At 47.6% G+C, this 60,948-nt stretch overlaps 5 protein-coding genes and 1 non-coding gene across 6 annotated transcripts; 2 read left to right on the top strand and 4 right to left on the bottom strand.

Annotated features, from left to right (window-relative positions):
* Positions 1-255: 255 nt before the first annotated feature.
* On the top strand, positions 256-10,497 carry Glt6d1 (glycosyltransferase 6 domain containing 1). The gene is made up of 4 exons (XM_051184011.1): positions 256-331; positions 3,986-4,033; positions 9,242-9,379; positions 9,769-10,497. Exons 1-4 carry the CDS (start codon positions 258-260, stop codon positions 10,436-10,438), a joined length of 930 nt encoding a protein of 309 aa, XP_051039968.1. The 5' UTR covers positions 256-257; the 3' UTR covers positions 10,439-10,497.
* Positions 10,498-15,639: 5,142 nt separating this feature from the next.
* Positions 15,640-19,983, bottom strand: LOC127222125 (lipocalin). Its single transcript, XM_051184010.1, has 6 exons — positions 19,736-19,983; positions 18,941-19,077; positions 18,148-18,221; positions 17,850-17,957; positions 16,556-16,651; positions 15,640-15,697 (listed from the first exon to the last, which is right to left on the bottom strand). The coding sequence occupies exons 1-6, from the start codon at positions 19,892-19,894 to the stop codon at positions 15,678-15,680; spliced, it is 594 nt and encodes a 197-aa protein (XP_051039967.1). The 5' UTR covers positions 19,895-19,983; the 3' UTR covers positions 15,640-15,677.
* Positions 19,984-22,333: 2,350 nt separating this feature from the next.
* LOC127221917 (epididymal-specific lipocalin-9-like) lies at positions 22,334-24,737 on the bottom strand. The gene is made up of 6 exons (XM_051183864.1): positions 24,618-24,737; positions 23,883-24,019; positions 23,576-23,649; positions 22,727-22,834; positions 22,452-22,553; positions 22,334-22,362 (listed from the first exon to the last, which is right to left on the bottom strand). The coding sequence occupies exons 1-6, from the start codon at positions 24,714-24,716 to the stop codon at positions 22,334-22,336; spliced, it is 549 nt and encodes a 182-aa protein (XP_051039821.1). The 5' UTR covers positions 24,717-24,737.
* A 6,792-nt stretch (positions 24,738-31,529) lies between these two features.
* LOC127221916 (vomeronasal secretory protein 1) lies at positions 31,530-44,191 on the bottom strand. The gene is made up of 7 exons (XM_051183863.1): positions 44,129-44,191; positions 33,857-33,978; positions 33,454-33,524; positions 33,097-33,207; positions 32,513-32,614; positions 32,285-32,311; positions 31,530-31,689 (listed from the first exon to the last, which is right to left on the bottom strand). Exons 1-6 carry the CDS (start codon positions 44,189-44,191, stop codon positions 32,289-32,291), a joined length of 492 nt encoding a protein of 163 aa, XP_051039820.1. The 3' UTR covers positions 31,530-31,689; positions 32,285-32,288.
* On the bottom strand, positions 39,657-39,825 carry LOC127222885 (U1 spliceosomal RNA). The gene has a single exon (XR_007834574.1). It is a non-coding gene; the product is annotated as a U1 spliceosomal RNA (small nuclear RNA).
* A 1,424-nt stretch (positions 44,192-45,615) lies between the features above and the next one.
* LOC127221914 (odorant-binding protein 2a) lies at positions 45,616-59,768 on the top strand. The gene is made up of 6 exons (XM_051183862.1): positions 45,616-45,760; positions 46,266-46,399; positions 46,597-46,667; positions 58,636-58,746; positions 59,329-59,525; positions 59,673-59,768. Exons 1-6 carry the CDS (start codon positions 45,671-45,673, stop codon positions 59,766-59,768), a joined length of 699 nt encoding a protein of 232 aa, XP_051039819.1. The 5' UTR covers positions 45,616-45,670.
* The last annotated feature ends 1,180 nt before the right edge of the window (positions 59,769-60,948 follow it).

Below are 60,948 nucleotides of genomic sequence, written 5' to 3'. Positions count from 1 at the left end.
ACACACACAGATGGACTTGCTTCTCCAGGAAACACAAGAAGAGTCAGCACATTCCAATTTTTTGAGGATCACTCCAAAGGTACTTCAAACAGAATAGAGATAACCCTAAGCCCCCTCACTGAATGTTCTAAGAAGGAACTCTTGAGTTAGTGTCCAAATATGTGCAGATGCTAACCTACCATTGGGGGTGTTGGGATGCAGTGGCTCTATTTAACTCACACTTAGAACCTTCTTTTCCTTCCCTCCTCCAGGAAGAAATGCATGCTAAAAAGAGAATGCTAATGTTGCTTTCCTGCCTCTTCCTGCTGATGATGGCTAAGATCTACTTCAGGTAAATACTGATGAACCACACAGCCTGAAGGAAGGCCAAGAGGGTTAAAATGCTGAATATCATCCAAAGATGCCATTAACACATGAGTGAACCAGAAGTAGTTGGAAGTTTTTCTCTGTTTCACATGGTCCCACTGGACTGGTTTCTCTCCTGACTGCCAGTTGCCACAGCCACTTATGAAGCAATAACTCAGGGGCTAATATTAAATATAATTGCTTGGCCAATGGCTCAGGCTTATTACTGGCTAGCTCTCATAATTAAATTAACTAATATTTACTAATCTGTGTACCACCAAATGGCTGCAGGCTTACCAGTAATATCCTGGCATCTTATTTCTATGGCAACTACATGGTGTCTCACTGACTCCATCCTTCTTTCTCTCGATCTCTTTATTTCCTGCCTAGTAATATTCTGCCCTGTCATAGGGCAAAGCAGCTTTATTGGTCAACCAATAAAAGCAGCACATATTTGTAGCGCACAGAAGGACATCCCACATCTCCAGAAGTTACTTCCTTTCTTGGGGAAGCTGTGCACATTTTAATTCTCTCATTTTCAGATGCCAAGTGGACATTTGTTGATTTTCTTGTCCCAGGCTCCATTCCAGATGCTAGAAAATAGCAGACTTGCCTACAGTGTGTATTTCATACGCTACAGAATTTCATATGTTTCATGACAATGTCATGAAAATGAGCAGAGCAGGATGCTCAGTTATTACTGTTGTTTTTGTACTGGAGATAGAACCACAACAAATGTTCTCCTCTATGCCTCTTCCTGGATCTATTTATGTAACACAATGTTTCTGAGTGCCACTGGGAAAATAATCATAGCCAAGAAGAGAAGTGAATACCTTTAGTCCCAGCACTCAGGAGGAAAAGGCAGGTGGATCTCTGTGAGTTGGAGGCTAGTCTGAACTACATAGAAAGTTCCAGCTAGTAAGGAACTCTCTCTCTGTCTCTGTCTCTGTGTCTCTGTCTCTCTGTCTCTCTCTCTGTGTGTGTGTGTGTGTTTGTGTAGCCTTTGCTGTCCTAGAAATATATCTGTAGACCAGGCTGGCCTCACAGAGATCCACTTGCTTCTGCCTCCCCGGTGCTGAAATTAAAGGTGTGTGCCGCCACCACCTTGCATGATCCTGCCTCAAAACATAAAATAAAAAAAGAAAGGAAGACAGCCCTATCATGAAAGCATACCTTAAGAAAATGAAGTCCTCTCCCTGGCCCCATGTATATTTGGCTTTTTCCAGTACATCATTTACGATAAAATGGGTATTTGATTTCTTTGCAATCAGGTTGCTGTATTTTGGGTGTAAATCCTTTACTGTGTGTGTACTGGAGAGCTGGTGTATTTAGGGAACAGAGACAGGATCTGCCCAGTCACACTTCTGATAGACTGCAGATCAGGTTCACTGAAAGTATGTCCCAGAAAACAATCAAAACATAGCATAGCCATCTAACACAGTCACTGCTTAGTTTTTACTATTTTCATTTTATATGTTTGTTTTCACTGCATGTGTATATGTGTACCGTGTGTGTGCCTGGTCCCAGAAGAGTGAGAAGAGGGTGTCAGGTCCCCTGGAGTTGCAGCCCAGTAGTGCTGGGATTGAGACCAGGTCCTCAGGAAGAGCGGCCAGCTCTGTTAAGTGCTGAGCCATCTCTCCAGCCCCATCCAGTTTTTTCTCAAACTAACATTCTGTGGTGTCCTGCATTTGCTCTGGCAAACCCTCTCCTCAGAAGACATGCCCTCTCGAAGTGTCACTCTTCACCGTGTGAACGTTCTGTAAACTGTAGGACAAAATTGTCAGGGACAGAGGGTCTGAAGATCACAGAGGCTGGGGGCACAAAAGTCAACAAGTCTCCCTATGTGTAGGTCAGTAGGCATGTAGTGTATAAGTGAATTGTGTGAACACGCACTCGTGTATGAATGGGTGTAGCGTGTGTGCACACGCACCCATGTGTGTGGTACACTGTTTCTAAGGAGACAGAACATGAGGAGGCAGTACTCACTCCTTGGCTCTTGGGATAGGATTGTATGAGGAAAAGCCCCTTCCTCCCAACAGGTTGTCTTTTCGAACAGGGCCAATGCCTCCCAGAGGGGACTTGGGGGTCAAGGAGGAGAAGCATATCCATTTGGGGGAGGCTTTGGGGTGTAGTTCCCATCCCCTGGAGTCTCCAGGTCACAGAGCCCACCTCAGGGTTAGTAGGTGTTGAGCATGCTTTTGTTGGGTGTGTAATAGGCCCGAAATGTGATCCTGGCTAGACCTAAAGAAACTGGCCGTGTAAGTTTTGTGTTGGTATGCTTCTGCTGAGAAAAAGCTCCAGAAACTCAAGGCCATTGCTGGTTCATTGACTTAGCACCAGTGGGGTCTCCCCACGACTAGGCATGACAGTCACTGTTGGAGTGTCTCTGTGGGGAACAGGTTCTTTAGGCTAGGCCACTCTTTAGCGAGTCATGATTTCTGCCCTAAATCTAGAAATTAGCAGGATCAACATACTGAAACACAGTGGCTTTAAAATTTTTAAATTATTTTTAGCTCAGTATATGTGTGCATGACTGTATGTGGGTATGAGCATGGAAGTGCAGTTGCCTGTGGCTCTGGTCTTGGATGCCCTGGAGTCACAGACAATTGCACACCCCCTGACATGGCTTGTGAGAACTGAACTCAGGTCTCGAAGACCAAGTGCTCTCAACCACTGAGCCATTTTTTCCAGAAACCCCAACTTGATGATTTTTAGCAAGTTCCCCACTTTTCATGTGTTGTCTGATGAGGGGCCACGGAATTTTGTCAGTCTGTCTTAGGAGGCAGTCAGTTTGGTGATGGGTTTTCTGTGCCAGGCCATGTTAGATCACATCAGAAAAGGATGAGCTCTGGAGGTCAGCTATGTCATAGAACACGCCAGGTGCTACATCAGAAGCTGCCAGGCAGGTAATTAAACTAAATAGTTAATGAGAGTGTGGTGACTTTGCTCAGTTGTAGGCATCTGACTGTCCTGAGGTCATTGAAGGTGGGCTGAGTTAAGCCACTGCCATCCAATGCTGTTATCTCCAGTCACAGCTTGTCTGGATGTCACCCCATAGTAAGCTAGAAACATCGGCACTTAAAAGGATCAAGGTGTCAGGGGCAGGGTAGTGGGTACTTTCAATCTAGTGCTCTGAGGCAGACGCAGGGCCTTCCTGTGAGCTCATGGCGGTCCTGGTCTATACAGTGAGTTTCAGGCCAGCCAGGGCTACATGGTAACACTCTGTCTCACAGGAAAAAGGGGTGGGAATCAAAGGTGAATACATAGATTCTTGACCCCTTCATATCGTGTAAATAACTCTTTTTTGAGTTTACATTCTCTAGTAACCTTTCCCCCCTCCCACCGAGATACCCTTTTCTTCATTCTGCTGTTGTGTGGCCTCTGCCCCAATCCCCTTGCTCTGTTCCCCAGACCAGCTTGTCCCCTTCCGGTCCAGGGGACACCTCCTCTCCCAGCTACTTCCTTGGCCCCAAACTGTGTCCCTAGAGCTGTACCACTGCTCTGTCCCAAAGCCACTGAAAGCTGAGGATAGGCAGCGAGGTCAGGGAAAGAGCCACGGAGCTGAGAACACCTTGTTTGGGCTCAGTGGGTAAGCGCTGAGCAAACAGATGCCCCAATAACCCGCTGCTCTTTGTACCAGGGACCTCCACGAAGAAGAACTTCAGCTCTCAGGCTGGTTTAACCCCAGGTAAGAGCAAAGACACGCACATGTCGCTTGGAGGTGACAGTTTCGGCACAACCGTAGCTCTGCTAGGGCGTCTTGAGTTAAGAGTTTGTTTCCACCATTTTGACAAAAGCTCAAGGGACTCTTTCAAGACAGGAAGTCCCGATGCTGTGGAGAAAGCTGGTGTCTTGGTCTGGGTTCACGGTTAATCTTCCTGCTTCTTCAGGGGAAGAGATATGAGGCAGGTTCTTGTTTCTGCCTCTGTGGGACAGCCATGCCTGAGAGGGCAGACAGTGTTTGAAAGAGCAAGGGTGTGTTCACTAGCATTGGTGTGTGGAGATGGAAAGCCAGTCTCCAATCATCTTCTTCTGCCTGGGGTTCGTGGTGCTGGTGGCTGATGGTGGAGGAGAAGTGGTGAGGTCATGAGGTGGCGGTGTCTGAACATGCATGGTCAACGGTATCACCTTCACTACAGGTCTACTGTCTCACTGGTGGCTTAAACTCAGCAAACAGGAGCTGACGGTGGGTGAAACAGTCAGGTCTGAGGCTAATCCAGGTTTCCCTCAGGTTCACCTGGAAGCAATAGGGAAAGGCTACTACTGGCCTTCCTAGCACCCTCTGCTCTTGCAGGATCCGGAAGGTTATAGCCATGAAATCAGGCCCAGTGTTGGTGTGGGCACCTCCCATGATGAAGTGACTGTTTCTCTATCTGTGTGTCTTTCTTTTCCTTTCCTCTTTTGTGTGTATAGAGACCAACACTCATATCAGGTGTCTTCCTTGATCACCTCCAACCTTGGCGCCACACTTATTGTTGTTTGTTTTACATTTCTGTGTGTGTGTGTGTGTGTGTGTGTGTGTGTGTGTGTGCGCGCGCACATATAGAGGTTGAAGAACAACTGCAGTAGTCAGTTCCTTTTTTTTTTTTTTTTTTTTTTTTTTTACCATTTTGCTAGCTCCTGGGGATCAAACTCAGGTCATCAGGTTTTGCAGCAAGTACCTGTACCCTTTGAGCCATCCTGCTGGTATTTTTCCTTTTTAGTGTGGATGTTGGGAATTGAACTTGGGCCATCTTAGGTGATTGGCAATCACTTTATTGACAGCCATATCTCTGGGATTACATGTGTATGTCACATGCTCTGTGTTCAGCAACTTGCTAACCAACTCCCCATGGGTGCTGGTTCTCGGTTGGCACTTCATAAGCAAGGTGAAGGACCCTGAATGGAGTTTGTACAGTGATATGTGTTTATCCACAGGACAAATTTCTAAAATGGGATCTTTACACCAGACACTATGGTGTTTAAAATTTGGTGTTAAGTTGTTGTTTCCCTTTAATAACTATACAACTTTACTTTCTTATTTACAGGACTCAAACATATTATTGACTCTTATTCTTGGTGAAACACCTTGTTAAACTCTCTCAACACAATCTGTGTCTCCATGGTTGAACACATTTTAACTACTGTTATGGTAGTTCTTAGGATCATCCCACACAACTCTGCTCATATCATTTCTTAGTGTGTGTCCATGTGTGTGCTAGCATACATGTGTGCTCATGTGTATAGGGGCTGGAGGACAACCTTGAGTATTCCCCAAGAGATGTCCTCAAGTCGCTCACAGAACCCAGAGCCTGCTGATTTGACTAGACTTCCTGGCTTTCAAGCTCCTCCTGGCTCTACCTTTTTCGATCTGGGACTACAAGTGTGAAAAGCTGGGCTTTGAATGAGTACTGGAGGTTGAACTCTGGTCATCATGCTTACAAGACTGGTGCTTTAGCCTGAAACCATATCCCTAGCCCCTAATTTGCTTTAAAAAAAAAAAATGAGCCAGGAGTTGGCGGACTATACCTTTAATCCCAGCGCTTGGGAGGCAGAGGCAGGTGGGTCCCTGTGAGTTCAAGGCCAGTCTGGTCTACAGAGTGAGTTCCAAGACAGCCAAGGCTACACAGAGAAACCCTGTCTCTGAAACAAAAAAACAAACAAACAAACAGCAAAACAATAACAACAAAATGAAATAAAAACTGCAATCTCCTATTACTGTGTCTGGCTTTTTGCCCTTCCTGCTCCCTTGATCTGCCCTCACCTCTAACACAATCAATATCCTGAGTCCCGAAGGCCAATCATGTGACCCTGGTTGATCAAATGTTCATTTCTCTTTTATGTAAATTTAACTTCATATCCAGAATATGGGTACATATTCAGGAAAAGCTCCTTTTAGTGTTTTGTAACTTTAGAAAGAGGTATACCAAGCCTGTGATATTCTGGACTCCTTGTCCAAAATCATGTTATCACTGTAATAGATTTTGTTGCCTTTGTGACTGTCCAGTGTTACCACAGGCAGTCTAACCACTTGCCACCCTGCTCATGGCCCTGAGTGACTCTGCTGTTGGAACCAATGCTGCTATGTCTCCTTCGCCTGACTTCTGGATAGAGTGTTGAGATAGGACAGGTGTTGGGCCACTCTGGCTGCCATAACTGGGTGGTTTGGCCAGAGGAAATTCTCTTTCCATGGAAAGTTTAGTCCATGGCCAGGCAACAGCACAGTCAGGATCTAGGGAGGCCTCTTCCTGGCTTGCAGATAGCTGCCACACTGTCCTGATGTGGCCAAGACAGGAAGCAGGGCAAGCCTACCCTCTTTGTCTCTTTTCATAAGGACACAAATCCCACCCTCATAATCCAGTGACTCATAAGGCCTCACCTCCAAATACCATCACATGCAAGGATTAGGGCTTTGACATGCTGTGTTGGTGGTTACAATCTGTATGGATACAGTCTTCCAAGGCAGTACCCTATATAAAATCCTAAAGATCTCTGTTCTTTTCACTTGCCAATAGCATGGGCATGAAAATTATCTTTTGAGTGATGTCAGCAGAGATGACAGAGTAAGGCTCTCTCCTCCACATAAACCAGTTGAGAAAAATGGAAGAACAGACTCCACTTTCCTGAGCCTGTGGTAGGACAGTGATGTTTGGGGTATTTTATTAACGCCCTGGTCCCTGTGCTGAGCTCCTGCTCCAGGATGGCTTTAGAGGACAGTAGTCTTCACATGGCAGGGAGGACAGGGAGGATGACACCCTTCAAAGCCTCAAGCTCAGAGGACCCACTAAGCTCCCACCTGCAAGGGCAGGCATTGGGTTAGCCACTACCAAAGGCGAGGTAGTGAAGCAAACAACAGGTTGAGCAAAGGGTTCAAGAGGAACAATCCATGGGGGCTTTGGAAATCTTGGCAAATATCTGACACTCAGAACTGAAAACCATGCTTATGGAGGGCTGTGAGTTCGGAAAAGACCTCAAGAAATTTCTGAGCCCCACTTCCAGCTGACATGGGCTCTAGGCAAGCAGGATGTACGAGTTAAGGTGGAGTTCACTGCCCACAGCCTGGCTGTGTGACAGTGGCACATCTCAACTTGTGCACAAGCCCTCCCAGCAAAATAGATAATTTACTGAACCCAAGCATTTATGGAAAATTGCCCAATCAATTGTGAACTGTTATGCTAACTGGCAAGCAAACATAACAAAAAAAACAAAAACAAAAAAAAAAAAAAACAAAACACTACAGCAATCTGGATTGCTACGGACAGCAGAATTATGCAATGAGAGTTTAGAGCATGTTTCAGGGGTCAACCCATCAGAGATTATCTCTTAAAGAACATACCTCACTTAGCAAGATGGTGAGGAATATTGTCACCAAAGATGCATATCTCAACCTTATCTGTAAGACGATGGGTATTTGCCTTCTGAACGCGTCAGCTGTCCCCATTGCAGATTCTTGTGTAAAGAGGTCTTTCCCTCATGTTACAGCTTGGGGATTCTTCCCACAGCACTCAGTGTATTAATTACTGGGCACATTTTCCTATGTATTGGTGTATTGGAAGCCTCCCCCAGTTATGTGTGATTCTGGCAAGAAAGTAATCACAGCCAACACCCTTACTCTCTCAACCAGGTCTTCATATAAACTTAGAAGTCTGTCCCTCTGCAATAATCCTTCTTGGCAGAGTTGGTTAGTGTTAGTGTTCAGGCAAAGAGACCTCAATTGAGACATTCACAGATGCCCAAGAATTACAGCCTATCTAAAGTTGTTGAGCCATAGCTCTTAGAGATAGAGAACAGGAGTAGATAGAGTCTTTCTGCCAGCAGATAGGAAAGTGCCATCCCAAGCTAACCTCACATTAACCATAAAGCATGCCTATTCTTAACTTGTCAGTCTATTGACAATAGACCTGTGTCCTAAAATTGTCATTGGGCACTGTATCCTCCCTGTCTGCTCATGGTTTTGCTTCTTATCGCTTCCTCTAGAAATGTGCTTTTAACCAATGAGGGAAACTTCTTTTATCCTTTCAAAGCTCCTGAAGGAGAAGAGATTTTAGAATAGAAGAAGAAGCTAGAAGTAGAAGCATGGAGAATTTAGAAGTGGGACAGGATCATTGGAGAAGAAACAGAACAATAAAACCCCCTTCTGCTTGAACCTTTTCACGTGGTCTTTTTCTTATGCACAATTTAAATTACAACATATACATTTTTTTAAAAATTCAAAATGAGGTGGATCTCCCCATTCCCATCCTTTTCTGGAAGTTTCTTTTTTAAATCATGAATAGATGTGAGACACTATAATGTTTTTCTTGTGTCGAGTGATTTGGGCATGTGAATGCTCCTTACATTAATTTTCAAAAGCCTTACCTTCTTGCCATGCCCTAATCCTTCTATTTCCTCAGTATTGAATGCAGGTCTAATCTGTCTCACTCCTGTTGATGACACAGATGACTTAAACCATGTAGTTAGAACACCATAGGGTACACAGAGCCAGAAAAGGAGCAGAGGAGGTGGGGTGGATCCTGGCTTCAGGCAAAGCCAAGACTACTGACAGGGTTCTGACCCTGGACTGCCCATTTTTTTAAAATTGATTAAGCTATAAACAGCTCTCAAGATAAATAGTCCCAGGCTTGAGGGAGAACACAACGTCTGAGGCTAGACTGGCTGGGAACATCGTGGCTCTGCCAGCTCAGCCACTTGCTAGTTGTGTGCTGGCATGAAGAACAAGAAGAAAACTAGGGCGTTCCCAGGGTCACATGAGCGAACTAGAGTTCGCTGATTGGTACCTAGTCAGTACCTTCTGAGGGTTAACATTTGCCACTGAGTGCCATTCACTCCTGCCATTCAGTGACATGGTGGCTTGTGTCAGTTTTTGTCTGTTGAACCATACTGTCATATATTATTTCTGCTTTTGTGTGTCCTGTAGGAGACGTGTGGACGTCATCACCACCACAGAGTGGCTGGCCCCAGTTATATGGGAAGGCACCTTCGACAGAGAGGCCCTGGAAAAATATTACAGAAAACGGAACATCACCGTGGGCTTAGCTGTGTTTGCTGTTGGCAGGTGGGTGCTGTGAAGCCCTGCCCTTTTTATCTTGGGATGTGTGGTTCAGCACCCATAGATGTTTTGCCCCCCCCCCCAAAACCTGCATGTCCTCTTTAGTGATCACCACTGCTGAGTATGCCAAATAGAAGTTTGCTATGATGAGTCCCTGTTCCGAGGCTGGGTCCATAAGGCCACTTGGGCATTTTTAACCAATGCCCCACTCTACTCTGACTCAGTAGTTCTAAAATTCCATGGCACTGTCAGCCCATGGCCTTACTAACCAGCTTGGTGGCTTCAGACCCAAGATCTCTACCCTGACCTATTGGAGTTTTTAGTATCAAGGACATTTCCTTTATCAATACCCATTCCATTTAGAAATGTAAGTTTCTTGTTCTGTATGTTCCCAGCCTTACTGACCAGTACCTGGATCCATTCTTGAAAACTGCCAGCAAATTCTTCATGCCTGGGTATAGGGTGATCTTCTATATCATGGTGGATAGGTATGTGCAGCTACCTCAAATGTTCTACAACCCTCTGCAATCCTTCCAAATGCACATCTTAGGTGAAGAGAGATGGTGGACCAACCTTGACCTCATGCGCATGAAAATCTTGGCGGAGCACATCCAGGAGCACATCAGATATGAGGTGGACTTCCTCTTCATCATGAGCGCCAACCTGGTCTTCCAGAATGAGTTTGGGGTGGAGACCCTGAGCACATCTGTAGCCCAGCTTCATGCTTGGTGGTATTTCCAGAAGACAAATGATCTTCCCTATGAGAGGAGACCTGTGTCAGCAGCCTACATCCCCTTTGGCCTGGGGGACTTTTATTACTCTGGCTCCATTGTAGGGGGAGTGCCCTGGCAGGTTTTGAACTTGACTCAGGAATACATGAAAGGTGTTATTTGGGATGCAGAAAATGGACTTAACAGCACCTATGAAAAATACCTCAACAAATATTTTTTCCTCAACAAACCCACCAAGCTTCTATCCCCAGAGTACTGCTGGGACCCCACCTTCAACACCCCTCGGCAAGTGTGGTACATGAAGATTGCGCAGTATCCCACAGATAGCTTATGACACACCAGTTTTTATGTGCTAGAGAACAAACTACAGTAATTCCTTATAGACACAGGATATCTTTTCAACATACACACTTCAGAGGCCTGATAATGTATACCCTTTCCAAATCAACTGTTCTTTCTTGCAATTTCGAATCAACCAATTTAGCTGAAACTAGGATGAATAAAAGGTGATATTTCATGTCATACACATAATGCTGTTAGCTCTGTATTGTAGACAACATGAAGTTATTGAGACATGGAACATATTTTATTTAAATGCAGATTACAAATAAAAATCTTTCCACAAATGAAAATGCTTTAACATTAATATATAGAAGAAAAAGGAATAAATGACTGTCCGTTCAGTTGTCTAGTATGTAGTATGTTGTTGAGATGCTTGTGACCAGCTCCTCCTCCTCCTAGTCTCAGTCTGTCCAGAATGTGGTGGGACCTAGATGAATTGGACAATATATGCAATTACAGAGAGGGGCATTAAGCTAATTTGTGTGTGCATGTGTGTGCATGCATGTTTGTGAGTATGCATACATACATGTGAGGGGCAGAGAACAACCTTTGCTGTCATTCTTCAGGATCTACCCACTTTGTGTTTTGAGACAGGATCTCTGACTTCACCAGGAACTTGCTAAGTGGGTTAGGTTGGTTGGCCAGTGGGCCCCCAGGAATCCACCAGCCTCTCAGTCCTTAGTGCTGGGATTGCGAGTGTGCAATGCCATGCCCAGTTGTTTTAGGTGGGTTTTAGGGATCAAATTCAAATCCTTGTATCTGTGTGGCAAGCACTTTACCAAGTGAGTCATTTTTAAATCTGTGCTATGTTTCACTTGGGGGGGGTACTACTTCATTTTTGATTGAATATGTGGAGAGGTGAGGTGCATGTGTGTGAAGGTGCCAGAAGAGGTGAGAGGTGTTAGATACCCTGCAATTGGAGTTCTAGACAGTTGTGAGCCACCTGATGTGGGTGCTGGAAACTCAGTTTCTCAGGAAGAGCAGCCAGTATTCTTAACCACTGAGCCATCTCTCAAACCCTTGTTTTGTTTTTGAAACAAGTTTCTTTTACTTGCTAAATATGGCCTTAAACTTGCCCTCCAGCCTCAGCCTCTTTTTGGGCTGTGATTATAGGCATACAACACTATGCCTGGCTTGTTTTATGTTTACTGAGCATCTCTGTAGGGGCACTATGCCAGAAACAACTGTGCCCTTGCATCCCATGGCCAGTCATTGGGGTGAACAGTGTCTGCAGCATTAATCATCATACTCAAGAGTGCATAGGAAGTGCAAGGAAGACAGGGTTAGTCAGATCCTGAGAAGTCAGGGAGTCACTGCTTCCATGATAGGTGGTACAGTGAACCCAGACTTGCAAACCTGGTCCAAGGCTTCAGACTCAAGAATGGAGAGCAAATTCCTGTTGTCTACACCCCAGCTCCTTAAAAGTCAGGAGTTGTGAATAACTAAATGTCTAGATGAGCAAAAATGGTGACAGTAAAATACTTCTGAAGATGCAATGACCAGGAAATCAAATTCAAACACACCAGGATATGAAGTGCTTTTGACCGCTGTTACCCATGTTATGTCTTGGCTCTGAACACACATGTACCCTTTCCATAGTGGGTGCTCTTTACACTGTACCACACCAGTAAACTATGCCTGAAATATCTCAGCTCAGATTCCAGACCATCATACGTTATGAACTGCTCTTAAAGAGACATGGTAATTTTAATTTCAGAAAGCAAAGACTTTCTGTATTTTTCTACATTTTTCACTATTAAGTATCCAAATGGTACATCTTTTGAGAACTGTACCTTAAAATGTTTGACTTTTAAAATTACTGTGAGTTGTTGACTTCAATTTCTTTAAATTTTTTTTTTAAATTTTTGTTTGAGATTAAGAAATTTCTGACAATTTCTGAAATGGCCCTAAACACACTTTTGCTATTATATACCATTTGTACAAAGTGACATTCTCAGCATGGTCTATAAATCAAAATCCCGACTCTGAAAGATGTTGAAGATTCTCTGTGTTCTGCAACAGCAAATATTCAGCCCAGGTTTAATCTTTGTGTAAAAATGAACAAGCATCCATCTCAGCATGCAAATTTGCTCTAATATTTAATAGTAAATTTATAAAATACTAAAAATGATATATAAACAAAATAATTATTTTAAATATTTTTCTTTATCATTTGTTATAAATAAATGTTATTTGTGAACTTTATATATGTATGTATACATACATATTTATATATCCATCTTCTATCTATGTATACCTGAACTTGTGGAAAAAATATCTCTGGTAGTCAAGTATAGTGGCACATGCTTTTGATCAGGAAGCGAAGGGCAGGTGGATCTCTGTGAGTCTTAAGACCAATTTGGTCTACATGGAAAGTTCTAGGTGAGCCAGAGCTACACAGTGAAATCTTGTCTGTAAATAAATAAATAAAATCTCAGGAAAAAAGGTCAAAAGCACAAACATTTTAAGAAGTCCTGGGCGAGACCATGCTATACTTAGTTCCTTATCACCTTATCACCATGAACAAATACAGTAAACAACTAAACTTCACTAAGAACCCATAGTTGTTCCTATTCCAGATTTGTCAATGATGCCCGCCTTTGAGGTACCAGAGTTAAAAATTTTGATAGTGCCCCTCTTTGCCCTTGAGTCTTATATCCTGATGTCACCACCTTGTCCCCAAAGTTTAATATTCACGTTATAGACATTTCTGGATTTCTTCTTTTTTAAAGAAAGTAATTTTAAAAGAATATGTTCTCTGAGATCAATTCTATCTCTCTGTTGTACTTGTTCTCTCTGCTCTCTGGGTTCTTATGGCTTGGTATCCCATGATTCCTGTGTGCTCATGGCTTGGTATCCCATGATTCCTGTGTGCTCATGGCTTGGTATCCCATCGTCCCTGTGTGCTCATGGCTTGGTATCCCATCGTCCCTGTGTGCTCATGGCTTGGTATCCCATCAGGTTCTGTTGGTCTTCTGTCTTGACCTGCTGCCACGTGATTCTCAGCCTCCTCTCTCTACATGAGGGTGGAAGGGTGGGTCTCTATGCATTGCTTTTCTTTTTAAACTTGTACGCCTTCATGTAAATTTCAGACTCACTTTACAGTTTAGGAAGAATTCCTTCCAGGAAAACTTTTGTAAAGTTTCTCTGAGCAAAACAGTTTCCATCTTCATCAGGTCAACTATGCCTGATGGCAAGGGTCCCACACGGCTGGGCCTGTTGACAATTGACATTCCCTCATAGAAGGAAGTGTGTGTGTGGGGGGGGGGTCATCGGATCCACACTTGAGAATTCAGCTGGCCCTTCTGGGAATTTATATCCAGTTCTGTCCTAATTGCTTGACAGGGGTCTTGAGAGGTGCTGGAGTATATGGGGGAGGCAGTTAATTGAGAGGAGCTCCATGTATGAAGCTATGGAAAGCCACCATCCACACTGGGTGCAGATGCTTTGGGTTGACCTATACTGCTGTAAGTAAGCTAAATAAACTCACGGTTCCCCAGGCTGAACTTAGGTTTGCCCCTGGTACATTGGGAGGAGCAGGTAGGTCTTCCCTTCTCCCTCAGGGAGGAGAGCATCCAGACACTGAATTGCTTAGTGTGTAGAGTAAACTGGGAGTTATTAAATCTTCATCATGTTGTGAGAAATAAATTGTTATGGCCTGTTTTCAGTATTCTTAGAGCTCATGAGAGTTACAGATAAAAGGAAGCTATTGGCCCCTCTCCCTTCCAGCTGCTGGCTGGTGCTTGTCCCAGAGAGCTGGGAAGCTGCAGGCAGTCTGCTACATGACTGAGCCCACAATCAGAAAAGGGTGGGCAGACTAAAGCTCTAGGATACTCATTAGATAAGATTTTGTGTCCTGAACCAATAGGATGGGGAATTTGGGGAGGAATGGGATATTCCAGAAGAATGTGACAAGACGGCCAGTCTATGGGTAAAGAGGTCAGGGTTTCTTGTGACGAGAGACTTTAAAAACCATCTCTCAGGCTGGAGAGGGTGCTCACTGGTTAAGATCACTTGCTGCTCTTGCAAGAGGACCTGAGTTTGATCCTTGGGCTCCATGTTGGGGGCTCACAACCACCTGTGATAACTCCAGCTCCAGTTCTAAACTCTTCTGGCTTTCTATGGTACTGTTCGATCTCTCACTCTGTCTTTCTCCCTCTCCTATCTCTCTCTGTCTCTCTCTATGTCTCTCTCTCTCTCTGACACCTTCAAAAACAAAAAACCCAGAGATGAAACCCAAACCAACCACCATCTCATGCCAAATCAGCATGCCAACCTTGGTGGTTTGAGTAAGAGTTGGCTTGTACATGTAAGTGCTTAGTCACTAGGGAGTGGTACTGCTTGAAAGGATTAGGAGGATTAGAAGGAATGTGTCACTGTGGGTGGGCTTTGAGGTTTCAAAAGCTCACACCAGGCCCAGTTTCTCTCTCTGCCTCTCTTGCCTCACTGATTAGGACATAGCTCTCAGCTACTGTGCCAAGTGCCATGACTATTTGGTTCCCATCAGGATGACAATGGACTAAGCCTCTGAAACTGTAGGCAAGTCTCAATTAAATGCTTTTCTTTATAATAGTTGCCTTGGTCACGGTGTCTTTTCACAGCAACAGAACAGTGATTAAGACACTGGCTCTGCCATTTGGCCTGTTTCTCCATGCTAGGCCCTTTCTACAGAATAGTATATTAAAATACCTGCACACTTTCCCCAGTCTCTTTTATTACAAAGTGAGGGTCATATTTCCCAAAACACAGAAGGTTACACAGAAATGTCACATCTTTATGTATTCAAGTAACTCTTTTTTGCCTGCTACCAAAGATGGATAGAAGTCAGGTCTTGAGTGTGTTGGGCAAGCACCCTGCCCCTGGGCCAATCCTCATCCCCAAAATAAATTTTCTGGGCCCAAGAATGGGACATTTCCTGTAAGAACACCTAGATTTGCTCACCTTTCAAGTTCATAGCTCTTAAGCCTCTTTAATGTTCCTTCAGCCGTAGGCCAGCTGGGGAGCCTCGGGAACTCTGTGTTGTTTGATGGGAATTGGTTGCCACAGAGAGGAAGGGGATGGGGAAGACCAGGCAGGCAGGGGTCAGCTCTGGGCTCCATGATCTAGACTCAGGCCCCTAGGAGCTGCAGAGGGCCTTCCTGAGATGCTGGCCATGGTGAGAAGGAGGAATGGAGGCTAGGGCAGCAGAAGGTGGGTGGTAAGAAGCCTCAAGCAGTGACCTCATCTAGGCCCTATTTTGGGGGACACTGGTCTGTGGAAAGGAAGAGAAAGGATGGGGTTAAGGCCTTCACTTGATTGCTTTCAAATAAGTCAGCCCAGAAACCAATTGCAATAGGAAAATGTTGAGTTCCCAAGACTGCACTGCCACCTGCCCTTGGGCCCCCATGATGGCCACACCCTAAGAAGCCTGTGCTCTGATAGAGGCCCATCCCCCACATCCTCAACATGTTTTCTCTTCCAGGCAGCCTTGGGTTTCTCTTAAAACATCCTTCCTGACCTCCTCCTGGCCAATGGCACTGAGCCACTGAACCTGACTCTAGGACTTTGATAATAACTTTAGAACAGTAACATTTTCCTATCCTCTATAGGAAAATTAAACTACAAGACGATGCACCAAAAGTAAAGACACAGAGATTAAGCCATACCCTCTATTGGTTTCATTCCAAGAGACTGCTTGGAGTCCCTTGGAGCCTCTGTTCCTGACAAATGACTCCATCACAGCCTTGTTTGTCCTCTGCTGCTGTCTGCTTAGGTATGCCTGAACCTGTCTTGTTTCACAGACATGGCTGTGTGTTTGCTGATTGATTAAATGATACCCTGAGGGGTGATACAAAAGGGTTGGGTGCTGGGGTCTGGAGACCCTGAGATCTAGACCACACCCAGGCCTCTTCCTGGTTGTGTCCCTCTCCCTCACTCCAGACTGTCTCTGAGCCACACCCATGGCATTAAGTGCCCTCATCACTGTGTCTCAAGGTACTACATGAAGCCTGGCAGGGGAAGCATCTAGCACAAGTCTGGCCAGAAGAACAACATCATGAAGGCTGTTCTTGTGTTGCTATTGCATCGTGGAGTGGATGAGAAAGGGAGGCGCTCCTTTAACAGCTCTTACCAGCCATGTTAAAGACAGGGGCCTTTTGAAGGTGGAACTTCTCCACAATCACCAGGTATTTCCCCAGCCATGCAGGATCTTCAAGCAGTCTTCTGGCTGAAATTAGACAGCCAGCAGTGAGGTTAAGCTCTCCAAGATCTCAGTTCTCCTGCAATAAAAAGGAGGGAGCAGAGCCCAGGCAGGGTACAGAGGCCCTGACCATCAGCCATCTGACACCCATCTCCTGAGTTGCAGGGCATATGTTGGGATTGGTCGGCTCACAGTGCCATCTCCCCAGTTGTCTCCCAGACTCAGCATCTCCCTCCCCTACTGATCATAACAGTCCCTTCACTGTCTTCTAAGAGCATGTCTGGGGCAGCCAGTGTGACCCATTTGGTGGAACACGTGTCCAGTATGCAGAAGCCATGGGTTCTATTCCCAACACAGAAAAAAGAAAAAGTGGCCAGGGTTGGGTCTGATTCTAGCAGTCTAATGCCTCTCTAATAATCAAGTGAGGCTGGCATCCTCCATTTAAGACCCAGAGAGCCCAGCCTCACACCTGCACTCACACCTGTGCTCCCCTGCCCCCCTCGCCCCCCACACTGACCCCTGATCCTTCTCAGAGCTCAAGGCTCTTGGCTATCTTCAGTGAGAGCCAGGACCCTGGATGTGGCTGACCTCACCTACTTCCTCCAGCTGCTTGACATCCCCTCTTAACCCCCAAGGCCCTCCTCCCTGATACTTTCCTTTTGGGGAACCTGAAAGGACCCAGTTACTACTAATCCCTGGACAGCACCAGACTGTAGCAGACACTTGATGCTTGTTGACTGAGGAAGGGTGAGTGGGCACCTGGATGAGGGAATGAGTGCGTGGAAGAGTGCATGGTACCTAAGTACGGTGGGAGACCTGGCTGCAGCTTTGAGCTGCCCACACCCAGAGCAGCATCACGAGACTCCCCTTCTAGACAGAAAGTCTCTGGTCTGTAGTGGGATATTCACTTTGTCTCCTTCTGTGGCACTGACCACGCCCATTGTGGGTGGAGCCAGGGGCGGAAGTGACCTGTGGAACTAGGTCTGAGGAGGAGCTGGGGAATGTTCTCTGGCTGGTGGTATGCGGAGAGGAGAGCATGCTGTAGAACTTGCTGGTGTTCATCTGTCCAGGTTGTAAGTTATTTCTCCCTGAATAAACATATATTTGGCCTATTTGCTTATGTTGATCCTTATTAAACCACAATACTGGTCAAACATGGAAGTGGCCAACACCTACTCCCAAGACCTAGAAACAGCAGCCAGGGCTGGGGAGAGCCGTCACCTACCCAGAAGTGCCCACAAGTTGACGACTTCGTTGTCCTCAAAGCGTACATAAAGAATAAGGCTGTTGTAGTCGGTGCTGACGAAATGGACATGCATGCTGCCACCCTCAACTGTGGAGAACCGGGTATGACACATGATGCTTCTGCCCTTTGTCCCCAGGAAGCCACTTCCCACAGAGAACACAACACTACTGAGAAGATGTGTAGCTGCCCAGAGCTGGTAGCCCCTTCAGGCGTTGGCCTTTGTGAAGGGCATCTGATCTCCCCAGCATAGCACCCAAGTTCCCCATGAAGTACTCACAGGTTCTTTGGTACTGGCCCTGGAGCCCCGTTGGATGGACGGTAACATTTATTCCTGTGCATACCCCGTCTCCTCTAGAAAGGAGAGGAATTTCTATGTATTTCTACTTCAGAGGGTGGCTGGCTCAGGGCAAGGATAAACATGGGAGATGACGCTGGTGAGAGCCCTGAAGTTCTCCCCTGGTTCTCAGATGACTCTGTTTGGGAGCAGTCTTCAATGAAGTTAGACCGATGGAAAGAGGGTGGTAGCCACAGGTTCTGGCCACTGGAAGTAGGGAAAGGTGTCCTACTCATAGTGGATGGATTATGGTCCTGGTCACATGAAACCAGACCTCTCAGAGAGGCTGAGGCCAGACTGTCCTCTGGGAGTTGGGTCTTGGGATCACAGCCCTGACCTGTTTGTTTTTTACTGTCCCTGCTCTATACAGACAAAGCTCATGTTTCATGGGGTCTTAAACTCCTGATAATCCTGCTTCTACTTCACAAATGCTGGGATTAAGGTTATGTGCCGCTAAACTCAGGTAATTCGCCACTTTTAAATAACAAGATTGCATATTAAAGAGCCAGACTAGGGATTCCACCCATGGCCAGACGCTGGACCACATGGTCTGCATCTTGGAGGGCATGTCAGCTGACTATGTGCCCTTTCTACCAGTTCTTTCTCTTAAGCCTGGGGGCATGCACTTTGCAAACCACAACCTTCAGCCTGGCACAGTATCACACCGTCCCTCTGGCCACCCATGGTAACCCCTCAGGGCTCTGGACAAAAGATAAGAGTTACCAAAAGCACTCACTTCTCAAACAGCACAAAGTCCACATCCCCACTGTCTCTGGTCCGAATGGAGTGGAGAGAAAGTCTTAGGGGGTCAGTGGGCAACACCAGGTGTCTGTGGTTCGTGGCCAGCTGGATGGTAAGCCAACGTCCTTCCACCTGTGGGAGTGTAGGCCCGGGGACCAGAGAGAAGGCTAGTTTCGAGCTTCCAGTCTCGATGTACAAATAGTAAAGCTGTAAGCCTGGTTAGTAAATGGGCACATGTTCCCAGAATGTACACTGGCTAACCCCGCCCCTCCAATGTCAGAGAACTTCTAGGGGTCCTGGGTCAAAGTGTAAGCTGTGACTTCCCACTTGGAAATTTTCACCTCTGTCCCCTTCTTCAATGTGCCCCCCTTCCCTCAGTGTCTCCCCGCATCCCTCCTATCTCTGTTCCCCAGACTCATCATGTCTTAGAGCTGCTCCCACTAACCCTCCCAGCCTGGTACTACCCACAGTTCCCACATCTGATTCTGGACACCAAGACCCAGAGAGGGACAGGCAGAAGCAAGCAGGAGCCCAGGACACACTTTGTGCCTCATGTCACCCTGGTGGGTGACATGACCTGTCATCTCAGCTTCTGGCTCTGCTTCCACAGCCAAGGTGCTGCAGACTCCCAGTCTGCTCTTGAACCATCACCTTCAATTACCAGATTTAATTAATGGCCCCTGGGTCTACCAGAGCTCCTGGAAATCTGGGCTACCTAAGCTCACCCGCAGTGTGATACTGTACCTGATCCTTATCCCAGCATGGAGTCTGGGCCTGGCCAACCACTTACCTTATGTGCATCAAAGTCTGGCTGCACTGGCACCTCTTCCAGATTCTTCTGAGCTAGGTCTATGTTAAAGGCCAACAACAGCAGCCAGCCCCTCACCAGGGTCATGGCACCTGGGGCCAAGAGCCGCAGGTCCCAGCACCTCCCCGTCTCTGAGAGCATCCTAAGGAGCTCCTAAGCAGCTGCTGGCTCACCTTGTGTCCTCCCAGCCCTGCACATCCCAATCTTCCCTAGGACTGAAACAAGCTGGGTGCCACGCAAGTCAGTGAGGCAAAAACATGGTGAGCCTGTTTGGGCGGCTTAAGCATGTTGCAAGGCTGTCCCAGGAGTTCAGGGAGAGGCTGGTGGTTAGAAGAAGACCATAGGCATGCCTGCTACTCCCTCAAGCTTAGTCCCTTATCCCCAGATTTGCCATCTTTCTAGTGTGTCCATCCACTAGAGCAGGAGTGGGAGGACTCTCCTACATCTTTGCTCACCTCACACCCAGATAGCTCCTTCCCCGGGTGTGAAGGGGAGCACAGGTACATACACATAGTCTCTCTGGACAGCACGTGAGGAATGTGAGTGTCCTGCCAGTGAGAGCTGTTACTGTACCTGTTTATTTTGAATTCCTCTCACCAACCCTCTCTTGAAGCCTCATGGCCACCCTGCCCCATGGATCCTGGACAGCATGGGGTGGCCATTTTCCTAGTGCCCTCCTTTGCTTTAGAGTCAGACCCCAGGCTTGCTCACTCCCTCTTGATACCACATTTGATAGCTCATGCCAAATGTGGCACCTTCTTCTGCACTCTCTTCCTTCTCTGGCCTTTTTTTCAGGTCTTGGCCTCTTTTGATCTGCAGGGACCTGGCTCAGGGACACCCTGGAGAACTGCACAAAGGGGCCAGCTTTGGGTTTGGTGCAGGAATAGCTTTGTCACTAGGTTACCAGAGATCCAGCTTCCCACTGGGGTTGAGTTAGTTGACATTAGCCAGACATTTACCTGTTCCTTACCTTGAGTTGACTTAGATCCAATGACTTCTAAGGCAGGAAACAGTAATTTGTTGGGGAAGGTCAGAAGAGCAGAAAGGGAGGGCCTGACCTAACCTGCAAGATCTTTCTGTCAATGCATAGCTCCCTTGGGTGAGGTCCTAGCTTCCACTCCTGGCCACAGATACAATGACTCATGATGTGTCCTTCATGTCCTAGATGACAGAAAATCCCTGCCCATGGCTGACCTGGCCTTGGCTATTCCTATAATAAGAACTGGTCCTGGGAAGGGAGGGTGGGCAAGGACTCTAGGAAGATGGCAATGCTGCCTCCTCCCGCTCCTTGGACCATTCAGGTTTGCCTTCTCAGACATACAGAGATTCGTCCTCTCCAGGACTGGTCTGGATAGCTCTGTCTCAGGAATCCAGAATTCCCTGAGGCCCCTTAGAGCCCAGGTGCTACCCTAGGCATGAGATTTCTACCTGGGCATACTGTCCCTGCCCCACCTTATCAGAAGCTAAGTAGATACTACCCCTCCCTGTGGGAGGTCCCTGTGACCTTTGGGTACCGATAAGAAGGCAACCAGAGGCCATTGATGCTGAGTTTATTCATTACATGGGAAAGGGTGGGTCAGAGATGACAGAAGAGTTGATGATCAAAACCACCAAGAGATGGAGGCCATGGACAATGCTGACTCTTGGGCCACACAGGCCTGGACCTGAGGAAGGCAGGTGCCCTGTGGCCGATCTCAGGAACCGTTACAATCTAGGGAAGCACAAGACTCCAGATCAGTGTCTTGAAGTTTCTCTCTGTCCCTTCCTCCCAGGACCAAGCCTCCTCCTTCTATCACTCTGCTGTCCCTATCTCCTGGGCCAAGCTCTCCATAAGGGCCATATTTCCACAAATTCGTCAAGCCCTGAGCCTATATCCCCACCTTGGGGTGCAATTCCTAAAACAATGGTATTAAGGGAACTATGGAGTCTCTCCACACTTTGTACTGTTATGGCGGACATGGTTAATAGGGCTCACTTGGCTTTCTTGGGAATGTGAAGAAGCAGTCTGGGAATCTTAGAGACAGAATTGAGAGGAAAGCCCTCAATTCTCCCTCCTGGAGGCCCCTGGTAAGGGGAGTGATGCTTAGCTTGGCAGAGCCATGAAACAGTATGTGCAGAGTAAGGGTTCTGAGCAAATTACAGGGTGAATGTGACTGGCACAGAAGTGGCTGGGAATATAGTGTGTGCACACACAAAGGATGTGTGCAGAAGTATGTACGCATGTCTCACACACACAAGATGTGTGCTGGGGTACTTGCACATGCACCCCAGAGCCCTAGAGAGGGACTGAGTCTTCCTGGGCCCACCTGATGTTCTAATTCAGGCAGGGCCCCGGGTGCAGCATCCTGCACAAACCCTGGCTGCTACACTCCGGGGTTATACTTTGTAGGAAGTTCCCTGGAAAAGTCTATCTGCCAGAATATGGATGATGAAGACTGGAAGGAGTCTAGTCACCTACTGACCTCAGGAGCTACTTCTTGTTATGGACCAAAGAGGAAGCAGAGGTCAGAGTTCATTACATGAGTCCCCTTCTCCGTCCAGTGCCCCCTCGTCAAATCAGCTAAACCCCACACAGACCTCTCATCCCACCATCCTCTTAACACTGTGGCCTACAGCACAGACTTCCAAAGGAGTCATAGTCATCATGGCCACTGTGGTAGAGTCCCACAGAGAGGAAGTTGTAGGAAGATAGGCTTACGATTCAAGGACACATCCACAATGTTGCCTGGTACAATGCCTCTTCTAGAAGTGTGCATCTTATAGGGCTCCAACCCAAGCTTACGGGCCTGCAGAGTTCTGCCTACAGCCAGCAGGATTGAAAACGTAGTTGAGCAAAGAGACCCATAGTGGGTGTACTTGGGGCAGGGAGATCGGCTCCAGCCCCTAGTCTCCCCACCCTTCCCACCTGCCTCTTCAACTCGAGGTCCTGCCATTCCCTGCAGTCTTGAGGCTGTGGGGAGGAATGGCACCTACCATGGAGCTCAATCACAATGAGGGTATTTCCTTCACTCTGGTTTTCCAAGTCCATGATGGTGAAATCCTCTGTGACAGCCACAAAAGTCAGATAGTTTTTGCCTTGGTCTATGACGAGAAACCAAATGTTCACGAAGCCTCTTGGGGGCCCTGTGTCTCCTGGTAACCAGAGCCTCCCCAGTTGGCACAGCCTGCCTGACTCCACCTCCACATGCTCAACCCACAGTAGTCAGCAGAGCCCAGGGCACAAAGCCAGGAGGCAGCCAATCTCCCACCTCTTCTCCTCTATCAGCCTTTCTCTTGCTCTGCATCCCCCAATTCTCTTCTCCTGTCTCTTGACCTAGGTATCTTTCTGGACCAGAGTGGAGAGGGCACACCCAATGAAGGGGAAGGGCTCAAGAGTCCCTCCCTCTCTCCTCCCCTTGTTTTCTGGACTCCTGGCCCCCCCACCTCGCAACACTGCCTTGTGTTCCTTTAGCCTGAGCAGCATCTGTTCCAAAGGGAAGCCCTTACACAGTTCTCCAGAGCCGCAGCTGGGTGAGGGCTCCTGAGTCCCGCCTCCCTCCCAGCCTCCCTTGCACTGCTTGCCATTTGAAGATGGGTCAGCTCTGTGCTGAGCTCATAGGAAGAGGTCTCAGGACGACTGTGGGGAGCCCTGGGAACCCACAAGAATACAGTTTGGGGCCAGTCTTCTTGGATTTTCGGATTTCTGAAGACATAGTTGCTAGGTCTGTGTGGGTACCATCCCCATCCTTCCTGACCAATCATGTTTACATTGCAGCAGCTTCATCACACCCCACCCAAGACCCCATGATACCCAGGGAGGGAGCAGCAGCTACTTTCACTCACACTCAAAGGTGTAACGTCCAGGGATGCCAGTCTTTTCTGCCACGTAGAATTCCTTCACACACTTTCCATCTTGTCTAAGAGGAAAATAGCCTTCTTGATCCCTGCCTGAGGAGCTGGGTCCTATAGGGTTACTTGGCTCACCCAGAGGGAGCTCTGGATGCTGCCCAGCCTCCAGGGAGCAGCCCAGAGGATCATCAACATCGGGGCCCACTCAGGGCCTGAGCCCTGGAGAGCTGGGGATCTGGGAGAAGGGGAGAGATGGTCCTGCAGAATCCGATTAGGTTAGAGGGCTGAGCTGTCAGGCTACCTGTGGAAGTAGGTGACATTCAGGTTGCCGTTGTCCAGAAGGGCAATGCCAGTCATGAAGCACTGGTAAGCACCTCCTTCCTCAATGACGGATGGGTCAGTGGAGGCCAGATTGAGGGTGTTCCAGTGTCCTGTCACCTGCAGAGTAAGGTTCTATCCTGGCCACTGAGTCCTGGGAAGCCATCTCCCTAGACAGTGGATTACAGCAGGGAGGAGCCAGGCACATCCTGCAGAGGTATAGAGTATGGACCTCACCTCATCTCTTACTGGGTGCCGAGAAGGAGCCTTGGGGACTACATACTCTCTTCCACCCCCACCCCAATCAGACAGGTCAGCACAGTATATCCACAGGCGATTGGACAATGCTGGTAGAATTTGGTGACTCTCTATTCTCCAGGTCCCTGAAGAGGGATGGAGTCCTCTACCCTATAAAGGCCTCAGGGTCTCTGTGCAACAGGACACACAGTAGAGGATCTGGGTACCCTGTCTCTCCTATTTGGTCTCTAAGATCAGGCTCCTCCTGGGGCCTGGCCAGCTGCAGTAGGGCTTTCAAGAGGCTCACACTCTAGGGGACCTGGCAGAGTGTCCCCTGAGCACCTGTTCTCAGGTAGAATGCCACTCCTTTGGTGACTATTGCTGTGAGTTGCTGTCAAAACACTGAAAGGTGATAGAGACCTAGAAAACACTTTGATATAAGGGGCAGCCCCCTACCCTATACAGAGACCTGAAGCATCACCTGCTCAGGGCTGAAGTCCTGCTGCACGGGAACCTGGCTTTGGTCCTGCAGGGTCCAGGCCAGGCCCAGCCCCACAGTCAGCAGCAGTAGACGCTTCATTCCTCTGCTGTGTACTCTTGGGATGAGTGCTCAGGGTATGGGTGCACAGAGGCCCCAGCTGGTTGCATATATACTGTTCAGAGGCAGAAAGTCCTTCTACCCCTCCCTGACCCATAGGAGCCAACACGTTTAGGACAGCATGGAGTTCGGGGGAGGATGCTGTCAGCCCCGGGGCTATAAGATGCTTCTATTGAAAGGTCAGGGTGCAGGCCAGGACTGGAACACTATGTGGCTTGTCTTCTAGACTGAGATGCCTTTGTTAGTAGGTCTGGGATACCTTAGATGTGGCACCTCATTGGCCTGGAGAGATAGCCAAGGGCCGAGCCCTCAAGTCTCAGTAGGTGGCAGCTGGGCTGGGTTCTTCTAGAGAGAGGCCATGGCTTCACTGGACTCTTCAGGCCACCGTGGGGCATGAGGCCTGTGCTCTTGCCCACAGGGTCTTGTTCCCTGCCTTTTAGCCTCTAACCTGAGTGGCTTATTATTGCCTTGGGATCATATGTGGATTTTGACCCTGAGGAAGCTGGGCCAGGTCACTCTGTGACATGGTGGTAGAGTAGTCCAGTCAGCTGTGCTGTGTGTTTAAAAAAGGGTCAGTCCTCATGGTGATCCTACTGCCAACTTCAAGCTATAGCCTTCCTTCTTTGCAAGATGTTCCAGGTTCCAGGAGGTGTCATAGGGTACAGGGGCCAGGGTACAGACATATATAGTGCTGAACCATGGGGAGGACACCCTCACAGTACCCATGGAAAACCCCCTGCTTTCTCAGCCCCAACTCGGGTGTTGGACGGGAAGCCAGGTTATTCAGCCAGTGAGACTAAAAGGATTATGGCTCTGAAGGTCAGCGCCATAATTGATCACACATTTGGAAGGGCTCAAGGCCATTCACTTGGGGGTTGGCAAGGAGAGCTGAGTTCCTAGTCTCTAGGTCGCAGGCCTTTCCCCTTCTTTGATGGAAGAAAGGCCAAGGTGGGTCAGGGACACTCCAGGGGTCTTGGTGGAAAGCCCACTGTGTTCCAGGATGAGACCTGGGGACTCCAGCTCGGTTGTTACTCTGACTTAGGCTTTCTGTCATTCAGCTGCAGCGGCTCAGACCAGGTGGTACATGTGTGTACACAGTATGTTGCGTGTACATGAGTTCATGGTTGTATATATCATGAGTGAGATTATATGTATGTATGTGTGCAGTATGATTATGAGCCTACAACCCTTTACCTGTAAGTGTACTTGCATGTGAGAGTAAGCATGTAATGTGTACACACATGTACACATGCCAACACTTTTCTGCTTGATACATGTTCACACACATGCAATTGCCTTTGTCAGGAAATTTACAATTCTTGGAATGTTGTGGAAATTCCCACAATCACCTTGGGACACCCTGGGATTTGTTCTTAGATCTGCCTTCTCTAGTATCCACTAAAGTATGCTGGAAGCCTGGCAGAGCTGAGCACGGCCCAGGGACAGTGTTGGCTCTAGGAATATAGTGGAAATCTCTGGACTGAACCCACTGAGACAGGATCCAGCAAAAGAGACATGGGGTAGGATGAAACTGTAATATTATGCAGGACCTAGGTGAGGAGAGATGTCACTCTTCAAACCCAAGACACCAATGAGAAGCCTCCAGGCCCTGGGCACATGAGAATCACCTGTAAAATGGCAGCCAGCGAGGTCTATGAAGCCTTCAGAAGCAGCCTCACTAGACAGGATCCAAGGCTATAGTCACCTCCTGCTTCTGAGTGAGGGGAGATGAGGTAAAGGGAGCAGAAGAGCGGTGTCCTAGGGAATGGGCAGCACAGGCAAGGCCCCAGGTCTAGCATGCACTGCCAGGTGGGCCCCCAAGGTGTGAAGTGAGGCTTGGAGAAGGTGCGTGTCAGTCTGTAAGATCCCAGAGACAGGCTGGGCCAGGTCCTTGTGTCCATGTGTCCAAGACAGTGAGAAGCTCTGGGCCTGTTCAAACCACACCCAGAGCCACCTTTCTCCTGTGGCTACCAGGAGCTGTCCAGGTGCATGTCCCAGCCATAGGTTATTATGTGCCTTCTCTCCTGTGTCTGAGCATGAAGTCACATTCAAATCCCCCCATTGAGAAGACTGAAAGACCAGCTCATGGGAGTGTCTGTGGGATAACTAAGCCTCAATGGGCCTGACAGCCAGGCTGGACCAATAGTAAGAGCATGCACAGTAGATCTCTCCTGACAGCCAGGTAGGGTGTGCCAGAGGGCCGTGACAACAGCAGCCGAGTCTGATGAGATGACGTGGACCAGCAGATGCCAGCTCAGTAGATCTCTTCCTCTGGGGTAGGGTGGAGGGTATATAAGACTTACCCCTTCCTGGAATAAACTAAGGCTGTGTCATTGGTGTCCCATCTACTTACTTTCCCCCACCCTTAAGGGACATTCATCGGGACCTGCAACAAGGGCCCTTACCTTGGCCTAGCCCACAGAGTACCACCAGAAACCTCTGCCACTGCCAGCTTCCCAGGCCAGGGGTGGCCCTGTGTCTCAGATGGAATCCCTGTTCTTGTAGATCAGAAGCGTCCTGTGTCTGACGGTTCTAGGATTGGACACTGGTCCTAAAGCAGGTATGGTGGACAGGCAGCTGTAGAGCTATGAGGACCTCTATTGTGGCTGGTTCTTAGCCTCTTAACTGTGAGAGGGATTTTTATGCGTTGTTTGCTGTGCTTACTTTAGTGGATGGCTTAGTGATGGCCAATTTGGGAGACATCTGGCTTACTTCCTGGGGCTCACAGAGATCCCTTGCTGGGTGCCTTCAACAATGTTTTAGACCTTGGAAAGGTGTATGGTTTCTGCCCATGGCATTCTGAGTCTGGCCTAAGTCCTGTTGTTGAGTCATTTTCCATGGTTCTCTTGGCCACACAGAGCCACACACAAGATTGCTGAAGGGCTACTATGAAGCCTGAATCAGGTTTTCATATAAAAGGACTCAGCCTCTTTCTGCCAAATGGCCATCTGAGGACATGAGGGACTAACTTAGAGGCTACAGTGTTAGAATCTAACTCCTATTCAGGCCGCAATACCTTGCAGCAGCCTGTCCTCTCTCAAGATGCCAACAGGCACCCTACATAGACATTATCTGTGTCATTTGCTATCAGAGATCCTGGTGCCAGAATCTCTCACCAGCGGTATTGGTGGACATACATCCTGGTCCCCGCCCTGGTTCTTGTCACTTTAGAGCCCACTGCAGGTGTCTGCAGTTGAGTCAGCTGGGAGGCCATGGGAGACACAGTCAAGTGACCCAGATTCTGGTGTCTGTTGGCTGATACCATGTCTGGCTCACTTGAGAACCCTAGGCCTCCCTCCCTTGGCTCCAGGGCTGTGCTTATAAAGGTGTGAAGTAGTAAGAAGGCCCCAGTGTTTTCCCAGTGCCTGCACCTCAGCTTCAGGTGCAAAGCGGTGACACGTCTCCTGCCCTCATTGTCACTACCTTCTGTGCGTTGGATCTGCTAAGAGGACATGGCCAGAATCTGCCTCTGTCTGTGCCTACCTCTGAAAAAGGCCCAGGGGAATACCCAAGTCCCCCCCAGTCAGAGAATCAGGGGGCAGGGCATGGGGGAAGGGCACTCACAGAGTGTATTTAGAACTGTGGCTTCCCTGTGTAGCTTATCACAAAGCTGGAGGGGAGGGAAGTATTCATACTGGGAAAGGAGTAGTTCCCGGCCAGTGACTATACACCACTTTCCCAAAAACCTATGGAAGAAATGGTTGTACTTAGTACTCCAGACAGGAGAAAGGAAGAAAGAAAGAAAAGGAGGGGGAAGAGAAGAAAGGGAAGAGGATGAAGCTGAATAGAGGTGTTGTTGAATGAATGCTTTTGGCCTGGCAGGTCCCGCTGCCTTCAGTCCCGAATGAACTCAGCGACTTATATTAATTATGAAACTGTTAGCCAGTGGCTTGGGCTTCTTATTGGCTAGCCCTGTCTTAATTATTAACTGATTTCTATTAATTTATGTATTTCCACGTGGTCCTGGCTTACTGGAGAACACCTTGTGCTTCCTCTCTTTCCGGGCTTACGTGGTGACTGACTCTGGCGGGCCTCCTGCCTACCTTTCCCAGAATTCTCCTCCTCTCCTAGTCCCACCTATCTTTCTGCCTCGTTGGCCATTGGCCAAACTGTTTTTTTTTTTTTTTTCTTTCAACAACCAATAAAAGAAATACAGACACAGAAGGAGAACCCCCATCAAGGTGTGACAAAACTGGCCAATACCCAAGCAGCCAGATGATCATAGCTAAGAAAGCAGACCGGAGGTCATGGATGAACTACAGGGAGAGATTATGAATGATGTGTGAGAAAGGGCCTTCCAGGAAAACAGAAAGATTCTGAAAGGATTTTGTTTTAAATCCAAAGACAGATGCAGCAAGATGCCCCTAGCGTTGCCGCTTTCTCCCACGATCAGCAGAGGAGGTCAGCACTGATGAGAAATGTCCATGAAATTGTTCTGTTCTGTTTTGTTTTTTTAACAAGGGTGGACATGGCCCTATCACATTAATCAACATGGGACATTCATTGATCCTAAAACAGGAAAAGGGGGAAGAAAACTACAAGACAGAAGGAACAAAACAGGTGGGGTTCACAATGATGAGCCTGAAGGGTAACTGTGATTGTGTCCACATTTGTCCAACCAGTACTGTCATCTGTCCACCAATCTCTCTGTTTGCCTGTACATCCTTTCACCCACCCACCTAACCATCCATCCACTTGTCTTACCTTACACCCACTCTCCTTCCCATCCATTCATTCACCACCAGCACCCTCCACTGATCACTTTCTCATTCACTAATCCTCCCACTCACCTTCACCCCCACCCACTAAATGACTGATGGAGATCATTATGACTCCGTGGTCACATAAGCATTTTCCCTAATGTGTTTTTACCCATTACTGTTTATAGAGGAGCTTAAAATAGCATAGTTCCTTCCAAACAATTGCCTTGATCTCTGAGGGTTTTAGAACAATTATGTAACTTGTTGTAAAGTTACCATGAATGTGGCTCTGGGGACCCCTAGTCAGTGTTGATAGAAATCTGCACAGTGTCTTCCTAAGACTCCCACACACTGGGCACAAAGGTGTCACACTGTCTCATGGGAGTGACTACCTGGGCACTATATGGAACTCCTTCTCTACCAGAAGAAGTCTATAAAACACAAGAGAGGAGCTGGGCTGCCCTCTGCCTCAAGCTCTGGTCAGGACCACTGAGTTCAGACCAGGGTCTGACCCCAGCACAGCCCACTTTGGATTCATACCTCTTGGCTGGCCTGGTCCTGTGTTGCTCTTTGTCCTGCCAGCCCTCCTTACATGTGCCCATACATTGTCTTCATGGATACTGTGCCCTCTGGCCTTCTGAGTCTGTTTAACTCATGAGGAAGGCCTTGGGGCAGCATCCTATCCTCCCTCACCCACACAGAGACTCTAGCCATCTGCACTGGAGACCTGACCACACTGTTTTGCTTGGACCTTGTGATTAGACAGAGATAACCTGTAGAATTCTTGTCAGAGGGAGACCTCTGTCAGTGTGGGAAGTGCTGCCTCAGGACCTGGAGCCAAGAGCTGCTGTGCTCTGCCCACATCACACCCAGGTCTTGTTCCCACAAGAAACGGAACTCCTCACCAGTCCATCCTCCTAGACCCTCCAACTCTAGGCAGTGTCCTGGCCCTTTCTAGATCCTTACCTTGATTACCAGACAGCATCCCACATCTGTCTACATGTGTGGTTATGTGAGTGTGCATGTGTGTGTCTGTGTGCTTGTACACATCTATGCATCAGTATGCTCACATGTGTGTCTATGCATATATGTTCATGTTCCCATATTTATATGTCTATGTGTGTATGCGTACCTTTGTATGTGCACATGTCTGTCTATACAATTCATCTGTAATGTCAGTTTTCTGAAAACAACAGGTTGATTGTCCAACACTGCAGTGGGGACGCCCTGCCAATGGGGACACTGAGCAAGTCCTCCTCAGGAAAGCCACACAGCTGTATTAACCTTAGCAGTTTGTATTGGAGGCCTGCAGTGTTGTGTAGAGGCCTTGGGATGCTGCTCATCCCCATAAGAGACAATGTACCTGGGACTGGGGAGGTTTGAGCAGGAGGATATGTAGATTACAAGAAAATGCCTGGGTTCACATACCCTCAGAGAGAGAGAGAGAGAGACAGAGAGAGAGAGAGAGAGAGAGAGAGAGAGGAGAGAATGAGAAGAGAGAATGGGAGAGAGGGAAGAGAGAGAGAGAAAAGAGAGATAGAAGAGGGAGGGAGAGAAAAGAGAGAGAGACTTGTGTCTTAACTAGTCCCTCATTATGCTCAGTGCAGTGATATAAGAAACTGAGCTGATGACATCAGAATGGTCTAACAAGGCCACTCCCGGAGCTGGGCCCTTCTCCACAGTAGCTCTTACGTTTGCCAAGCCTGCAGCGCCAGGCCACAACACTGTCCCTACCCACTGAAACAAATTCTGAATGTCCTAGGTGTGTCCTGCTGGGCTTGGGAACCTAGCCCCAGGACTGTGTCCTGGTGTCAGTCCTACCTCAGTCTCCAGGTGGTCCTCACCTCTGGCTTGGAGCCACACCTTGTCATTGTCATGGGCCTCTTACTCATCACATTCACTGCCCCAAACCTGGGCTTTGGGGTGACACATCTACAGAAGGATCCAGAAGGAACAGTCTCGAGCTTCCATGCCTACACCAGACAAGGCTAGGTGCTTCCTTCTCTCCTACCCACCCACCCTCCTTTGAACAGATCACCAAAGGAAAAGAAATACATCCATCCAGGGGGCCACATACAGAGGCAGAGTCACCAGGGACTGCTGAAGCTCTTTATTGAGGAGCACGGGAGGAGGAGGGGGAAAGAATAGGGAAGAGAGAAGTCAGATGGCCCAGCAGGGCACTCTTTCCATGTCCCATGGACAGAGGTTCCGACGGTACTGCCTTGGGCTGCTTTGGAGCCTTGGCTTGCCATGCTCTAGAAAGGAGAGAGAGTCTATGAGGCAAGGAGGGTAGAGTCAGTGAAGTGAAGGGTTATGGTTGTGGGGAATGGAGGGCAGCATCACAGGCTCTCAGAGATACTGGGCTAGCTGAATCAGGAATTCCTTCCTTCTGACTTCCCTCAGAAAAGCTCTGTCAGTGCAGTGGTCACCAGGCGAGGGTGTGATTGACAAGTGGGGGCCGTAAAGGATATAGACATCATGACTCCACCTGTCCCTGGCCTTCTTTACCAAAGTGCCTTCACGTCACGAAGGGAAGGCTCATGGACACAGGAGGGAGCATGCACACCAGCAGGTAGGAAATCCCCAGAGGACTAGAAAGAGGCTGAGATGGACAAGGCATTTGCTGGGTGGGTGGCAACTGGGCAGCTTCACTTGCCTACCACAAACCACACCACCAGCACATCCCACTGATGGGACGAGGACAAAGAGGAAGCCTTTAATGACCTATCTAAAGAAACACAGGATGTTGGGACACAGAGACTGGAATTCCTACTGCAACTGAGGGCTTCTGGGTGATTCTTGAGGCCCCATTGAATCCCAAAGCTCTCGTTGGCTTCAAGGGTCACTTACCTTATTAACTCTCTGGCTCACATTTTTCTGCAAACAACAAAGCAGAAAACCCACAGATGAGAATGAGTCCTGGACAAGAGCCAGTCATATCTACGGCTCATATCCTCCCATGACCAAGTCCTACAGCAGGACCTGAAGTGTCCACACTGGGGACAGGGGACATAGGAGTGACAGAGTTACAGGTGACCCGGGAGATAAAGAGGGGATATGAGTTGTGTGTGTTCTCACCCATCTGCTCAGGTATGACTAGGCTCTCTGGTATAAGTCCTTTCTTCTGTGTGAACTCCTTAAATTCTTCCAAGGCCTCCAGGTTTTCCTTCAGGTCCCTCCCTGTGAAAGAGGGACAGGTGAGTAGAGGGAGGTGTCCCCACAGCTTTGCAGGGATCCAATGCCACAGACAAGAGCACTGCCTGGCACCACGGGCTTCACCATGGGATAGCCAATGGCAGGAGAAGAGGAGGTGTGAACTGTTGACCCTGGAAACCCCATGACCCAGGGGCACTGAGATGAGAAGGCTCCTGTCAGGATACCACTGTCCTCACGTAAACCATGCCTGACACCTCAAAGCCTGGCAAAGCAGAAGGCATAGCTGCCTCTGTCGTCCCTACTGGACCTATATATAAGTCACTACAGCGAAGCTCAGCAAGGTGGGCCCAGTCAGCCAGTGGCATTGTGCCCTGGTATCACTGCCCATGAGAGGGATGCTGCTGCTTTCATGTGTGGGAGCTGCTCCCAGAGAATCCTCTGCTCTGAAGAAGAGGAACAGTGGGGCTAGGCATGGCTGTGTTAGGCTTGGGTAGCTGGGAACTTACCTATGAGCTGGGTCATTGTGAAGCTCATGCCCTCCAGCACCCCATCACAGTAGAGCATCCAATAGCCCTTCACAGAAGACAGCTGCACCTGTATGTGGCTCTTACCCTCAACTGTGGAGGCCCCGGAAAGAACAAGGTTAGCTCCATCCTGCAAACAGTCACGTGGCTTCCTCTTCTGACTGCCACCCCAGCCTCCAGTCACAGAAGCCCCAGTCATCTAAGTGCCTATCCTGGCCTGAGTGTGAAGGACTGAGGTTCCCAGGACTCATCTGTGGTGCCTCCTAGGGGTGGGACTTGCCAGGAAACACTCCCTTCCATGGGCTGCCAGTCACCCATCCCTGGGCTGATGACACTCACAGGCATTGTAATGGCCAGGCACATCTGTTTTCTCCAAGATGGTGGTCACTTCAAAACACTGGCCATAGACCCTGGAATCAGAAACTATATTCAGTGGTGGTACATGCCTTTAACCTCAGCCACTTGGGAGGCAGAGGCAGGCAGATATAAGTGAATTTGAGGCCAACCTGGTCTATAAAGTAAGTCCCAGGACAGCCAGGGCTACACAAAGAAACCCTCCCTCAAAATAAACAAAATAAAACAAACAAACAAAAACTGATCCTCACGCTGACTGGGATCCACCCTCCTCATTCAGCCCTTAAAGTTCTTCTTTCCAAGTCAGAGGGATTTTTTAAAAACTACCCATTAAGAAGTTATGGGTCAGGTAAGAGAGCAACCAACCATGGGAGCCACCCACACTCACACATGTGTTATAGTAAACTCCATGTCACCATTGTCCAGCACCAACACCAGCATGGGAGAGAACTTCTTTATTGGGATCTCCTCTTTCATCACCAAGGCCCTCAGGAACCACTTCCCAGAAAACTAAAAGATGAAAGTCCTCTTTGTCTGATGCCTGCTCACCCTCCTGGTAGGATATGTACCTTTCAACTACCACTCATTTCTGACTAACCCATCCCACCACCAAAACATAGACTGCCCACATGATGGAGACTGCTTACACCTAGGGTACCAGGGTCTTCTTCTGGCACGTTTTCTCAATTTCCACTCCTGAGCCCAGGGAGGCCTTAACATGCACTGGGATTCCTTGACTCTGAATTGATTTACTCTCTTTGGTTATAACCTGTGACGAGGGTCAAACTGGGATCCTTCCTGAATGCAGAGCCCTAGTCATCCTGTACTATTAAAGCCGAGATGCCTCCCTCTGCCCAACTCTGACTCACATGCCTGCTATCCAAATCAAGGGTCAAGGAGTCCTGGGCCTGCAGGGCAGCAACTAAGCAGAAGCTGACGGTTAGGAACAGAGGCTTCATCTCCAGGGTGTGCGTTCACAGACAACCAACAGGTCACTGGAGCTGGAGAGGCTGTCCCAGCCCCTCACTCAACTGCCCTTTATATAACCCCATGCAGGGTTCTTGGGGAACTTGGCACAAAGGACCAGGTCCTTCTAAGGTGTGTCCACAGCCAGCTGGCAAGGGGAATGTCAGTGTTTATATAACAGCTTGATAAGACTTCAAGACATCAACAGGCCACAGGGTTTTCCAAAGTGTCAGCCACTGTTTGGAGTCCAGAGAAGCTGAGGGAGAATTAGGGACTGGGAGGAAAGGCCACGTGACAAGCCTCCACACTGTCTGCGGTTCATGGGGACAAAATTAGAAGAGTCATATGTTTCTTCCCAATCCTCCTCAGATCACCTCAGATCTGAGTCTAGAGAATTGCAAGGCCCAGCCAGCAGTTATTGGGGAGTTCAGAATAGCCAGACAGCAGATTTCAGACCCACTCCACCCTGATGCACCAACTCAGCCCCGTGAGCCCTGAACCTGCCGTTCTGTTGGGAACTTTGCCCCTGTGTGTCCTATAGGGTCCAGCTTTTTGACTCAGGGCTCAGCCTGGCTACTGAGGCATCTTTCTAGATACACTCTCCATGCCCTCCCCTCGCTGGCCTTCTCTTCCTCAGAGCACTGGCAGGGGCTGCCTGGGGCTGCTGCCACAAACCACCTCCAAACAGGTCTCCAGCACCTCACTTCTGTTCCCCTCAGAACAGAACTCCCCAACGAGGCTGAGTGAGAAGACTGGGCCAGAGCCACATTGCCAAGACTCTGGGAAGACTCCTGGATGATTGACAGCTCCCATGCCTCTCTGTCTGTGGTTTCCTCACCCAGGTTCTGCCTGTCTTCACCCTAGTCTCTCCTCAGTCCCGAATGCCCCCCTCTGACTACCTGTGACAAGGACTCCTGTCAGTGGATTTAGGCCACCCTAATACTTGATGACTTCATTTGAGGTTTTAATCACCACAGCAAGGCCCCATTGTCCAAAAGAGCTCACAGTCACTTGTCACTGAATCACACGGCTTATAAGGCTGCAAGTCAGCCCTTCAGCACCTGGCCCACTCTTGACATGTCTCGGTGGTTTCTCCTTATCCTTGCAGGTTAGTAGAGCTGGTAGAAACTGAGAGAGGAGACCAGGCCAGAGTCTCCACAGCACCCAGAAGGGCTGTGGCTACTCTCATCTTGTCCTGACCCTTTTAGTCATATAATTCCCCATGCCCAAGATTGTTCCTAACATGTGTCTTCAGCACAAATGAGTCAAACCTTCAGTCACCAAGGTAGCTTTAGGTGGCATTCGCTGTATGACCTCTCCTGCTCTTCAACAAGAGAAGCCATGTTGGCTTAACTTGGACCATGGAGGCTTCTAGCTTGGTTGTCTGTCCTGGGACCTCCGACTGACCCAGCATCCAGCAGCAGATGCAGTGCCTTCCCAGTGTTGTCTTTCTGCCCCTAGGACCAGGGCTTGCTCTTCACAGGCTCTCACTGACCTTGGGGGACAGAATACAAGGTGGTAGCTTAACCTAGTCATTATCCTCTACAAAGCTCAGCTGGGCAGCCCCTGCCTGCCCTTCCAGCTAGGAAGGCACAGGGCCAGCACCTGTCAGATCAGGAACCAAGAGGCAGGTCCCCGCCTGAACGGACCTGACATCCCTTCTGTGTTGACCTTCTCCTGGTGACCTTCTACCTACTGCCAGAACTTGAGAGTACAAGTGTTCTGGATCCCTGAAAGCCCCCCATGGCTGCCTAACACTCATGAGCCAAAATAATCACGGACATCTGAGGGAACCAAGATGTACTTGTATTCATTGCTCAGTGTCAGTGTGATGGAGGCTTGGGTTATATCTCAGCCGGTCACAGATAGTGAAGGCAAGAACACTGGAAAAGTATAGAGTTTTATCCCCTATTAACCCCATCCTTTAAAGTCCAGAAAGAAAGCAGCTTCTGGAGCAAAAGGGAGATTCTGAGTGGTGTGGGACTGACAGCACAGATCCCTGGTGGGTCTAGAGTCCTCTTTTGGATGGTGGCCTTCGTGGGCTGCTCCTGGCAGATAGGTATTGTTTGAATCACTACTAACGTTAACGGTAAATTACTAATATGAGCGTTCCTTCTGGTGTTAATTTTCCTGTGAAAGAGTTGGGGTGGTGACGTGACTCCCTAATTGACAGCTGTTAGACTCTTCCCTGCTATCCTGGCTGCCTTGAACAAAGGACTTTCAATCAAGCAGCCAGCCAGATGACCCTTATGCCAGCCGCAGATATCTTGAGGAAACCGTCTAACTATTGCAGCTGCCTGCTGCTAAAATACAACTCTGGCTCCTGAGGCCCCCTGCTATTCCTGTTTGAAAACAGTCTATGCCAGACTTTCCTCCAACCATGTCCATCCCAGCCCGAGGAAGAGCAGCTTTGCTGGTGGCCTAGGATAGGGAGAGTTATAGTCGGTACAGAGGGACAGTACCCTGCCTAGGACAAATACAAACCTTCATGTGCATGGATGTTTGCTATGAAGGTACAACACCCTTCTTCTAGATATATTGGCCGATTGTTGTGCTCCCTTCATGAACTATTAAGTCCCTTGCTGTGCTGCCATGCTGTGCCTGCTGTCTTATGTTTCAACATTAAGTCCAATAAAAGACTTCTTGGGGGGTTGACAGGATGACTCATCAGACCTGGCAGCCAGAATTTGATCCTTGGGAGACACATGGGAGGTAAGAGCTAACTTCTGGAAGTCCTCTAACCTCCACAGGTATGTCATGGCACATGCACACACCCCTGTGTGCTCATTATAATGTAATATGCCAATCTGTCTACTTAGCAAGCCCCAGGCCAGTGACAGGCTTTGTCTCAAACAGAAGATGGAGGGCACCTAAGGAATGGCACCCAAGTCTGTCCTCTGCCTCGCCCCACAAAGACACACACACACTCACAGACACACATATACATTCCCACACAGAGATAAACACACTCATCAACACACATACACAGACACTCTCACACACTCACACTCTCACACACACACATATATATACACTCGCGAAGAGAGAGAGAGACATACACACACAAAGGAATAAGACTTTTTAGGTGGTGCGCTCCTGCCTACCTTCATTACCCTTCACTAGCAGAGTAGATGATCTGGAGAAGAAAGGAAGAAAGACAGTTGCTACATACTGGCTGAACTGTCACTGAGCAGCAGCAGAGAGGCGGGGAAAACAGCTGGAGACAACAGCCACACTCAGGACATTCGTGATGACAGCAGGAGCCAAGTTAAAAAAAAAAAAAAAAAAAAAAAAAAAAAACGCAGTGCTGCTGCCACCCCAATGAAGGCATTGGGTGCAAGAAAAATTCTGAGTACGGCCAGGCTTTAAAGGCCAAGGGTCTCAGGTATCCAGGGCTATAACACTCACCACTGTCAATAGATGGGGAACTCCACCTTTCTGGGCCTACCCAGAGCAGTCACACATTGATAAGGGTCCCAGTAGCCAAGGCAGCATGAGAGCTATAAAACGGGACAGTGCCACTTGCTCCTGATCCCAGCCACCTGCTGCTTCCATACACTGCTATCTGCAGCTGAGAAATATAAAAGTTACTCAAGATCTACAACTTCTATCTATACAAAGCAAAAGAACCCCAGCCAGGTGACTGGTAAGATCACCAGACCCAGGGGCAACCTGGGCAGCACCGACCTCAAGGAGGATTCCTGGATACCTGGAAGTCAGGCACAGATATTGAGATGAAGGAAGCGAAAGGATATGACTCACACAAACACAGCCTGCCAGTCTGTGGCCCAGAGATCATCTCAGCATCCCTTGTCCTAGTAGGATACAGTGGTCTGCTACCAGGGTTCTCAGGATCCCATGATCTCAGCTCCCTCCAAACCCCTCTAGGATGAAGGTTTCCTGAACTGAATCTTCTAAATGATGGCTATAGTTTGCCCACAGGACAGGATTCCTCTTGCTGTGAAAAGACCATCGGCAATGCAGCGGCTCCAGAAACCACACAGAGACATCATCTCAGCCTCCTGCTGACACACAGAACCATCTTTCTCTACAGCCTGGCAGATGTCCAGGCATATTATAACATGAGTTGTATTATGCACTTTTAAAATATAAAATAAGTTGGTACTGTGTATGAATAGTTATCATGGCTAAAAATCCCAACATTTGTGGAGAAGTCCCACAGTGACTCGGTTTCGTTCACTATTGGTGATAAAGGGTAGTTTAATATTTTCAGTGTCATACTAACTTTGCATTGATTGCAGTTATGAAACACATCTACCTACAATATTTTATTTGCTTCTATTTTTTTTCAAGACAGGGTTTCTCTGTATAGCTCCCGTTGTCCTGGAACTCACTCTGTAGAACAGGCTGACCTCGAACTTACAGAGATCTGTCTGCCTCTGCCTTCCTGAGTGTTGGGATTAAAGGTGTGTACCTGATGGGGAATGTCCTCCTATATATAGGATTCTATTATTGGTTGATGAATAGAACACTGAGTCGGGCATTGGTGTCGCACACCTTCAATCCCAGCACTTGGGAGGCAGAGGCAGGCAGATCTCTGTGAGTTCAAGTCTAGCCTGGTCTACAAAACTCATTCCAGGACAGGCTGCAAAGCAATACAGAGAAACCCTGTCTCAAAAAAAAAAAAAAAAAGAAAGAAAGCACTGTTTGGCCAACAGAAGCAGGGAGATAAGCAGGACTAGGAGATGTGGAGAATTCTGGGAAAGGTAGGCAAAGAGGGACAGAGAGGGGTTGCCATGTAGAGGATAGGAAGTGCCAGGTGTTCTCTGGTAAGATAAAGCCATGTAGAAATACATAAATTAGTAGTTATGGGTTAATAATTAAGACAGAGCTAGCCAATAAAAAGCCCTAGTTATTGGCCAACAGTTTTATAATTAATATAAGTTTCTGAGTATGTTTTGGGGGGGGGGGCTGAAAGATGGCTGTGGGACCAGGCTGGAAAGAATCTCCAGCAACATGTGCCACCACTGCCCTGCTAAAAATAAGTGATGTCCTTTTTTTTTTTTTTCCTCAAATAAGATTTCTCTATGTAGTCCTGGCTGTCCTGGAACTCACTCTGAAGATCAGGCTGACCTCAAACTCAGAGATCCACTTGATTCTGTGTGTCACCACCACCCAGCTCAGTGTGTGTGTGTGTGTGTGTGTGTGTGTGTGTGTGTGTGTGTGTGTGTTTTGGTTTTTTGGTTTTTGATTTTTTTTTTCAGGAGAGAGTTCAAATGCAGCCCCCTACTTCACAAATTATGCAGTCAAGTTCAAGTTCCCTGCAGTTAGGGAAATCTCGGGGGTCAGCATGTCTGTAGTGCAATGGATAAAGCTTGCCCTGGAAAATATACCTTCATGATCACAGTATCTCCCCTGCCAGGTAAGTATGTTTCCTTTTTTAAAGAAAGATTTATTTTTAATTATGTGTGCATCTGTGTGGAGGTCCTCAGAGACCAGAAGAGAGTATCATATCCCTTGAAGCTAGAGTTACCTGTGGTTGTGAGTTGCCGAATGTGGGAGGTAGGAACAGTACAGGCTCTTGACCATTGAGTCAGTTCTATGGGCCCCTTCACTGTGTTCTGCATTCAACAAACTGGGACTTCACTTGTGCTTAGACTTTATGGACTGCTTTGGGTCTACACCACAGGGAAAACTGTCCTGAAGGGTTTTTAATACCACTAATGTCCTTATCAGGCTTTCTTTTGGGGTTATTCTGGCCTCATTAAAAAGCAAAACAAGTTTCTTCAATTTAGACATTTACTTTTGAACTATGAAAGCCTTAGTATAATCTCTTCCTCGGTTGAGTTTACCAGATACCTTAATTAGTGTGAAGATTTTTAATATAAGTGTTTTGTTTTGTTGAGACAGGGTCTCACCCTACATCTCAGGCTGGCCTTGAACTTGTGGTGACAGTCCTGCCTCAGCCTCCCACATGCGGGCATTATAGGCAGTAGCCATGATGCCTGGCTACACTCTGACATGTACAGGGCCATGGAGACACTGCTTTCCTTCCTGTGTCAACACTGGCTCTTCTAAGGAATCTGTGTGTCTTGTGTAGCTTGTCAGATGAGTTTCATAAGGTTGATCACAATCTTGTCTTATTCTGTTAGCATGTAATGCGATGCTAGCACCGGAATGATGCCTTCCTTTTTAAAAACTGATGTCACTATTTGTAATTTCCTTATCCTTGGTCAGTTTGTACAATTCTGTAAATATTTGATTCTCCTTTTGTTATCAGCTGTTTATTTGCTTGGCTTTCTTCTAACATCTTGCATGTAATGTTTTAAAGGTATCATGAGATGGAACTTGAGAATGTAGATTTGAGTCTGCCTTCTTTTCTGCTACAGTCTTTGCAGCCACAAGAGTCTGTATCAGCTCTGACCGCTGCACCTCACAAAGTTTCCTAGGCTGGACTGAAAATTCACAGGGCTGGCATCAAAGAGATTAGCATCATCTCTACCAGCCAACAGATAGGGTAGTTCTGTTACTAGGTGAATTGCATAGATTGAGTCTTCAGTGTCAAACTAACCTTGCATTCTGGAGATAACCTCACTCCTATAACAAGTTCATATTTCACTCCCAAATCTCCCTCCTGCTTTCCCTTTATGGTCCCCTCATCCCCATCTCATAGCATTTGGATCCAGAGGTCTTGCCTCATCCTCTCTGTAAGTATCTATGGAATATTACAGATAAAATACCATTGCATGTGACCTCTCTGGACTGAGAAAGTTCATTCACTGTGATGCCCCTGAGAGCAATCCACATGTTGCCTCTGCCAGCAAACTGGTCCTTTCAGTGCTGGCTAGTACTTCACTGTGTGGACACACCATAGTTTGCCCATCATTTCTACTTCTAGATCATTATAAAGTAAACTTACCTGTAAGCTTTAGTATTAACCTTTGTTTGCATATTTCCAAATATACATAAAAAAATTGCTAGACCATATGCTCAGTATATATGCCAACATAAGGACTTGCAAATTGTTTTCCAAAATATATCTACACTCTTCAGTGTCCTTCAAAGTTGCACATGAGTTGCTGTTATCTAACAATGCATAGCTATTGTCTTGGGCATGTGGCAACTGCCTTTCTCTGCTGCTTGGGACATTCCCATGTGCTTGTGAACTTGGCTGCCACCCACACATTTTCCTTGGCCATGTCTGTTCAAGAACTTTGTTCATGTTCACTGGGTGGTTTGCTTTCCTGATGTTAAGAACTAAGGTTTCTTCCCTGACGCTAATGTTGTTCCTGTAATTTGAAATGCTTTTTCATTGCTTAGTTTGTTTTTCTGTTCAGTTGACTGTGTCCTACATAACTGTTCTCTCTGTGAGGAAGTCAACCCACTAATTTCCCTTCACAAGATTATTCCTTGCTGGCAAATCTCAGAACTGCTTTACTACCCAGGTCATGACAATCATTTCTTTGTTTTCGTCTCATTGCTTTGAGATCAGCAGGAAGTTGAGGACCACAATCCTGTCAGAGTTGACTCTGTGGGGAACACCCAGGCCTTTGTCAAGGTCTGCCTATCTGCCTGTGGTTGGCAGTTGATCTGGTGCCATGGATCAGAAGGGTGATCTTGTCTCTGGAGACTGCTTTTGTACCTTTGTCAGAAACTAAATTGCATTTGATAAAAGGTATTTTAATGAGTGCTAGCATTGTGAGCACCTGGGACTTGGCCCACCTGAGGACCCTTTTAGTCACAGGCTGGAACATTTCATGTTATCTCAATGGGGAGGAAAAGCCCAGACCTATTATCCTGTCAGTTTCCATCACTGCTGACAATGTGTTAGTCAGTTTCTTGTCATCTCCTTAAACACTAGAAAGGAGAAAGGAGTTATTTGGCTCCTGGTTTCAGAGGTTCTGCCCACAACTGTTTGGTATCATAGCTGAGGGCCTGTGGTGAGTCAGAGCATTACAGCAAAGGTTAGGTGGAACAGCTGGCCATCTCATGGTGTCAAGGAAGCAGAGAGAAGGTCAGGAGGTCTGGATGAAATTTAGTTGAAGGAGGAGTTCACAGTGACCAATTTCTATTAGCCTAGGCCTTGGTCAGCAGAGCCTCCCAAAATAGGGCCTCCAGCAGGGACCAAGCTTTCAACACCCTGACCTGTGGGGGAGACTTCAACCCATCCATGACAGTGTGGTTATCAACCTGACACCTGCTCTTCAAGGCTGTGGGTCTGAGAAACACAAAAGGGAGGTGCAGGCACGTGACTGGGTGTCAGGGTGTTAGCAAGTGTCTATCACAGCTTCAGGGGACTCTGCATTGGCTATCAGCACTGTTCAGCCACAGCCTACCGTGGCTCTGACTCATTAGGCTTCAGATTGGGTGCACAACTGGGCTTTGAGGATGGTGGAGACACAGTCTCTGAAACAGAGACGGTCATAGAGACAAGGGATTGCTTTGTCCTTGTTGATGTTCACCTGTCTCATGCTTTCTAGATGTGTCTCAGCTCTAGCCAGCTGCCTCCCGCTTTAGTGCTGTGGTGGGAGTCATCAAGATCTCTTGTAACACCATGTGAAGCCCAGACACTGGCTCTCCAGTGAGTAGCTAGCAGTGCCGTGAAGCTTGAACCTCATTGAGAATCAGAGGCAAGGCTGGAGAGGAAGGTGACCAGAACCAGGCAACCTTACAGCAACTACCGCCAGAAAGCAATGGAATACCCAAGGGAAATACTTCAGGCCATGCAGCATTAGGGATGGGAAGCTTTTCTGTCTTTCTTTGCCATCTCCCAATGATGGCTTTGGCATCTGTACTGCTATGTCCTGGGAGCATCTGCCCTCAGTAGAATATAACCTCAAGTCCCAGATCCTGTCCACTATGGGCTGCCTCATGTGCTGTCATACCTAGAGTTCAATACTATGAGCCATACATACTACCTCCTCCTGGCATAGCAGCTATTACCTTCATGAGAGCGACCTTAGCCACTTGCAAGAGACTCTCACCATCCAGCCTGTTGGCTGTTAATGTTTAGTCATAGAAGGAGGTGTTGGGAGTGTTATTGGCTCCCCACCTGGGTTTCTAGTCATTCTCTCCTGTACCTCCCATCCCCCTGAAGCTAATTCTGACCCAATTACATGTGGTCTCCTGATCTCAGGAGGTTCGAGAGTATATAGACTGTGAAGGGTTTATTTGAAAAGGGATGGAGAAGTCATCATCCATGCTGGGTGAGGTTGTTAAGTGGCAGGGATGCTTTATGATCACACAGGCTCTGTAAATAAGCCCAATAAACTCATTGGTTTTCCAAGCTGGAAATCGGTGGAGTCATAGTTTGGTTTGTCGTTGGTGCCCATTTGACAGGGGAGATATTTGATAATGTCTCCCCCAGGAAAATGTTCATGCAAACTACCTGTTCATGTTAGTGTCTGTTGCCACTTTAACTTGAGTACTACCTGATAACAGTGGGAGAACGAGGATAATTCAGACACTGGGACAGAGCAAGGGAAGTGTACAATGGCAGGCATCTGCAGGGTTCCACTGGCATTCGGAGCAGTGTTGGTGTCCAGCCGTGTATGTGTTGTTCCCTGCTGTCTCAGGTACTGAAACACATGTACCTATGTGGTAAGGTGATTAAATAAATGATTCATACATGCAAGCAGAAGAACACATGTCAGACACAATGAGGACCCTCCAATGACATGGAAATGCTAGCCTGGGTCCTGATCTCTGAACACAGGGACCCGCGGCCTCTCACCCAGGTAGTATCTGCTTCCTTCTCAGCAGCGGTTTCCATGTTGGGGACTAAGGGCTGGTTCATGCTGGTGCCTTCGTATAACCTCAGGACCTGTCAGAGGAAATTCAGTAATATCATTTATAGACTCGGAGCTGCCTAATCCTGGTCCAAAGAAACACAAAGATGCTACTGTTGGTCCAGAACATGTCTACAGGAACTAAGTCAGTTGAGTGTCAGGGAGGATGGCTGAACCCAGGAGCTGAAGGATCAGGAGTTAAAAAAAAAAAAAAAAAAAAAAACATAATTCCTGCTGGTGAGGTAGCTGGGCTGTGGCAGGCCCAGAAGGAGAGAGAGGGAAAGACAGAGAGCAGAGAGAACAGCTATAATGAACTCTGAACACATTTGGTGCTGTGTGACCAAGGGAAAGAGATCTGGCCATGCTGAGAGCCTGTAGTGCTCAGAGCTAATGAGGAGAAAGCTGTGGACTCCAGAGGAACCAAGTTCAGCAGCAGCACAGGGGTGGGTTCAGGACAGGCAGTGATGGATGCTGGTTCTTCATCGCACCTCAGGGCACAAGATGGCAAGAAATGAACACACATGGACCTCAGTTGTACCAGGGCAGCCCTGGCTCTGAAAATGCCCTCTCAGCAGGTCCTCAGATGACAAGAACAGCAGAAGGTTAAGTCCCTTAGTTGGAGATGAATCCCCCTGGGGACACGGAGCCGAAGCCCCCTTCACAGATCCCTTCAGGATCTGTGTGGCTGGAAATGTTCATGCAGCCAACTTAAAATTGTGAACTATGGAAATTGTATGGTAACTGGTGGTTGAGTAGATGGGCACTGGTCAGTCAGAGAAAAAGGACCAAGACATCTGAGAGTAAGAAGTGGTCTTCAGAGGGCACAGCTGGCCTCAGTGCAGAATGAAGGGGGTCAGGGTCATGGTGCGCCTAGTGTGGCATGGGGTCTACCCTGATGATGTTTAAGCTGACTAGAGTCAGGAGTTTGTGTCCCCACTTACAGGAAGGTCCAGGTGGGGATTCCGTGCAGGGATAGGACAATGAAGAGGGCTCCGTCCAGGCAGGGCCCAAGCCATCTGGGAGCTAGCTTACATTCTCTGGGGGTGAAGCCCAGCCCTGTTCTGAGCAGCAGGAGGTCAGAAGCCAGGTCTCAGGGGATGTAGCTCAGGGAAGCCATGGCAGATGGAGGGCAGGGATGGGAAGAGTACCCTGGCTCTCTCTTCCTGCCCAATCTCGCTGCACCCGAGTCACTCGCCTTCTGCAGGGTTCTTTGTGAGCACAACTCTTGGTGACACAGACATTGCAGGGCATTGTGTGTCTTTCTTCATTTGTAGGTGACATTGAGCTGATATTCATCAGATCCCAACAACAACAACCTTCCACCTCCATGATGGATGTAGATTTGGCCATGATAGAAGGACAGGAGGGACGTGGCCAGTGCCAAGTGGGCACACATCCCTGGCCATGGGGGATATAAAGGGCACCCTGTGAGGCGCCAGAGCAGACATTCTCCAGGTGACCTGCCTTGTGTGAGAGCCCAGCGACTGATGATGAAGAGCCTGCTCCTGACCTTCTTGCTGCTGGGGCTGGTGGCTGTGCTGAAGGCCCAGGAAGTTTTATCTGATTACCAGGAGGAGGTGAGGAGGAAAGGGTGGAGGTAGGAGGAAGGCTCAACCCTGGTCAGTGATGGTAGACTTGTGCAAGCTGTGTCCTTGAAGACCGAAGGCCATCCTTGCACCACAGCATAAGATGGTGAGATCAGGGACTCTCCACTGTTTACCAGCAGGGAGAGGCTCTCCGGGCCTGGAGTAGGGCAGTGAGTTTTGGCCATCGGTCTTTGTTGATGAAACACAGGGTTCCAGAAGGCTTCATTGGGTGGGATCTTCAGCACTGAGGCCTTATCCAGTGCTGAATTCCTGACCTCTAAGAATGTGTACTTAGAAGGCAGACAGCCTCTGCCTTCACTGGGCCAGAGCCCAAGTATTGGACTCTCTCTACAGTGGGCATGTGTGGGGATGTGTGAGCCCTCTTCAGAACCACAGCCCGGGCCCTGGAATATCTGTTAAGGCTGCAGGATCAGATTTGGAGTCTGGGGAGAATAAGAGTCAGGCTGGTGTATGCTCAGGGCTCTGTGTTCTGCAGCTTTCTGGGACATGGTACATAAAGGCCATGGTATGTGATAAGAACCACACAGACAGGAAGGGCCCCAAGAAAGTGTTCCCGATGATGGTGACAGCTCTGGAAGGAGGGGACTTGGAGGTGGAGATAACATTCTGGTGAGTACCTCACCAAGTCTCTGCAGTTGTCTTTCTGTTCTCCATTCTTATTTTGGTGTGGGTGTTAGAATGCCCCTGCCTTTGAGGGAGACATGGTGCAGGACAGTACTCTAAATCTTGGGCCTGGCTGATGTGAAACTTTGGGGTCACCTGGTGTTGATTCACCTGGTGAGCTGAGCATGGCTCCTCTTTTACAGGAAGACGAATCAGTGTCACAAGAAGAAAATTGTGATGCACAAAACTGATGAGCCTGGCAAATACACTACCTGTGAGTCCCCCGTGGGCCAGGGTTTTGCAGGAGTAAGTTCCTGCATAGAGGGTTCCTGCCTTGTTCAGCTCCCAGTATGCTCATCCACTCACATTCCATGTACTACACATAGAGGTCATTGGTTAGTCCATCCCAGGTACTGACTGATGTGTTCTGTCCCACCCCTCCATCTTAGCTCTGAACCCAATGCTAAGTACAGGAAAGAAGGACAGGGAAGTGCTCAGGCCTTGGGCCAACCTCAGCCCTCACCTCCTCTGGCCCCTCAGCAGGGCCTGACAATGTTGTGGGAGATGGCCTTTGTCTGATTGTGGAGATCACAGAAAGACTAGAGCTACACTGGCTGGGTCTCCTGGATGACCACAATTGTTTGAGAGCATTCCTTTGAAAAACCTCCAAAGGTTTTTCAAGAAGTGAAATGCTAAGAGACATTTCTCTGTTCATGTAAAGTCAAGGGAAAGATGGTGTTATATATTCAGGAACTGCCTGTGAAGGACCACTACATCTTCTACTGTGAAGGCCGGCTCCAAGGGATGTCACATCGCAAGGGGAAACTCGTGGGTGAGGAACCACAGCCCTAATCATGGCCTCTGCTTCTTATAGTCGTAAGGAGGGCTATTAGAAGGGAACTTGGAACACTCAAGGTGCTACTCAGGCGGGATGTAAGATCCAAAGTGGAAAGTGGGTGAGCTGTGAGAAACCTGGCTCGTGTGACCTTGGAGGTCTGAGCCTTCAGGAGGGATTCCCACCTATGGAACTGGCAAATGCCATTTCTAGGGGTCTCAGATAACTGCCAGTCAATATGAAGGTAACTAACTCCATAAGGGCCTTGATGTATACGTAGGATCTTCCAAAGTCAGGGGTCAGCCCCCTGCGTCTGTGTCTTAGTTAGGTTTTCCATTGTTGTGAAGAGACACCATGACCAAGGCAACTCTTACAAAGGGAGACTTTTAACTGGGTGGCTCACAGTTCAGAGGTTCAGTCCATTGTCATCGTGGTGGGTATGGCAGTGTGCAGGTACACATGGTGCAGGACAAGTAGCTGGAAGTCCTTCCTCCTGACTTGCAAGCAGCAGCAAGTGGCTTGCAACACTGGGTGTGGTTTGAACATATATGAGACCACAAAGCCCACCCCCATGAGACACATTTCCTCCAGAAAGACCACACCCATTTCATAATCGTGCCACTCCCTACAAGCTTATGGGGATCAAATACATTCCAGTATCCCACTCTGAGATCCAGGGCTATCACTGGTTAGGGGAGTGACCCTGAAAGCCTCTTAATGTTCACAAAGGGTCCTCGGGATCACCAGGCCCCTGGCAGCCCCCATCCCAGAGCTCTGTATCCACTGCCCTCTTCCCTCTTATGCTGACTGCTCTGGGTTTTCAGGCCCAGCGCTGGTCAGTGCTCTTGTCCTTGGTCACTGGTCCCCTGCAGAGCTCTGCATCACTACTGCCCTGCTCAGCTTACCATCTGCCCACAGGGAGAGACCCTGGGGAGAACCCAGAGGCCATGGAAGAATTTAAGAAATTCGTACAGCTCAAGGGATTCCGACAGGAAAACATCATCGTGCCTGAGCAGAGAGGTGAGAGAGGAGAGACTGCCCATGTCCTTCCCCCGCCCCACCCTGTTTCTCCTCTAAGTCTTCCTGAGAGCTCTCTGTCTCTGTTCTTATTTGTCTGCATTGTCTATCCCATCTCTGGACGCCCCTTTATGCCTCTGCATGCCCTGTGTGTGGTTGTGTGTCACTGTTACTCACATGTTGTTGGCTCCCCACAAACCCCACTGCCCCCTCATTAGGGCACCAGAGCCCAGGTCCAAGTCTTGGCTTGGAAAGGTCTGAGCTGTAGGTTTGATGGGGTCCTTATCCGGAACTCCTTCTCACCGCTGGTCTTTCCTTGGTTTCTACAGATCAGTGCATCCCTGAGAGTAGCTAGGGTAAGTGGCCTTCTGGGAGGACCATGGAAAAGCCTGGAGTCCTGGGTTGTGGAGGTGGAAGGTCCATGTGCTTTGCTCCTTATCTCATCCACTTGAGCAGAAATGGGACTGGAGAAGCGATTCCTGGAATAATCCCTGGACTTTGCTCTATGCATGGTTATATCTCCCTATGTCTCATACCCAGAGACACTTGACAGGTCATGGGTATAAGAGACAGGATTACTCTCTTGGCTGTGGTTGTGGCTGCGGAGCAATGACTGCACATATGCATTAGGATACAAGACCTCTGACAAGCCCCTACCACTCACCTGTGCTTTCTTTGGTACTGCAGCCAATCATGGATGCACTTGCTGATTCTGCCCTAACACCAGCCCAGTTCACAGTTCTGGGGCATCCTGGACCTCTCCTGCTCTGGACCACTTTCCCTACCTTCACTGTTAGATTTCACTCCACCCATCCCCAATACCAGTTGACTCCTAATAAAGCATTTCAGCATCATTCTGGCTTAGTCTGTTTATAAAGGGCTTTACATTGGCTCACTAAAAGATCTGACAGAGTAGAGTCTTGTGGATGTTGGGGAAGATTTTGGGCTCAGCAAAAGCCATTTCCCAAAGAGTATGGACTATGTTTAAGCTAGAGAATCAGACATAACAGAATGAATCTATATAGATACAGGACCAACTCTTTCACCAATGACTGTTTCCTGATGGAAAATTCAAGAATCTAGTAGTTGTTTAGTCCATGAGGCTGGATGTCTCAAGTAGTCTTCAATATATGCCAGAATGCTGAAAGGAAGGTTCTAATATCAGTAAAGAAATTAAGTTGCTGGCAAGGGCAAGAAGGCAAAAAGCAAGCACTCCCTTTTTCCATATCCTTTATATAGGCTGCCACCAGAATGTGTGACCCAGTTTTAAAGGGAATTATCCTACATCAAAATATCTCTGGATTTAGGCTAGATCTTCCCACTTGAAATAATTCAATTGTTAATAATCCCTCACAGGTGTATTCTGCAGCTTGGATTTGGTAGTTGAGTGGGCAAGCAATAGCCATCACATCCATCTTGTAGTGACATTCTCAAGGCCCAACTAATCAGCCATTGGCTTACATGGCTTGTTTCACATGAACTAATGAAGTCACTCATCTTTATTGCATCTAGGTCTATCAGTCCCTCTGTGTAGCATGAATAATGAAAATCCTGAGAGATATTGAGGTTCAAGCTAAAAATCAGAAAAGCATAGAATCAAACCCATTGCTCTTACTTCTACCAAGATTAAAATGAGATCCTGTCTTCCCTGTGACTGGAAACTAAATCTCACAGAAGACCCTTTTCTTCTTCCTTATATACCTCTCTAGTGTTGGTATTAAAGTTTTGAGTTCTGTTACTGATTCACTCTTATATAGCCCAGGTGGTCTTTGACTCACAGAGATCCATCTGCCTCTGTCTCCTGAATCCTGGGATTAAAGGTGTGTACAACCACTGCCCATCTTCTATGGCTAACGCTAGTTGGTTGACTTTTCATTCTGATTTTCAGAGGCTTTATTAGCTCATAAACAATACATCACCACAGCTCTGTGCTTATTTTATGAAATTTGGTGGTACACAAATATTTGCATCTTCTTTTTAAAGTTTTTATTTTACATATATGAGTGTTTGCCTGCCTGTATGTATGTATTGTGCCCATGGAGGCCAGAAGAGAGCATTGGATCCCCAGAGCTAGAGTTACAGATGATCACAAACCATCATATGGGTCTGGGAACCCAACCAGACTGTTCTACAAGAGCAGCCAGTGCTCTTAACCAATGAGCCATCTCTCCAACCTCTTATTGAATCTTCTTGGTGAATTGTTCCTGTTATTAAAATGTAGTGACCTTGATTATCTTTTCTTACTAATTTTGGCTTGAGCCTTATTTTGCTAGAATGAGTAGAAACGCTTCCTGCTGTCAGTGAGAAACTGAAAGGTGATCCTAATTAGTCTTATCAATAAAAAATCAGGAGTTAGATATCTGGGTAAAAGCTGAAAGATCAGAGAAGTAAAGCAGCAGCTACCAGAGACTTCTTACCTCTCTGAATTCTTCAACCAAAAAGCCAAGATTCTGTCTCTGTCCTGCCTTATCACTTCCTGTCTGTCTGTACAGATCCCCAGACCTCTATGGTTAACTAGTGCCTAGCTCCAGTCTCTGATCTCCAGGTGAGCTTTATTTGTCAGAACAGAAACAAAATATCACACAGCATTCCTTCCACCTTTTGGTCTAAGTAAAAAGTGAAGGTTTTAACCAACATAGAAAAACTATATATAATAACTACAATAACTATATACAAATGTATAAAGGCAATACACTAACAAAGTCTAGTCCATTAGCATTTGACAAATTCAGGGAAAATACTCCATTATCTATCCTCTCTTGTTTAGTTCAAGGTGTTGTACCTAATTCACTTTCTATCCTAACTTGTATTACAAACCCAAACCTATCTTTTGATGTAGCTCAGCTTTATACACTCTACAGCTCTTTAGTGAGTTTCTTTTCTGAATTACTTAACAAGAAAAAACTGTAACTATAACTATCTAGTCTTCACCTCCATCAAAGACCTGAGAAGGAAATAATATTACCTGAGTAAGCAGGAAGTGCAGGCAAGCAACTTCCAAAAAACAATGTGGGAAATGACCGAAAGAGCTGGCTGCCTGAACAGTCACCCAAAGTTCCTCTGAAACATTGGGGGATCCAGCTGCAGTCTGACAGATTTTCTATGAAGCAAGATATTCTGAAGGGCTATCCTACCTTGTCTTGGCAAAGTTTGGCAATCCTTTCCCTTGTGTCCTGCTTATCTGATTTGGACAATATACTGTCAGCAGTTGAGGCAAAGGGCAGTTTCTTGCCCAGTGGCTAACTTTTGCCACAAAGAAAGTAAGCTCCATATGGAATTTCTTCAATGCCCATCATCTTCTCTGAAGTAGATTGGTGTTGCCAGGAGCAGACATGTTTCATTGTCATAACAAAAAAAAAAAAACTTGTGTTATTAAAACATCTTAAATACCACATTCTGTAGATCTCCGAAGTGTTTGAAGATCACCTGTTTACCTAAAATATATCTCTGTTTGACAAGTTTGATTGTAATAGGTGACTCTGCAAATGTGCATTCCTATATTTTCCTAAATAGCTTGGAATACTAACTTTCAAGTACTAGAAATTATGCTTTACTTTGTTAAATGAGATGTATAGGTCAAAACCTTGAACAAGATTAGAAATGTATGTACAGTATGTTCTAACCAAAATAACCATAATGTGTATCAATATACAAAAATCCATATTGATGTAAAATATTTTAAACTAGTAGTTGCTTTTTGGTTTAAAAGTAGAATCAATAACCTACTTTTTATCCTATCATTTCTATAACATATATACTGTATAACAAAAATAACCTCATTTTTGTATCAACATACAAAAATCTACACCAATGTAAAATATTTAAGACTAGTACTTTATATTTATTTATTTATTTATTTTGAGAGAGGGTTTCTCTGTATGGTTTTGAAGCTGTCCTGGAACTTGCTTTGTGATCTGCCTCCTGAGTGCTTGAACTAAAGGTGTGTGCCACCAACACCGGGCTGAGTACTTAATTTTTTGGTTTAAAAGTAGATTCAATACTCTACCCTTCTATCCCATCATAGCTATATCCTCCTTATTTCTTATCAGAACAAGATCCCTGAATCTAATCTCCTTTCTTTGACTTTTTTCCTTACCATTACCAATAGCAACTTGTAACCAACCCCTCTAAACAATGACACATATCTATAACCCATTGAATGACCAAAACTCCCTGCACCACATCTTGGGAATGTAGGCATCATGTTCTTAAAATTACTTCCTGCTGTCTTGTGGTGACAGCATCATTAGGGGACCCTGAAAAAATTGAGATAATTATCAAGTGCTGGGAGAGCTAGCTGTATCATTTGTCACACAGTCTCTGTGTAATGGCAAAATGCAGGGCTTATTCCAAGTCATAGCTAGAACAGTCTGTGAAGCTGGACCATCTCAGATAGCCATCTTGAAATTGTCCTGAGTCAGTTTGTCATTCAGTTGGTGGTGGTATTGTGTGTGGGTTTCTCTCTCTCTCTCTTCCTCTCTCTCTTTTTGTTTTTAGTAATGTGGGATTATCTATTGTCTGTGTCTGTGCGTGTAGTTAACTTCCTTGGGTTGGAGTTTTCCTTCCAGTACTTTCTGTAGGACTGGATTTGTGAATATGTATTGTTTAAGTCTGGTTTTGTCATAGAATATCTTATTTTCTCCATCTATAATGACTGAAAGATTTGCTTGGGCTGGCATCTGTGGTCTCTTAGCATTTGTAGAATATCTGTCCATGACCTTCTGGCTTTTGGAGTTTCCATGGAGAAGTCGGGTGTAATTCTGATAGGTCTGCCTTTATATGTTACTTGGTCTTTTTCATTTGCTGCTCTTAATATTATTTCTTTATTCTGTGTGTTTGGTGTTTTGATTATTATGTGGTGAGGGGACTTTCGTTTTTTGTTCAGTCTATTTGGTGGACTGTAAGCTTCTTGTACTTTCATAGATATGTTCTTCTTTAGGTTAGGAAAGTTTTCTTCTATGATTTTGTTGAATATACTTTCTGCACCTTTGAGGAGGTTTCTTCACCTTCTTCTATACCTATCATTCTTAGATTTAGTCTTTTCATGGTGTCCCATATTTCCTGATAGTTTATGTTAAGGAATTGTTGGACTTAAGACTTTCTTTGGTCAACGAATCTATTCTCTCTTCGATCTCTTGTATTCTGTTGGTTATGCTTGCACCTGTAGTTCCTGATTACTTACCCAGATTTTCTACTTCCAGAATTCTCTGTTTGTGTTTTCTTTATTGACTCTATTTAAATTGTCAAGTCTTGAACTATTTGAATTTTTTCTTTCACCTGTTTTATTGTTTGGGTTCCCCCCCCCCTTGGATTTCCTTGGTTTCTTTAAGAGATTTGTTTATTTCTTGTATTCTTTGGTTTGTCTTTTCCTCCATTTCTTTCATTTTTTTGTTTGTTTTTTCTTCCATTTCTTTAGGGATTTTCTCATTTCCTCTTGAGGTCCTCTATCATCATCATTTATAAAGTTGTTTTTAAGGTCTGCTTCATCTGTGTTGGGATGCTCATGTCTTGCTAGTATAAAATCCCTAGACTCTGGAGGTGTTATATTCGTCTTTCTGTTTTTGAATTTGTTCTTATACTGTCATCTTCCCATCTCTTTTTCCAGTGGGTGCAGGTGGGGCTTCTCCCTCTCCTGGTGGGTGCCAATCCAAGACTCTCTCCTCTCCTCTCCTCTCCTCTCCTCTCCTGGTGGGTGCTGGTCCAAGACTCCAATGGCAGTAGATGCTCGATGGCTTGGTCTGCCCCCAGGTCTCTGGGGGATTCAGTGCCCTTTTGGAGACTTCAAAGATTGCTGTTATGCATGGTCATGGTTCACTGCAGAAAACATCATATGCAGCAGATATCTAAGAGTTTAGATGATCATAATTTGTTATGGGCATCCAAAGCACAAAAAACTTAATTCCTAGATACCTGATAGAGACTTAAACACAAAATCATGTACAGAAAACTTGATGAAGTTTAAAATGTATATATTAATTGTATAAATTTTGAAATAATATTTGTTGTTAATTGCTCCCAAAATTTTACTGCAAGCTCTTTGCCAAGGTTTATTTTCTTCCCATAAAGAAGGAATTTCAGCATTAGTAAAAGGTGCTGCAATTTCTGCTGGGTCTATTCCTGCCCATTGACAAAGTCTCAATTTTCCTTTTAGAAGCAGTTTAGAAACCTTTTCTACATAGGTCTTTGGTTTTTTTTTTTTTTTTTTTTTTTTTTTTTTTTTGACTCTGTGTGTGTGATTTTTAAAAATACATCTAAGATATTATCTTCTCTCTGTATTAAAATTCCTGTAGAAATTAAAATAACCAGAAAACAATCAAGCTCTGAATCTAAACAATCCACATGTGCATCCTAATTTCTACCAGCCCAGGCCTTGGTCAGCAGAGCCTCCCCACATAGAGCCTCCAGCTGGGACTAAGCCTTCAACACCCTGACCTGTGCGGGAGGCTTCAGACCATCCATGACTGTGGTTATCAACCTAACACCTACTCTTCAGGGCTGCTAATCTCTCAGGGTGTTAAGAAATGTCAACTACAGTTGCAGGGGACAGTAAGGGTCGGACATCAGCACTTTCAGCTACAACCCACCCCTGCAACTGACACTTCAGGTTTCAAATAGAGTCCATTTGACAGCTATATGCTGCCATCTTAATTTGGTTATACCAAGGCACATAATTAGAGACCTAGAGACAATTTACCTGCTAAGACACAGACAAGAGCAGTGGGTGATGGGAAGAACCCAGAGAGCTCCGTTGACCTCCAGCAGAATGACTTGTCCCTGGCTCTGTCAATCACATGTGCATATTGTTTTCCTCCTGTTCATGGTTTGAGACACACGTGCCTGTGTGGTAAGGTGCTGAGAGGAATGACTCATGCATGCTAATGAAGGACAAGCTGACAAGTACAGAGAAGCTTCTCCCAAGACATGGAAATACTAGCCAGCTTCCTAGTCTCTGGTCCAAAAGGGCACTGGCCCTGCCCACTCACACCCAAAATGTCAGGCCTCCTGCTCAACACCTTCTGTAGTGAGCTGGTGACCCGGACCACGGCAGATCCTCGGCACAATCAAGGGCTTGTCAGAGAGTGCTCATTAAGATTGTTTGTGGATACTTGAGCCTGTCCACCTTTGGTCCAGGCAGGCACAAAGATGCCATTGTGGGACCAGCACCCATCTCCAGAGCCTTGAAGTGTGGACACCCACACAGGAACTGAACCCTTCTCCAGAGCTGACCTTCTGGGTCTCAGGGCAGGTGGCCAAGTTCAGGAACTGTAGAGTAGGGGGTGAAAGGCAGAGTTCCTACTGGGAAGGAAGCTGGGCCAAGGCCTGAAGACAGGGCAGCCAGGGCAGACAGACATCATGGACTCAGAACACAGGCTGTCACATGAAGTCATAGTGCCTCTTGCATAATTTACCCAAGGGGAAAGAGATCTGGCCATGCTGAGAGCCTGTAGTGCTCAGAGCTAATGAGGAGAAAGCTGTGGACTCCAGAGGAACCAAGTTCAGCAGCAGCACAGGGGTGGGTTCAGGACAGGCAGTGATGGATGCTGGTTCATCATCGCACCTCAGGGCACAAGATGGCAAGAAATGAACACACATGGACCTCAGTTGTACCAGGGCAGCCCTGGCTCTGAAAATGCCCTCTCAGCAGGTCCTCAGATGACAAGAACAGCAGAAAGTTAAGTCCCTTAGTTGGAGATGAATCCCCCTGGGGACACGGAGCCGAAGCCCTCTTTACAGATCCCTTCAGGGTCTGTGTGGCTGGAAATGTTCATGCAGCCAACTTAAAATTGTGAACTATGGAAATTGTATGGTAACTGGTGGTTGAGTAAATGGGCACTGGTCAGTCAGAGAAAAAGGACCAAGACATCTGAGAGTAAGAAGTGGTCTTCAGAGGGCACAGCTGGCCTCAGTGCAGAATGAAGGGGGTCAGGGTCATGGTGCGCCTAGTGTGGCATGGGGTCTACCCTGATGATGTTTAAGCTGACTAGAGTCAGGAGTTTGTGTCCCCACTTACAGGAAGGTCCAGGTGGGGATTCCATGCAGGGATAGGACAATGAAGAGGGCTCCGTCCAGGCAGGGCCCAAACCATCTGGGAGCTAGCTAACATTCTCTGGGGGTGAAGCCCAGCCCTGTTCTGAGCAGCAGGAGGTCAGAAGCCAGGTCTCAGGGGATGTAGCTCAGGGAAGCCATGGCAGATGGAGGGCAGGGATGGGAAGAATACCCTGGCTCTCTCTTCCTGCCCAATCTCGCTGCACCTGAGTCACTCGCCTTCCGCAGGGTCCTTTGTGAGCACAACTCTTGGTGACACAGACATTGCAGGGCATTGTGTGTTTTTCTTCATTTGTAGGTGACATTGAGCTGATATTCATCAGATCCCAACAACAACAACCTTCCACCTCCATGATGGATGTAGATTTGGCCATGATAGAAGGACAGGAGGGACGTGGCCAGTGCCAAGTGGGCACACATCCCTGGCCATGGGGGATATAAAGGGCACCCTGTGAGGCGCCAGAGCAGACATTCTCCAGGTGACCTGCCTTGTGTGAGAGCCCAGCGACTGACTTTGCTTCTGGGGCTGGTGGCTGTCCTGAAGGCCCAGGATGCCCCCATTGGATGACAGATATGAACTAGTGAAGGACAGTAGGTGGTGGTAAGAGAAAGACATGAACTCTGGTTCATCTGCTGATGGATATGAATCTTGGTTCAGGAAATGTCTTTAAAGGCTGAGTTCCACCTTCTCCTCTGCCACACACGCATGTCTGAAGCACTCAAGTCAGATACTCTGCTGTTTTACCAAAACACAGGGGTCTTCAAGGGGCACAGGACTAGAGCAAAGAGCAGAGTTAGGTCACAAGTCCTTGTTGAATTGACACTAAGAACCAGAATGACTCATAGGCTAGGAGTCACTTATAGAGGAAGTGCCTTCTACCAGGTTCAAGTTGCCATGGTTTGGATCTTTAGGGGACAGACACCCTTTGCCTATGCTGGGTCAGTGAACCTAAGTACTACAGTCTCTCTGTTGGGCCAGATTGTGGAACTATATGGTCACTACTGCAGGGGCTGCAGCTTGTGCTTTGGAATGTCTCTTCAGGGATCAAGGCAGTGTGCTGGACCTTGGGGGAGAATCGGGACTGGTTGGGGTGGGCTCAAGACCCTTTCTGGTAAAGTTCTCAGGAGCCTGGTACACAAAGGCCATTATGTACAATGAAGGTCTTCCCAATGTAGGTGACAGCTCTGGAAGGAGAGGACTTAGAGACCAAAATCACATTCTGGTGAGTGTCCCCCACCACAAATCTCTGAAGTTGCCTTTCTGTTCTATCCATTATTTTGGTATGGGTGATAGAAATCCTGTGCCTTTGAAGAGACAGGGTCCTAGGTAATGCCCAAGAGTTATTGGGGTTGGACATAGGATTTGGGTGTGTCATCTGACCATGATAGATGCATCAGGAATCTGAGTTTACTCTTATGGCTGCGACAAACACCAAACACTGTGGCCAAGGGCAACTTGGTGACATTGGCTTCCATGTCCCTGTCACAGTCCATCAATGACGAGGGCATGAACCCTGGAAGAGCACTACCTACTGACTTGCTCCCCATGACTTACTCAGCCTGCTTTCTTTATCCAGGACCACCTGCCCAAAAGTGGCACTGCCCGCAGTGGGGTAGGCCCTCCCATATCAAAACCTAATCAAGAAAATGCCACGTACACATGCCCCAAAGCCAGTCTGATGGAGGCAAGTCTCAGCTGAGATTCTCTCCTCCCAGGTGGCTCTAACATGTCAAGGTGACAAGAATTAACCAGCACAGCTCTGACCAGCAGTGCTCCTGAGAGCAGCTGTCTGTGGTCTTACGTTTTACAGGAGAAGGGGTCACTGTCATGACTTTAAAATCTTGATGAGGAAAAGTGACAAGCGTGGCACATACACTGCCTATGAGTCCCTTGTAGCCCAGGGTTTCCTGCAGTGGATAGATAGTTCCTGGGCATACAGCTTCCAGGACAGGGCATCCATTCACTTTCCGTGTACCAGACATTAGAGGCTTGAGTTGGTCCACCCCAGGTACTGACTGGTTCTTGTTCCTCAACAGCTCAGTTTATGACCCATGGGAACCATGCGAAGAAATAGGAAGCAGGCGGGGGTAGGGGACAGTGGGGAGGGGGTTGTTCAGGCTTGGGACAAAGTTCATCCCTTATGCTCTCAGGATTTCCCAGCTGGGCTCAGCGGTGTCTAAGAAATAGATCATGCTTAGATATGGGGAACCACAGCAAGGCCAGTGCTGGACTAGCTGAGTCTCCAGGGCACCCCCAAAAGTGTTCCAGAGTATTCTTTCACACAATCTCTAATAGTTATTCCATGAACGAGATGCTAAGTGTTACTTCTCTGTTCACCTGAAGGTAATGGCAGGAAGACCGTGTACATTGAGGAGCTTCCCGTGAAGGACTGTTACATCTTCTACTCTGACGGCTGGCACCATGGGAAATATTTCAGCATAGGAAAACTCATGGGTGAGGAACCACAGAGATCTGTCCTGTCCCTAGTCTCTGCTTCCGGTAACTATGAGAAAGGCAGCAGCCATGCCTAGCACTGAGGGCTGGATAGCCTTAGCGCTGAGCCCAGGGTGCAGACCAAGCAGTATATGGGATCCGAAATAGAAAGTGGTCATCCGAGAGGAACCTGGCTTAGGTAACCTCTGGAGGCCTCGGCACTCAGGAGAGGTCCCCACCCCTGCAATTGGCAAATGCCATCTCTAAGGATCTCAGTAAGTACCTGTTGACATGAAGGTGACTAGCATGAAAGAGGCCATTATGTGTATGTAGTATCCTCCAAAGTCAGGGGACATCCCCCTGCGTCTGAGATCCAAGGCTCTTACTGGTCTGGGGAATGACCTCAAAAGCCTGGTAAGGTTCAGGAAGAGTCCCCCCCCCCCAAATCACTCGGTGTCTGGGAGGCCCCACCCCAGAGCTCCTTGGCCACTGTTCTATTCCCTCTTATCCTGGCTGCTCCAGGCCGACAGCCCAGATGTTGGCCAGTATCATTGACTCTCTGCAGAGCTGAGCCCACCCTCACGCCTCCCCACCTCCCCACAGGGAGAAACCCCGAGGAAAACCCAGAGGCTATGGAAGAATTTAAGAAATTCGTACGGCACAAGGGACTCAAAGAGGAAAACATCTTGGTCCCAGAGCTGAGTGGTGAGAGCAGGGCTGCCCATGTCTCTCCCTGTGTCCCCTATGCCACCTCTGAGTGTCACTGTCCCCAAACCAGGTCTGTCTGTATGCTTCTGTCTGTATGCCCTGTGACTGTGTGCTGTCTCCATCATGTCCTCAGTGTCATCCATAACTCAGTGCTATGAAGAAGACTCTCTGTCCCTGTGTCCCTCCAAATCTCCTGTGCGTCTGCTTCACTGTCTACCCCGCTCTCCTTCTAACCCCAGTTTCGGTACTGTACCTTCAAGGTCCCCTCACCTCTCACAGGCTGGCCAGGCCCTGCTTCAGGTCTTGGCTGTGGAGGGTCTGAGCTGCAGGGGTGATGGGGTCTGGTCCTCTTACAGGACCCTTCTCACTCCTGGGCTTCTTTTGGTTTCTACAGATAAGTGTGTTCCAGAAAGTAAATAGGGTGAGTCTCCCCTCCCCGCCCCCACTTGTAGGAATGTGGAAAAGCCTAGAATGCTGTGCTCAGAATTGGTAGGGGCCTCATCCCATCCACATGGACAGTGTGGCCACTAGGGGGGTGGTCCTTCCTAACTGTCATGACCTTTCCTAGACCCAGTCTCTGCCTTGCCCTGTCCTTTCCATTCTCTCCAAGAAGGCCGAGACCTGGCTACTCATAGGAATTTTGCAGGGATTGCTTCAGAGGGTCCCAGCTTCTAGTAGGCATCATACAGAAACTTGAGGGATAAGATCTCTGTCCCGCTGGGTGGTGGTGGAACATGCCTTTAATCCCAGCACTTGGGAGGCAGAGGCAGGTGGATCTCTGTGAGTTCGAGGCCAGCCTGGTCTACAAGAGCTAGTTCCAGGATAGCTTCCAAAGCCACAGAGAAACCCTGTCTCGAAAAACCAAAAAAAAAAAAAAAAAATCTCTGCCCTGGGCCAACCCTGCCCTGACTGCTGCTCCCACAATAGTGGGGGACTTATCTCTCTTCCTCTCTCTACCACAGCAGCTACCCAGGTCTGCATCTGCTGAGCAAGCTTTGCTTCCAACACCTGACTGGGACATCACTGCCCCCCCCCAAGCCTTGGCCTTCCCTAACCCCACTGAATCCAAATAAAGCCCTTTAGCAGGACTCTGGCCCAGCCTCTCTGTGAAGGGCCTTGTGTGGACTCTAAGAGCTCTGCTGGCAGCAGAGACGCGGGGGGGGGGGGGGGGTAAGGGGTAGCGTAGCGACATTGCCCAACAAGGACAGACCAGGAGCATGGCTTCTGACTTCCCCATAGAGCCACATGAGGTCCTAGAAGCCCCCACCTGGAGAGCCACTCACTGTCAGGCCAGGCCCTGGAGGAGTGTCTCAGAAGTCCTGGGGAGGCCCGGCTGTGTGGATGTCACTGCAGGGCTCCTGCTCAGCTGGACTTGGTGAACTTCTGGGAGGGCCCCTCCTTGAGAAGCCCAGCTCAGTGACAGAGTGGAGCAAGGGTGGCTAACTCCTCCCTCCATCATGTCCCCTCAGAAAGACAGAAGCAGCCACAGCCTCCACCAGCCCGCTCCAGCCCTCC

Source organism: Phodopus roborovskii, unplaced genomic scaffold (assembly GCF_943737965.1).
Source record: "Phodopus roborovskii unplaced genomic scaffold, PHOROB, whole genome shotgun sequence".
Classification (NCBI taxonomy): Eukaryota; Metazoa; Chordata; class Mammalia; order Rodentia; family Cricetidae; genus Phodopus; species Phodopus roborovskii.
Note: the sequence above shows the minus strand (reverse complement) of the source record. Positions and strands in the feature narration are given on the sequence as shown.

What these genes read in the sequence shown, in the direction of transcription:
- LOC127222125 (XM_051184010.1), bottom strand. Translation starts at nt 19,894, where the DNA reads ATGCTCTCAGAGACGGGGAGGTGCTGGGACCTGCGGCTCTTGGCCCCA. An exon ending in GGGCCAGTACCAAAGAACCT is followed by an intron (nt 17,958 to 18,147) that starts GTGAGTACTTCA and finishes GGTTCTCCACAG; the next exon opens with TTGAGGGTGGCAGCATGCAT. An exon ending in CCCTGTCTTTAACATGGCTG is followed by an intron (nt 15,698 to 16,555) that starts GTAAGAGCTGTT and finishes TCCTTTCCACAG; the next exon opens with ACCAGTGTCCCCCAAAATAG.
- LOC127221916 (XM_051183863.1), bottom strand. Translation starts at nt 44,191, where the DNA reads ATGAACCAGCCCTTAGTCCCCAACATGGAAACCGCTGCTGAGAAGGAA. An exon ending in AGGAAGCAGATACTACCTGG is followed by an intron (nt 33,979 to 44,128) that starts GTGAGAGGCCGC and finishes TTCATCTTTTAG; the next exon opens with TTTTCTGGGAAGTGGTTCCT. An exon ending in GCCTGGCCATTACAATGCCT is followed by an intron (nt 33,208 to 33,453) that starts GTGAGTGTCATC and finishes GGGCCTCCACAG; the next exon opens with TTGAGGGTAAGAGCCACATA.
- LOC127221917 (XM_051183864.1), bottom strand. Translation starts at nt 24,716, where the DNA reads ATGAAGCGTCTACTGCTGCTGACTGTGGGGCTGGGCCTGGCCTGGACC. An exon ending in TGGACGTTACACCTTTGAGT is followed by an intron (nt 22,835 to 23,575) that starts GTGAGTGAAAGT and finishes TTCTCGTCATAG; the next exon opens with ACCAAGGCAAAAACTATCTG. An exon ending in CATTGTGATTGAGCTCCATG is followed by an intron (nt 22,554 to 22,726) that starts GTAGGTGCCATT and finishes TGCTGGCTGTAG; the next exon opens with GCAGAACTCTGCAGGCCCGT.
- Glt6d1 (XM_051184011.1), top strand. Translation starts at nt 258, where the DNA reads ATGCATGCTAAAAAGAGAATGCTAATGTTGCTTTCCTGCCTCTTCCTG. An exon ending in TCAGGCTGGTTTAACCCCAG is followed by an intron (nt 4,034 to 9,241) that starts GTAAGAGCAAAG and finishes TGTGTCCTGTAG; the next exon opens with GAGACGTGTGGACGTCATCA. An exon ending in GCTGTGTTTGCTGTTGGCAG is followed by an intron (nt 9,380 to 9,768) that starts GTGGGTGCTGTG and finishes GTATGTTCCCAG; the next exon opens with CCTTACTGACCAGTACCTGG.
- LOC127221914 (XM_051183862.1), top strand. Translation starts at nt 45,671, where the DNA reads ATGATGAAGAGCCTGCTCCTGACCTTCTTGCTGCTGGGGCTGGTGGCT. An exon ending in GCCTGGCAAATACACTACCT is followed by an intron (nt 46,668 to 58,635) that starts GTGAGTCCCCCG and finishes GTTCACCTGAAG; the next exon opens with GTAATGGCAGGAAGACCGTG. An exon ending in CTGTCTGTATGCTTCTGTCT is followed by an intron (nt 59,526 to 59,672) that starts GTATGCCCTGTG and finishes TTCTAACCCCAG; the next exon opens with TTTCGGTACTGTACCTTCAA.